The 70,301-nt window shown below is 51.3% G+C and overlaps 5 protein-coding genes across 5 annotated transcripts; 1 reads left to right on the top strand and 4 right to left on the bottom strand.

The window, feature by feature from the left end:
* The first annotated feature begins 3,972 nt into the window (after window positions 1-3,972).
* Window positions 3,973-6,029, top strand: Spt-I (serine palmitoyltransferase subunit I). The gene has a single exon (XM_003741452.2). The coding sequence runs from the start codon at window positions 4,205-4,207 to the stop codon at window positions 5,597-5,599; it is 1,395 nt and encodes a 464-aa protein (XP_003741500.1). The 5' UTR covers window positions 3,973-4,204; the 3' UTR covers window positions 5,600-6,029.
* An 11,954-nt stretch (window positions 6,030-17,983) lies between these two features.
* Window positions 17,984-25,161, bottom strand: Baldspot (elongation of very long chain fatty acids protein baldspot). The gene is made up of 3 exons (XM_003741453.1): window positions 24,893-25,161; window positions 22,995-23,180; window positions 17,984-19,732 (listed from the first exon to the last, which is right to left on the bottom strand). The coding sequence occupies exons 1-3, from the start codon at window positions 24,916-24,918 to the stop codon at window positions 19,051-19,053; spliced, it is 894 nt and encodes a 297-aa protein (XP_003741501.1). The 5' UTR covers window positions 24,919-25,161; the 3' UTR covers window positions 17,984-19,050.
* A 4,401-nt stretch (window positions 25,162-29,562) lies between these two features.
* On the bottom strand, window positions 29,563-35,713 carry LOC100902543 (acyl-CoA synthetase family member 2, mitochondrial). The gene is made up of 6 exons (XM_003741458.2): window positions 35,385-35,713; window positions 31,926-32,262; window positions 31,467-31,793; window positions 31,169-31,348; window positions 30,698-30,930; window positions 29,563-30,490 (listed from the first exon to the last, which is right to left on the bottom strand). The coding sequence occupies exons 1-6, from the start codon at window positions 35,489-35,491 to the stop codon at window positions 29,863-29,865; spliced, it is 1,812 nt and encodes a 603-aa protein (XP_003741506.1). The 5' UTR covers window positions 35,492-35,713; the 3' UTR covers window positions 29,563-29,862.
* Window positions 35,714-37,653: 1,940 nt separating this feature from the next.
* Window positions 37,654-41,783, bottom strand: LOC100902687 (SUN domain-containing ossification factor). The gene is made up of 5 exons (XM_018638794.1): window positions 41,588-41,783; window positions 39,888-41,420; window positions 39,373-39,727; window positions 39,103-39,206; window positions 37,654-37,806 (listed from the first exon to the last, which is right to left on the bottom strand). The coding sequence occupies exons 1-5, from the start codon at window positions 41,666-41,668 to the stop codon at window positions 37,654-37,656; spliced, it is 2,226 nt and encodes a 741-aa protein (XP_018494310.1). The 5' UTR covers window positions 41,669-41,783.
* Window positions 41,763-53,040, bottom strand: LOC108863985 (uncharacterized). Its single transcript, XM_018638795.1, has 4 exons — window positions 52,673-53,040; window positions 42,096-42,195; window positions 41,811-41,998; window positions 41,763-41,769 (listed from the first exon to the last, which is right to left on the bottom strand). The coding sequence occupies exons 1-4, from the start codon at window positions 52,729-52,731 to the stop codon at window positions 41,763-41,765; spliced, it is 354 nt and encodes a 117-aa protein (XP_018494311.1). The 5' UTR covers window positions 52,732-53,040.
* Between the last annotated feature and the right edge of the window lie 17,261 nt (window positions 53,041-70,301).

A 70,301-nucleotide genomic window follows, 5' to 3' on the forward strand; every position in this document is an offset into this window, starting at 1 on the left:
ACAAATATTTGGATCTCAACATTGTCCCATCATAGCGGCAGCGGCCTCCTTTTCGTTCGCATTCGAACATTTCTCGAGACAAAGATGTCAAGCAGACATCGGGATCTTGTCGTGCGCTTTTGAGACAGTCTAACGAACTCTCCAGCATCATACAATTTACAAGGCATTCTACGACCGGCGAGAAACCACAAGACTACTTATTTTCTGATCGGAGTCGCGGGAACAGGAAGGTTCGGAGGTTTCCCTCGGAAAACATCCGTTTATCAGCGTGCTCTTCAGTTCTTCGTTGTGGTATTCTATGAAAGCTCAAAATCGGTGTGCAATCGCGAGAGGCAGTACTCTGGTGTCGCTCGAGAAAATCACTGCAGAACTGCGCATAATACTCATTATTGTCACTATGCGTATAAATTCCGAAGAAATTTCTTCGGTGATTTTGCGTTTCGAAAAATCCTGAACAGGAAACGGAGGAAGGGTGATCACCTCTCGGGAGAAGCCCTTGTTATCGAACAGGCGATCGACTCCGTTCAGCAACTAGCTCAGCGGTGAAAATTACAGTCTAACTAGCACTTCTCTTAGCGGAGTATGATTATTACTTCGTTAGCGCGGGAAGACGCCTTTGATCACGTCGGCGCCACGTGACTTACGAATAGGCGATCGCTCGATCGATCGTCACGCCCAGGAACGTCAACGAAATTATTCCCGAACGCTTAGCGGTCCGGAAATTCCCTGGGGGAAGCGTCTCCCGGTGTTTTCCCAACTCATAGTCGAGCATGATATCACGAGATGGCTCTGATTTCTCTCAGAGAAAGAGTCCGGGCTTTTTGCGGGAGTGAGGTCGCTGAAGTCAGAATGCCATTTCTAATAGTGCAACGTGAGTCATCGCCGAAGAATGTTGCCAGAGAATTGTGCATGAGGGCTTCTCTCGAGCTAGGTAAGGGCGTGCAAATCACTTCTGTTCACAGCGCTCGTCCCCGACGTAAAATGTCAACGATTCCGCAATATTCGTATTTCAGCCAGTGCGGTCGCTTCCACTTATCTGCGGCTGAGTTTCGGCCGTCGTCTCGAGTGCCCGCTCCGATCGGGATCGTGCCGGAATAGCCGTCCGGCGAACAATTGTCGGTCGAGTTCAGCTGGGGCGCGACGCGTATCCAATCGATTCGGGAAGAGGTGGTTTCGGCCACATTCCTCGTGGCCGTTCTGACTGGGAGTCCTCCCTGATTTCGGTCAAGAGCGGGGTGAGATCAAGATGCATCGTTCTTTCTCCCTCCATGGAAAGATATCCCCCGGGAATACTCAATGTCGTTGAGTAGAGGCAATAGTCTGAGTCTTCCCACAGCGTAGAAGAGGTGAATGAGGGCGGGTCGAAGTGGAGCGCCAGAAGAATCTCTCCATTCGTTCCGGATAATTATCTCACCGGATTCGGTTCCAATTCGGATTCGAACCCGCGAGCACGGTAGGTGAATTTTGGCGGGGAGTATAATTTTTGGGACAATTGAGGATGGGAAAAGCGGGATCTTCCGGTAAGAAAATCAGACGGGATTCCGAGATCCGCCGCAGCATGTAGTCAACGTCAACACCGTCTCATTGGATCCAACGACGTCGAATCGCTTATCACGAGCGATGTGATGCTCACAATGAAGTTCCAGCGTCGCCGCAGTCATTGCGGATGTGATCGTTACGCCCCAGGTAAGCTTTAGCTCTTCACGGTCGCGCCAAGCGCTGCACTGTGGCCACAGTGTCAGTGAAGAAGATAGCTGAATATCAGCAGGCTTCAATTGTCAAGGCTGCCGCCGCCGCCGCCGCCGCCGCCGCCGCTTTCGCTGCTACCATGATCTGAGCCGGGGCTCTAAACGAACTCTAGGTCGAGCAGCAGGCCGCTCCCTCTGAGCGCCAAAACCTAAACCGGTCTAATCCGTCGCCCGCTCCGGAGCGACGAACTACTCAATGGACTCTGTCACTCCGCCAGCCCACGACAAAGACTCGTCCCTCCGCCGGGGTGTCTATCGACGCGACAGTAGGGAATGAGGAGCCCGCTCCGTACGGATCTCGAACCGAAAATGTCACGTCTACCCTGAGAGTTCGGACTCTTGAACTACACGAGCACTCACCTCAATTGCGGATGGTCCATTCACTCCGACCCCGTGGTCTCCGTTCTGGACCACAATGGGGTCTCCAGCGGTCATCGTTGTGACGATGCAATCACACGGCACTGTATAACGTGTCCATAAACGCTTCCTTTGAGCTCAACGCTGAAGCGTTTCCGATAAAATGGCGGTGAAACTATAACTTTAAAACTTGCACCGAAACGCCGACAGAGGCAATGTTACAGAGCTAGCTCTGATCTGTCGGCTCCGAAGCAAAAGCTGGCCGTGTTGGCGAGAGGAGGCGCCCGTCTGCCGATCCGCCCGAGTGTTCCTTTACTACTACTCTGAGCTCAGTCAGTCAGTCAGTCACACTGGGGACTCGGAGAGTGCCCCAGAACGAGCGCCATACGGATCGAGGCTGCGATCCATTCGTCGACTACAATGCCCTTGTGACGAAAGAATACCCGGCTCCCATAGAATTTCAGGGGTTCGTAGTATACCCCAGTGACAGTTCGGTTTCGTATCCTCGCCACAGAGGGCAGCACCTGCCATGGGCGTGTACTCCTCGCGGCTTCTGCTGCGCCTGCCGCAGCGGCGAAATTTTCTCCGTGTTGCTCACATGTAGTTACCGGACTTGTGGTTGTTGCTCTTGTGGCAGCAGCAACAGCGGGTCTGAGAACTCTCTCCTCTCGCTCGATTTTGCCAGACCGGGCCCAGAAAATATCGGATGCTCCACCATCATTACCACCGACACCAGTGGAACCTCATCCACGGCTGATGGAGGCTCGTATCAGACTCCGACTGGGGAGACCAGCTGTCGCTCGGCTGACTAACAGTAAACTCGGTCGCACGCAACTGAATCCCACATTTCAAATCACCATTTAGTCGCAGAGTCATCCCTATGAATATGCATAGAATGTTCGAAACGAGAAAACGGCTGTCGACGCAGTCGACAGTTCGACAGCAAGCTTCCTGGAAGGTTGACAATGGCGCATTCGCCTCCATCCGTCCTTAACTAATCCTTATCTCGGTTTTCGGCTCATTGATTTTCCTCGATAGATCAAGCTCCATGACATGGATTCGTGGTCAGGATTGGGAGGACAGACCTCACGAATCACGAAGTCCCGAATAGTGAAACCCTGTCAGAGAGCTCGGCGTCCGCGCAGACGCACCTTTCTCCAACATCGCAAAGCTCCGCGGTTCGCTTATCACTGATCAGAGACGGACCATTATCTTCCTTACGCTGTCCTGACAAGACAAGACCTTGACGGCGGGTCGAAAAATGCTCTCGCGATAACCCGGGACCGAAGTCCCAAGGGGCGACAGCTCAGCAACGAAATTCTATGAACATCTTCGAGGAGCATCAAATGGAAATATTTTCGGGGGAGCGGCCGAGAATACACGGCTAGGGATAGTTTTCGGAGCGAAGTATTGCGAATTGGAAACTCGGGGACTAGAAACGGTTGCCTCGATCAATCCGCATCTCGTTAGTGATACTCCACTCGAGTACCCCGAAAAGACGTTCCGCTTGAAAGGAGGATTGCCGTGGTTCAAGGAGGCATTCTCGAGTAACACGTCAGAGAGGCGAAGGTACGAGTCCGGCGCGATTTCTTTGCGGAGAGCATCGGTACAGAGCTTTCGTGGGCAGAGGGCAAGGGAATCTCAGATGATCTCTCTAGAAATTGACCAGATTCGAGAGGTCAGGCATTTATTGAATTCTCCAAGGGAGCACGTCGGTTATCTGGAGTTCCCCCAGGACCCGGGAAAAGTAATGGTAGCGGGGAATCCACGGAGCCGTGTGGCGCCGAGCGGCTGCGCCCTCGACCTATTGGTAAACAAGCTTCGTCGTCTGCTAGCAGTTGTCCTGGTGCTTCGGGAGAACGAAAGACGACAAACACCGTTCGGTCGGTCGACAGCGGGACCGGTTGGAGCTTTGGAGCGGTGTTTCAGTTGCCGCTCGCTTGACAACAAGAGGGCATGGTCGTCTGACTGAGCGGTTATCAAACAAACGCTCTATAGGCATCAAGTGTTACGTCAATTCCCGGCATGCGCTGAGCACCTCCCTCTCATCCAACACTATTCCACTCGCCAGCTCGTTCGATAGCTCGCCGTTTAGAAGGATGGAATCCCTAATGGAATATGGCGAGTATATCTACTCTGTGCCCTCAAAATTCGCTTTCGAGCTGTCACTTGTCGCATTCGCGGTGTGGATGTGGAAGAAAAATCTCGCGGAGTCGAACTCGACGCGCAAGATGACGGACCAAGAAAAAGCTCAAATACTCGCGAATTTCACGCCGGAACCCTTATGCGACGATATACCTGAAGACCACTATGCCCTCAACCCGAGGATCGTTTCGGGTCGCATCGGTAAAAGAATCACCGTCAACGGTAAGGACTGCCTGAACATGGCCACAAATAATTTCCTCGGCCTCTCCGATCGACCGGATTCGAACGAGAAAGCCACCAAAGCGCTGAGAAACTACGGCGTGGGTTCTTGCGGACCGAGAGGCTTCTACGGGACCGCTGACGTTCATCTCGAGCTGGAATCGCGTCTCGCCAAGTTCATGGGCGTCGAGGAAGCGTGTCTCTACTCGTACGGATTCTCCGCGATCTCGAGTGCCATACCGTCTTATTCGAAGAACCACGATGTGATCTTCGCCGACGAACAAGTTAATTTCGCCATACAGCAGGGTATAACTGGCTCGAGAAGCACGGTCTACTACTTCAAACACAACGATCCGAACGACCTGGAGCGTCTACTGAGAGCTCAGGACGAACGCGATCGGAAGGATCCGAAGAAAGCGAAGAATGTTCGACGGTTCCTCATCATCGAGGGTATCTACATGAACACGGGGACCCTGGTCAACCTTCGGGAAATCGTGAAACTCAGAGCAAAGTATAAATGCCGCCTGTTCTTAGACGAGACCATTTCTTTTGGTGTTTTGGGCGCAACAGGAAAAGGTGTCCGGGAGCACTTCGGAGTGCCAAACTCGGAAATCGATCTTATCGCCTCGACGCTCGAGCATTCAATCTCGAGTTATGGCGGCTTTCTGTGTGGATCTTCGTTCCTGATGGAGCATCAGCGCTTGTGCGGTTTAGCCTATTGTTTCTCAGCCTCACTGCCGCCGCTGCAAGCCGTTGTGACCTTGACGCACCTAGATGTGGTGAGCGAGGACCCGGAGATCATGGAGAAACTTCGGGAAAACTGCAAGAAAATGCAGAACATGCTCATGGAGGGCCTGACCCATCTCAGAACGGATAGCCACCCATTGTCGCCGGTGAAAGTCCTCGTTTTGTCTGAGGCTGAAGACCGCGTTGTAGCTGAAGAGAAGTTGAATGCAATTGTGACCTTCGCGGAGAACCACGGGGTCGCCCTGACGGTTTTCCGGCGGCTTCCGAAAGAAGAGCTCCTCGAGCATCCTCCTTCGATCAAACTGACTGTCAGCAGCTTGCTCACTGAATCTGATATGAAGTCTGTCGTTGAAGTGCTGAACGAAGCTTGTTCGCAACTGTGAAACTATGTTGGACTAGGGACGAAAAAGTTGATAGGAGGCAGCGGCAATATTAACTTATGAATCGAATAATGTCCTTCTCGTAGCTTTCATCAGTTTTGTTCACGAAAGAAAAGGACACAGCTGCCGTCGCCCGTGCCTGTAGAGATGAGTGGTGTTCTCTGGTAGGTACACAGATGACGTCAAAAATGCAAAACACGATTTCCGAGGCTCGCGACGTTCCTTCGGTGCTCGAACTCAACTTGTGGATCATCTTCCCGTGATTGTCTACTCATTCAGCATCGAACTCAGTTCTTTGTCGGCGGTAGTTGAGAATTCAGAGCGAATGGAGAATTGTGGGGAGCGACAGGTTATTGCAAGCTATTTCTTGATTTCCATGCAGCTTGCCAGGTTGCCAGACGATTAATCAAAATAAAGAAGTTTCAATTATTTTGAGTGAAACGAATTCGGTTACCATCAATGATTGGTGCAGGTGTTGATAGACCGAGACCGGACAAGTCGTTGCTGGACGATTCGATGCCGAGACTATCAACACTGGATGACTTCTCCAGGAGCCTCAGGTCTGGGTATACAAGCCCGAGGAACTCGATTGGTAAATTGTGAATCTGGCGATCCGGATGCCGGCCACCGGAAACTCGGGTCGTCACCCAGCAGGGAGAGCTTGCATAGATTCGCAGGCTTCAGCTTGACAATGTTCATGTCAGTGACGTCAATCGATCCTCTTGGTGTTACACTTCCTCAGGGAGCTCGCGCGCGCTGGGAAGACCAGCATATCTCAATATTGAGAGAGGCAGCGACGGCTGACCGAGATCAATCTGTTGACTGCATTACTACAGCTGATTGAGAGATGTGAGCTGACTGAATTCATTCCTGGCGAAGTTTTCAGCCATGATAGTACCATTTTCCGTCGGTTCTCTTCACAGTCGAAGAGGAGCACTGGGTTTTGAGCGTCTCTCTACACAGAAAAACCAATGCAAGGATGACTTGGCTGAAATTGAAAGTTGCGTGGGAGGCGAGACTCCTCTGGCTTGTTGTGACACATCGATACTTCCCAGATCTTGAGTCCTCATCGGCTGCTGAAAGGCGCTTTCTTTGTTTTTCCGGGGCAGGGTGCTATCCAGCTCATTTTAGAAGTTGTGTTGAACATCGCGTACCGAATCATAAAAAACAAGAAAAATATCCTCCAAATTGCCCTTCTTCTCGATTGAAAGCTTTTCGAGCCCCCCTGTGGCAATCCCTGGATTACGTCCTTCCCTCTGTCACAAGCGATGCGTCAGGAAGACTCTTATTTCTCCGTCGCCCTGACGACAATTGGTTGTGGGTTGTGGCGAATGCTTGACACCCGATGAAAAAAGCATGACTGAAGCGCGATTCCGAACTGATGAGTGTTGCGAAAAACATTTGAAGACTGTAATGCGTCTTTTCTTCAATGTCAAGGATGTGGAAGACTTTAAAGCAAATGTTGTTCCTACAGCGGACACGACAGAAGACAATATAGCGATCGATCTTTACACGGGCTTCGGTGTGGAGCATGGTTTAAGGGAAGCAACTGGAAAAGTCTATCGTAGGTCGATTAAGGATACAGAAGGTTTGACTTACAAGATCAAATTGACCCCGGAATTCCCGAATATTTCGACCACGAACGTAGATGTTGGAGACGGTCTCGCCTATGGCGCGATAGGAACTCTTCGAAACATCGAATGCCTTGCAGGCGCTCATGATGGAACACAACTGAAACTTGTGCGAGTTGAATATGTGAGCGAGGAAATTGGCCGTCATTCACGACTGAAGTACCGAGCACACGTCCGAAGCAAAGCTAACCTACTCAGCGAACGATGGGTGCCGACTGAATTACGCATGGCACGCAACAAGGGAAACTGTTCACAATTGTCCTCAGAGACGCATCTACGGAAATCAATGTCATCGTGTCCGAGGATCTTGCAGACGAACTCTTCGAGTGGATGGAAGCTTCGGATGATCATCCAAAAGTGAAACAGTGTAAACGCGCACCGCGGTGGCACTGTCCCGCAACTTCGAGGAGCCGCGCCGCCCCCCTCTATATTCTTATGAGAGTCGCTTTTCGTCCTCGAATCTTGTGGGGACCGAGGAATGTCAGGCATTCCGCTGAGCGAGCCTCCATCCATTTGTAGTGGTATGGAAATGGATCGATAGTGATGTGGATTCGGAGCTCTAGGCCTGCGCAGACACTATCCGCCAGCCTATCCATCAATTCATCAAGACTTCATGCATTGGCGAATAATGATTTAGTAATTATTTATGCGCGAAGTATAAAACGGATATAATGGAGCGTCCATCGAAGGATATAATGGAACGCCCGTTGGGGCTCTATCCATGAAAATCTGTGTGTATATACGTGAAACAGGGGCGATATCGTCGATCGAATGGGAACTTTGGTATGGAGGAACTTCCTATAAAATTTTGCCTCGGATCCATCGATTTCTCCGTGCATTCGAAGGAGAGCTCGGGTTCTCCCAATCTCCCAAATTCCTAGATTATTGAAGTTCCTCTTTCTCGTCCATTCTCGAGCTCCGGAATCCTGTACCGAGCTATTCCGAATCGGGAATAGCGCTGGACGATGGATGCAGATGGCTTGCGTCGGGAGATGATCCTCCAACGAACGCGGAAGGTCAGCTCCTCGATATCGACGGCGCGGCGACTCCGGCATTCCCCTCGCAATGCTTGGGCGGCTTCGGGGTAAGCTGACAGAATGTATGGCGAGATATAGAGATATCAAGGAAGTGGATACTATCACCATCAAAGATCGTTTGGGTGAGAGTATAACTCACGGTTCTCCTCCCCATGCTCGGCTGATACTGATCGGGCTTCCCCATGCTCGGCTGATACTGATCGGGCTTCCCCATGCTCGGCTGATACTGATCGGGCTTGCCCATGAACTTCGAGTTCTGGAATCCAGGAAACGGCCTGTCGTCATGGGACGTAACCGATGCGGCAGCCGACAGCCGAGAACTATTGCCCCCCTGAGAATAATGAAAACAAGATCCGAACATCAAGACTTCACATACCTCGCAGAAAACGAGCCTTGATCATGAGGCAATTTCTTACGATCCCTCAAGGTACGGAAGCGGATGCATCAGTGCAGGGCAGAGTCCGATATTCAAGCTCTGCACATCCCCTTCTATTGGGTCAAAAGCCACCTACCAAGCTCTTGCTTGCGTCGAGGCACGGGACCTTGCGATGGCGAAATCCATCAAGTTTCCCGGATCTAATTTCCAGATTTCCGATTCCCGTGTAAGCTCGACGACTTCGCGGCCTGACGAGAACCGAGATGAGGAAAGGCAAACCTGAGGAGGCGAGAAGAGGAGATACGTTTGCGGATCCTATGTTGAGTCGAAAATGAAGAGGGGAAGCTTCCCCAGTGTTTTCCTAAAGCACTGCGAGAACGCTACTCGTCTATGTGTCGCACATGGAGACTGTATTATACCGTCGGCGCAGCGTCGAAGCTATTGCGATAAGGCTGATGGGGGAGCGATTATTCGGCGTCCATTATGCGTATAATGTTCTTCTAGTCCTCCGTTCCTCAGGCAGGATCGGATAAAAAATCAAACTAGGGGAGAGCGATAAGATCCCACAAAACTTGCTCCGGACTCCGGACTTCGGCGCTTTTTGTGTACATCCGCGGCAGATCAGGGAGCTGAGCTCTCACTTATGCCGAAAAGAACTGCACTTGGGAATGCAGCTTGAGCTCTACCCTAAACTCAAAAACCTAATGCGTAGATTTACTGCTCTGCCGGGTCTCCCTCACCGATTCCGACTCGATGAAGCTCTCGGGAATCTCAAAAATCCCTCGGAGACGGTTGAGCTGATTAGACTCATTCTGCCCAACTTGCTCCTTTGGAGGAAGTGATAGCGACTCGGCTTCTCGTCTGCCCTCGGAGTCTATCCCGGTGAGCGCGTTCGTTTTCTGAGCTTACTCACGGAGTATCCCATACATATATCTCCCACTGAAGTGATGAAGGCTTGTCGCGGAATCGCTGTGATTGTTCAATCACTTTATGATCCTGGGAGCTATTTTCCGCGCTGAGTGTGCCGAGGCCGGCAATGACTCAAAACTCTCTCATCCACTGTACGACATCTTGCGGTTTGGAGGGTGTGTAATTCATTTTTACTGCGTTTGGTCGAGCTAAATATTTGATGGAAGATTAGAAGCGCCGCGCCCAGTGAACTTCTTTTCTCTGTTCTCAACCTATAGGAGATTCAGGTCAATCTCGATTTTAGCGTTCGTCGGTTTGTGCCGCAGTTATTCGAATTCGTGGAGTTCGAGCGACATTCGAAACGCATCCGAAGGAAGCCGGTGCACAACTAACGTGATGATCGCAGGATTCGTTCGACTTGACCGTCCAATCGCTCATGATATTCTGCTCTGTCTCAAGTAAGCCTTGATTGGAGGATAATTTGGGGTCTGAATCGGATCGATTCTCTCGAGAGGGACCTCATTCTACTCAGGGATCTCCTGAAGACTGCCGTCACCGCGGGTGTAAGAGTGTAGTCAGCTCGATGGGATGCTGCCAGAGCTACGACCTCCAGAGGCCAAGCAAAACCGGCCGCGAAGATGTCGGACCCCAATTTTTCGAAGTCGATCTCGGAGTCGACGGACTTTTCGAGCGAACCATAAGTGAGGAATGTTCCCGTACCAGAGGAAGCGTTACGCTGACTTCCCTGCGGCAGCTTGACCCGAAAGCCCTGACAGGATCCCAAGCGAATCATCCAGATGAGCCATTAACCGGGTGAGTCGATCCCCAGGTGATCGAAAGTTCGAAGAGCATGTTTGTTTCCTTCTTTTCGAACCCGAACGTATCTGTCACCTCTGAATCGGAGTTCTTTCGCAGAAAATCCCAAAATGACAATTCCACGGCAGCCTGAGCACTTCTCGAGGATTCGGATCTTGATTTAAACTGATCAGTGACTTCGGAACTTCCTTCAAACCCCTATCTGATACGACCAAGGAAGCCCCTGGATTGGAGGCTGATGAATATTAATAAAACTCTCTTTATTCTTCTAATGTTCAGGGAAATTACTGGCCCGCGAGCACCCATTGAAGCAACGATGGTACCTCAGACTTCAATGACTTGAATTCGGACATGGCAGATGCCTTACCTTCTGAGAACCCCGTTCAAATATAGCATATAGCCAAGCTATCGATCTGCCGCAAGAATCGTGTCGAGAAACCTTCCGAGGTTCTTTTATAAACAAGACTGTTCTAAATGAATTCCAGCTTAGGTATTCGCGCTGCGGTATCTTTCCCGGAGATGGCTCGAGAGGGAACCATGGAAGATCAATCAGGAATACGCCGACGACAGCAGACGAGAAGCGTGTACATACACACGGGAGAAAAGTCTGAAACGAATGCCTTCGCTGCTCGGGATCGAAAGTCGCCAAGCGGGGAACTTCGTTGGATAGGAGCCTGTTTCCCCTCGTTCTGAAATTGCGTCCTAGGCAGATGATTCTTTAAGACAGGGATTGGAAGTCGGGACCTACCAGCGTACGCAGAGTCTGAGCGTATCTCCGACGGGCTTCCTGAAGAGATCTATGAATAAGTGATCGAGTAGGATAATCGATCGCTAGTACAGAATATATAATATGGTATAGAGCATTGCGCGAAGACTGTCTAGTCCCTCGATGTGTCCCAGGGAATTCTGAAGTCAGATGCCCTGCAATACTGTGCGAAGTCGGTTGACGATCTCGCATGAAGGACGTTATTTCGAAGTTAAAAATGGAACCTCTCCTGTTGCGGATCGATTATCAAGTGGATTCTGGCTTCTAGAGTAGCTTGAGTTTAGAGGCCTACTTCAGAGGGTACTTTAAGCGCTGAGCTATCATCCTGGAGACTCTCCATCCGAACCCTACACGCATTTTCCGTGCTATATTATGAGGTACAGCAATTTACATTTACGTCACCCGAATCCCGGTCGGGACCATCATGAGGACTTGTACGATTTGGGAGCAAACTCGGTGTGTCACGAACGGAGCTTCCAGCCCTTCGGCTGCGAAACTCTTCGGGAAATAAAAAACTGCAGTGAATAATGGCGATGCTCATCTCTATTGTGATCGAGATCACAAAATTTTACAAATAACCGGGTGGCCTGTCCGGAACGACTTGGCGAGCTTCAGAAAACGATCAAGACGAAAGGGACTTCCATTCGTCATCCGAACGACGCATACCGATCCGGTCCCCGATTTGAGACGTTGTTTACTACGTCGCGACGTAACTGCTCGCGGTAAGCCGTTCGAGCATGCTAGACTAGTAGGGTAGTCTCCGAGCCCGTGATTATTCATCCTGACTGCTGTCGTGCTTTCAAATGGTTGCGGCCATTCCGAGCTCCATCCCGAAAAGTTTACTTATCCTGGGAACGCCACCGAAGAACCATCGCGGAGCGAATTCGCTATGTCCGAACCTGTGTATAGAAGCCGCCACTGAGAGAATGGCAGTTGGACCCGATTTCCGCGATTCTTAGTCGCATCCGGCGACCCGCCACTCAGTCTCACTTCTGAGTCATCCAAGTTTTGGGATCTGGTTTCTAGCTCCGTGATACAAGCTCATCATTGGTCAAGTATCGAATATCGGATTCACAAAGCCGATGCTTCTCTAGAGAACGCTTCCCGTTCTCTCTTCACCGATATGAAGATCACATGGCGAGTCCGTTGACTCCCATGCAAATACGCTCTGACCTCTCGAGAAGATTTCAAGGGAGTTCCCTCGACATTTCATTGAAAGAGCTCCCTCTCGCACCGAGGCTCGGACTCGAGCGCAACTTATTCCCTGACTCTCAACCACGAGCGTCATGTTGAGTGATTAAGTCGTAAATTAATTCCGTGGAGATCCATAGGAATCTGCGAGAGCGTGACTCAAGGGCTCATCGCAGGGAGCGGTGTTAAGATATCCGTCCAGACTTTTCCGTCATCCACTGCTCACTAGTTTGTCGGATCGCTAAAACTTAGAAGTCGAAATATCATGCCCGAGTCAATTTTGCAAAGAATGAGCTCGGTGAACCGATCCCTGATTTGGTCGACGTGTAATAGTACGACGTTCGATGGAATCATTCTCAGATAGTCAAGGGTCTCGATTGGGGCTAGAATTGCGATTTATCTCAATGATTGCGTCGCAATGCTCAAACTACTGATATCTGTTTTATCGTTCGCGATACGTCGTTGAGTCCACTGATCGGTATCCCGACAGCAAGAGACGCTTATCCATACGCGAGATTATACTCTAATCCATCATTTTTGGAATATGCTCGTTAAAGACAGCATGAGCACCGTAATCACATCAGCGACTATTTTTCATTGAGTCTAGAATGAAGGTGAATGGAAACTGAGTCCGGGTGCGCCCATTCGCCGCACCGACAACTCGGTGAACATGTGCGCCAGTCTCTAGGGAACACTCACGACGATTTAGTGAGAAAGTGAGATTTCCGGCGTGACTTGATGCAGTCGCAAGTCTCTCTCATTCTTTGAATGCGGACCGATGGCTCGACCTGTCGGCAGTGCAGTTTAGAGAGAGCCGTTTTGCCTGACCTTTTGCAGGCACTACCAAGGTGTGGACACGCCGGAGCAAATTTGACACACGATGAATCATCGATTACAAGAATCCAGGATCGGCGAGACAGAGACAGAGGGAGATAACCTGCCGGCTTAGAGCCGTATTTAGAGCGACGTTAGAGCGAACTCGAGCATAGTTCGTGTTCGTTTGACGGATAGATCGCCAGTGCCGGAATGGGAAGCGACGAGAGCCATCACTATCGTCCCCACAACGGTCACCATGGTCATCATGGTCATCATGGGCATCATGACCACCATGGGCATCATAACCACCATGGGCATCATGACCACCATGGGCATCACGGGCATCATGACCCTCATGGGCACCACGGATCCTATGACCATCATGGGCATCATGGTCACAATGGGACCACTACGACTGTAATTGTGCCTCCGGTTCAGCCACCGTACAATCCTGGCCAGCACTACGGGCACCCAGGTCCGCAGCACATTCCTCCAGGTTATTCCACGACGACCCCCCACGATCACCATCATCACGGACACCACAATCCTCAGATCCGTGAGTTGTCGTGCACTTGAGCCGTTCATCCTATCTCATCGGAAGTCGAACAAAGTCGTGAGATGGGTGAGCTCTCCAGATCGAGATCAAGCGCTCAATCACTACGCTTTCCCATCTCATCGCTTGGTTCGTACTCAGACTAAGGAAATGAGGAATTCCGGCGATAGGAGTGAACCGTTCCCCCTCCATCGAGCCGCCTCCCGATTTCCAAGGTGGTCTCCGAGGAATGGGTTATCCGAATCCGAACGATTGGAGCGATGTCCGCTATTTTAGCCTCGGAAACCTCTTGGTATCATCAATAGATGATCTTGCCTCCCATGGTTATCATGAGAGAGTGTAATTTCCAATGCGGAACGCGATGAATCGTCAGCATCGTCTTTGAGCCTTCTCCGCATACGTTTCTCAGCCGCTTCATCTGATTCTTTCATGGCTCGACGCAGGCTAATTCCGTTTTCTGTGGATCATGACGAGCCGATGTCATCTTCTGTGGCTGACCTCGGACTTTGCGGAGCTTATTACAATCGACGTGACATGAAGTCAATAGTGTTTTAACGGTTTTCTCTTACAGCTGGAATTGATCCTCCGAATGAATTTGAAAAAAATCCCCCTCTTATTTTTCTCCAGATGATCCCCATTATCGTCCCCCGAGATGTTGATCAAGTCTCGCAACCTGGATGGAGACGAAATGAAGCGCTGGGGAAGAGGAAAACTGAGATCGATAGGTAGCCGAAATAGGTACCCCGCAAAACTGTAAAATAAAGGTGTTGCTCTGAACTCGATTTGATAGTTTAATAGATGAAGCTCTTTTCATTTTCCGCACCTGTTCGTCTCGATCCGAATCTGCCGACATTATCGCGAAGATGAATTTTTCCTCCCAGAGGCTCTACGCGCAGATCGCAGATCCGAGCCTCCGAGAGAGCTGTGAGGCGTGATTCACATTTACCAAATGCTCATTTTCCCTCAAAAAATATTTAATTTTAGTGGGTCACTCGGCGCATCAGGAGCACCCGTGAAGGGAAGAGCAAATCTCCAGACGATTGGGGTTTGGTGCATGCGAGTCTGCGCTACTTTCCAAAGCTCCGCGGATTACTTCATGTATGACATCAGGGTCTCTGCTGGGTGACGAGGATTTTTTGACGGAAATTCTCGTTGAATCCCTCGTCCGTGAGATCGCGCAGTTTTCGGTGAACTCTGCCAGATGAAATACACCGCCAGTGAGAACCTCCGTCGAGTGTCTGTTCTTTCTTTCACGCTGCACCAAAAAAAAGTATCATGAGAAATTCCCTCACGATGGACGTAGAGCAAGTGGAAAATCGTATTTCACTCCATGGACCCTCGACCCGGATAAGTCAACAGCCGCTCTCATAGCGTATGTCGAGCCATTGCTCCAAGAGACCCCGAGCAAGCTTCGAAAAAACTTGGTCTATCATACACTAGAGAGGATCCAGCGTCGGGTCGTGGGGTGGCTCTCGATGGTGGCTCCCGATTTCTGATAGATCCGCCGATTCTGCTATGCCTCGCAGATGAAATGGTACACGAGGCATGAATTGGGCTGCATGTCAGTTAGCAATATGTTTCGGCCTCGACTCAAGCTCTTCCATGGAACTCACACGGCGAAATCCGGGGGCACTTCTCTAGCGACTGGTCACAGGCTCTTCTACGACAGCTATTCATCGGAAGACGTCGACCGAAGACTGCCGATTTTGGTGGAAGTTTCGCCCCCGTGGATTCAGCTGGAAGGCATGGAATAAACCCAGGGTCGTCATTGAGAATCCTACGGATGTTGACGCGGAAACAAGCTTCCACGGACCCTCGTTTGATTGATGGACGGCTGAAGTGGTTGATAGATGTAAGGGTCAAGCAATGAAATGTGAAATCTTCCAGCCAGGCGACGCCGATGGTCATGTTCAACGAGGGTTCGGGAAACCACGCTCTTTGCCCCTAGCGACCACAGAGCGGGACGCTTCCCAAGCATATCCAGCGAACGGGACCGGCAGCGTCATTATGACGGACTCACGAGCCGTGCCTTCAGAAAATTTCCCCGATAAGTCCCACGACAAAACATTGCGTCATTCTGTTGCCTTCAGGGGAAGCACATCCTTTTGGTCAGCACATCCTCTTCCGTTTTCTTCGGTGCCAGAAAAGCGGCGCGTTCTAGATGAGGAATTCGATCGCTGAAAAAGCCTCCAGAGCTTCATTCTAGAGGCGTTGAGATGCTCTCTGTGAAGCGTACAAGGTGATCTTGCTCCTGCCTACTCGCTCTCCTCTATTCTGGTAGCGTGGGCGATACAGCCGAATCGGAATCAATCTACGAAGAGCCGCATCGCGATCACAGGCGTCTGGTCTCACTGTCCCCTCAATGTCCACGCTCGAATAATGTCCTCGACTTTTTCCGCAGCTCGCAACGGAGGGCATCAGGTAAGCAGAACCAGGAGCGGTTTCAGTTTTCGCTCCCCGGGGGGGGGTGGAAGGCCCGGACATTCGGATGGACTGCGAACAGCATTGAACCAGTCGACGTAGAATATCGCAGATGGGTGTCGGAGGGCAACCGGGTGGCCGAGGTCAGGAACAGAACCATCAAAGTCAGAGCCTCTACGTGTTAAGTCACCCGACGTTCTGATTCGATCTGCACCCACTCAAAAAGTCTCGATCTTCTTCATCTTGCTCACGACATCATCAATCTGTCCACGACGCGGTGGCGTAAACAGATTGACAGATCGGGCTGCGAGGCAGGATGCATCCCGAACCAAGAGAATCTGAAGCGCACCTCCGGGGATTCGAAGTCAGTGTTGCCAAGCGGAGGGAATACCATAAATATTCCGATACGAGTCCAACCTTTTCGAATTTCGAATCCCGCCGAGGGGCTTCTATCACAGCGGGGCTCTTTACGATCCGGAGTCGCGGAGTCGCCCGATGACGTTGATGAGAAAGACGGGAGTTGAAAGAGTTGGATTTCTCATGAAACTTAGGAGCCCCCCCCCCCTCATAAGGCCTCCATCGTAAAAAGGCTCGTACTGGAATATTGACGGTTAGTCCGTCTGTGGGTTACGATTCCCATTGAACCGATATATCGCTGCCTGTATTCGAGACGCTTCTCCATGAAAACGAATACTTGGCGTGATGCCACCCACAAGCTCGACCCACTCTGGAGCGAAATAGTATTACTTTCAGTTTTATCGAAGAATTTCCCAATCCCTGTCTCGATCTTTCAGTGACCGGGCCAAGGCGTAGATAGCGATTGGAAAGCCCTTTTCGAGTAAGATACAAGTAGAGAGAATTCAAGATACGATATTCCGATCAGCTACCTCAGGCAGATCTCGCAGCAAGTCTTTCCGCTCCATGATATCTTCCAGCACAAATGATCCGAGGTATTTGGAAGCAGCCTTTATGACAAACATTTCCACCTCAGTCCGCAGAATGGGAGGCCTTCCCCGAGTCTCGCCGGCCGAGAAGCCGTGTACCATGTGTTCAGGCGGATGGAAAATTCTCATTCCTCGTCCTGAGTGTCTGTGCGAATGGCAGTCACGGGACTCCCCTAGTCCGAGTCCGCTTGTCGTCTGAGTATCCTGTTGGCAAACGGAACGCTTGCTTTATCCGTAAGCAATTTCGCCAGCCGGCGATGACGCTTTCAGCTGTATTAGACCTTGCAGGACTGGCCCGCACCTGAGTCGATCGAGAGACAGGACCCAGGAAGGCCCTTCCAAGTTTTACAACGCCTTTCCCACCACTCTGATTCCACATGGCGCATGCACAGATACCCGTCGTCTCGAATCTTGTCACTGAAGGTCTAATCACTCAAGCATCCTCAAAACTACAGCTGCTGCGTATTTTCGCTCATCAGATCGGTATTTCTTCCGATACGCTATCAGCGGATTGAACTCCGATTCGGTCTGTGAGTGCCGGAGTAGGACTGGATCCAGAAGCGATAAATAGGAAATTTGGCCCTCTCCCACGAGATGTTGATCCTTGTGCTGATTTGGAGATTTTTGGACACGATCCCACTTGAACGACAGACGCTTGGGTCAAAACGACGTCGAACTGCTAAGCAAGCGACGGAAACATTGAGGAATCTGGCATTGGATTTCGGTCACGGCCGTTAATCGCGGTCAGGTCCCCATCCCTCGAAGACCGCGAGGGACCATAGGCGCCAGGTTGTAAGAAAGTCCTCATTCTTCTACGTGTTTCTTACTAATGATTGTTTTCCTCTGTTTCCTCCGATGTGGGAGGATCGCATAACTTCTTAATTTCCGGCGCAGGAGAGACGAATGAAAACAAGCTTTCAGCATATGTGGCGAGTGTAATGGAATCGGTTTATTCGTAACCCGTTCTCAACAACTTGCCTGAAACAAACTGTACGGCGTTTTCTCTCTATTCTCGGGGAGCTGATCCTCAACTCAGAGGAAAGCGTGGAAGTTCTCCCACCACAGGCACACGATTCCTCTGAGGTATCTTTTCACGCGTCTTCCACCTCCCGAATCTGACAAGTTTCCCCTGAATGACTTTTCTTCGTTGTCAATGTTTTCATTTTCGCCTCTGCTGATAACATTAGCGACGCCCACGCTAGTCGTCCTAGAAGTACGGAAAGTAAAAACTCTAGAAGTTCCTTGAGAAACCTCTCGATGCTCTGGAACTGGCCGACCTTCGAGCCAACCTTGCTTTGGTATAGCATTTCTCCGAGGCGTCTTGAAATACCTATCTATTTGTTGTTGTTGTTATTATAAATATTTGACGTGATTCTCTGCATCCGTACGATGATCACCCCTTTGAAATAGGCGTTCGGAATCGAGCGTCATTTCATTCTCACTCATAAATGTCGTCGGATCGACTCTCTTTCTGGGGATTCGGATTTCTTACTTTTCCATGAGGGGGAAAGTTTGCTCTTTGTTTCATTGTCGCACGCCAGAGCAACTCTTCCTTAGCCTTAGCTACACTAGTCCACACCGTGACGAGGACAAAACATATATTAATGGAAAGCACTGCTTAGTCAAGGCGTATAAAAGAGTGAGTTATGCAACTCCTCCACATCCCAAGATTAGTAAATGGTCTGTCTGAGGGAGATGCATTGATTGTCGACGGGTCTGGGTATGATCCACGGAGTTAGAGAATTGAATGCTAGACACGCGAAACCTCCGAGCCGCGGATTCGCCGCCGACAGTATTCTATTATGTTCACCGTGTGAATGGCTCATCAGGGTGCCGTCCCATGTCCCCGTTCGTCCGGAGTTGTGAAGCCGCTCATCGTGAGAGAGTTCTACCCGAAGGAAGAAACATTCCCAAATTTTCTGACGCGATTGGATTACCTATACGAATATGTTTTCCACCGCTACACTTCTTCTAATAAATGCTGATCGGTTCCCTCATTGGATTTTCGAAGAGGGCTTCTTCCCTTCTACCCGTGCTGACCTCTTGGCCTTGGCTCCGCCGAGGTATGCTCTGTAGAAGAACAAGGCGAACAAAGCGAAGTACGACAAGTACATGTATATGGACCACAGCGCAGTCTGGGGAACGATCGCGCACGTTGGACCCGTGAGGTAGGCGTGTAGAGTTACGTAAAAACCTACGGCCATTTGAGTGATTTGGAGGAGGGTGATCGACCAATTCGACCACGCCGGAAGTTTCACGTGAAGAGCCCTAGCCGCATAGTAGCTGTACATGACACTGTGGATGGTGTAGTTCATCACGACGTACCAACGTGCTGGAGCTATATGCTGTTGGTAGAAGTACCAACTGAAGCACAGCACGGTGATGTGGTGATACCAATGAAGGAAGATGAGTGGACGTTTGCGGAGCACGAGGAAAATCGTGTCGACGAGCTCAGGGAGCTTACTCAGGACGAACATCCACGTCCAGAAGCCGGCGACACGGTCATACTCGATGTACGACGGATTGCAGACTGAGTGCTGGAATCCGAATTTCCTCATCACATGGGCCAATTCGGGGACTGTGCGACATGCTCCAAGGATAGAGAAGCACGCTAGGAGGAGATTCCATATGACCAATGGTTTCTTCAGCTCGAATGCAGAGCGCTTCAGCATGTACCTGCGAAAGGAAATGACGATGAAAAGATTAATCCGTGTTCTGCCGAATTGTTCACTATGATCTCATGACCGCTCGGTGAGCGAAATCGTTGCGGCTCATGATTTTCCGCGCGCACCGAGCTCAACAGAAAGGCTACGCAAGCGTTTTGGAAGACTGCGTTTGGAAAAAAGTGAGAGGACTTTGCGAGTGAAGTCTGGTCAAGATAACGTGTTTCCCCAAGAATTCAGAACCAAGAAAAAGCTTTTGACGGGAAATTTCTGTTTCGCTGCGTTGCTCGGAAAATTAGACGTTGAGGTTCAATCCTATCGACACGATGACTGAGCACGGTCATTTCGAGCCTTGTCCGCAGAATTCTACAATGTTGAGTCGACCAGTTGGATGCAGCTACCTTGGAACTTCTCGGCCCAATAACTTGACAAGTCTCAGAACTTTCACCTCCCTATCAAGGCAGCTCTTCGAGTGGATTCAAGTCGTATTTTTCGCAGTGGGATCCCGCGGTTGAAGGTCGTTCGAATGCAATGAGGCTTCATCGAGCCATTTGTAGGATTCCCGGAGAATCAGAAGATCCAGGGGCGCGCGAAGCGAATCAAATGCTTGTATAAGCAATGGAACTGCGTAATTTTCGGGCACACGGTCTATCTGCCTCACATATGCTCAAACAATCTCCTCGTCCTCAAGAGTCTCTGACACCCGAAAGCTCCCTCGAATATGTAGCTCGCCGTTCCCGGCGGCCCAATGGCCACTTGAAGGACCCAGCGAGATCAATTATTATGCGTGACGAGGAGGGATCTGCGAACTGCTCTTCGAATGCGCTATTCTCGAATGTTTTCGCACCTAGCTCGCCGTATGAGATTCACGCATATCGGGATTGTCACCGCGCAGCGCTGTCATCATTACGTCGAGATGGATGGGTCTCCGCCTCGGAGAAACCAAAAACAATAGACCAGAAACTTCCCTGATGGCCTATTCGCCTTTAATGATTCTTGAAATGAAAGCGACGCTCTCTCACGAGGAGTCCTCAGGTCGATCCTTTGTGGCGCCTAGGAAGAAAAAGATGATCGGAAAAGTTGAGCATGAGCAACTTTTGGAAGACCCGGGACATCGTCCCCTACCCTGGGTGCTTCTGTCCGGACCACAGTGTTTCCGTTGCCCTCGACACACCTCCAAGCTTCATTCGCGTCAAGATTTGCCAACGGTTCGTTTCATTTGTTGAAAAACAGACTTATCGGGCCTCACCTCTCCCGATTTCGCATTCGCCCTACTTTGAGCTCTTCCCTGTTATGCGACATGTCGTCATTGAATGCTTTTTCGCCCCGGTGTGTCGTTCTAATCCACTTTTCTTCGCGGACCATTGCGTTATCGCCCACGAGAAGCCCACGATCACTTTCCCTCGGGTGGTCGAACCGCTTTCGGTGCTCGTAACAGTGGAACAAGCGTGACGCAATCTATACGGCGATGTGTTTGCGATTCTGACACCTCGATACGGAACGGCTATGTTACTCGATGCTCATGGAATCGAGGAATCAATCGGATTGATGCCTAGATTCCGCTCAAGTCACGAGAATTCAATGCTTAGCCCGGGAATGCGGTGTATAAAGTTTCTGCTTCTCGGGTGTCATCGCCGGCAAGGCCGGATTGAAGGGTAATACATTTCTGCTCTAGATCGCTTTCAAATTCAGCTAAGGCTCCACCGACAGGATGCTCTGCGCCTTGACGCAATGGAAGGAAGCGGAATGCGCGACAGGCGGAGCGGATACTCTTCGCCAGAAGGGCTCACTGAGCTCGAATCGAGCGGGAAAAGCGGCATCCCGCCCTTGATCGATCCGACGTCACCATTTGCGTTCCCAGAATGGCAAACCATGATTTTGTTACCATCTTCCGATCAAACGTCTCATCCAAGGACACTTCTACCGGACGACTTCACACTTCCGCAACGTTTTAGTCTGCCGAATAGAGAGAGCAGAGACGTCGTTGACGATTCTCGAGCGTCGAGATGGATTTGTGGATACGTTAAGACAGGAAACTTACTCAAAGCACCCTGAGCTGCTTGAGCGTCCCGAACGTTGGCGACACGAGCGCGGAGCGCATAGGAACCACCCGCGTGAGAGTCCCGCGATAAAGCTCTCCGATTGACAGATTCGGATATTTCGATATCTCGAAGAGTTCAACGCTGCCAAATCTCGATCGGACCACTTCACCCGCAACACCCGTCCCGTGTAATCGTTTCCTCGCGCTCGTTCCAGCGCAGTGGAAGCTGCTGATGACCCTTATCTTATCGAGTAGTTCGTATGCGGCGAGATCCAGTTGAATCTGCGGGTTATGTTCTAAGCGGGTTATGTTCGAAAAATACGTCACGCGCCTCTCCGCTGTAGATGGTCTCGTCCGAGACCGTTCGTATCCTCGACACTTCGAGCCGATTGGGGCGACTCGTGACTTCCGCCACGAATTATCTTGGCTCTTGGACGAAGTTCTTAAGAGGGTTCCCGTGCCCTCTGATGCTCGCCGGACTGTACGGCCGCTTCCATTCCTTCTCGTCGAAGGAGTCCTACTCTACAAAGCTGACCAACCGAGTCCGAGAGTTCGGAGGAACGATGCCCCATCACGTTTATCACCAGCGCCTTAAGAAGCCCTGCTGGGTCTGTTCCCCCGCGATCAATAGCGAGTCGCACCGGAATTGGCAATAAATCGCGATATTTTCCCTGTCAAGCGGACAACTTCCGATCGCGGTTTTCCTCCCATCGCTCAGGCAACACTAAACTGTGTTCGGAATCCGATCGAGGTCTTCGTGCCTTTGAAACAGACGTCACAGTCGAATTCATTCAAAGTCTTCGAAGATCAAGGAAAGATCCCAGAAATTTCCACTTTTGCGGAGTCGGTCGCTATGACAATGGGGCGGAACAAATCGATCCCGTATAGCGGGAATTCGGTAGGTAGATGAGCCGATTTTCAGAACTGTCTCCATAGGAATAATTGCCGTGAGCAACGATCAACCCGACGGTAGAATAGCATAGAGAGGGCCGAGAAATAAAGAGAGTCTCATCATCCTTCGGTCGGTAAGAGACCGAGCTCCAAGAGTCAAAGAGGCATCTCGTCAGCGTCTCAAGAATTACGACCCATTGGGCCCGGACCCGGACACACTTTTTCTGTAACCAGGCGACGGCCTTCCGTCGGCAAACAGAAATAAATGCGTTGTTTTCTCTCGCTTCTGATGTGGTCGCATCCTTGAGGTGGTATGACCTTAAACCCCTAAACCCTGACTTACCATTTGATTCCGAAAACTAGCGAGAGGTACAATGCGGCCCAGTAGAATGACGTGTGCCAGTTCTGATGCATCCAAAGGCGGTTGGCATCTTTGTCGAATTTCTCCTCGAATTCGAACAGAAACGAGTATTGCGGCTTGACTGTCTCGATATCCACACCCGATTGGGCAACGAAGCAAGTGCCATTCCTGAAAACAAACCGAATATCATGAGAGAACGGTCAAGTAAAATTAGAATCACGCGCATGTGATCCACGGTGCTTCATCTTCTGTTATCACTTCGCAGATACAGTGATCGGAAATTATTTCTAAGCGCGGAAGACCTCCGCAGCATGGAGCGGACGAATGAATTCAGTGTCAATGTCAACATCCGATCCGATCAAATCGCGTTATCACTAGAATACGGTTTCGCTTCGACCAAAGTCTCCAAGGAAAGAATCTATTCTCGTTGAATTCTCGTAAATAAAGAAACAACCCGATACCTCTAGGCGCGCATAATGGCGACGACGGACATTCGTCATTCCCCCGCAACGCCTAATTCCTCCTATTACAGCAGAGCCATCATGACGAAAATAAATGTTTCTATGCTAGTATCTTGGCTCGCAAGTGTCAGGATTCCGACACCAGATGTTCATCCAACAACACCTGATACAGTCGTTCGATGAGAAAACCAAACACCATTGAAAGCAGTCGGACCAATAAGAATCTGTTATGCTCCCGCGGAACCGAAATCATTAGCTGTCGTTGAATGCCGCGATGCCGTCGATGACGACAATGAGTGTCCGTTTCCGACGCCTCGGAGTTTCATTGAAAGGATGTTTGAAGCATCATTCCCTGAGACGACGAACGTCATTCCCGAGAACTTTTTCAAAAACTCAGAATCCGGAGTCGATTTCGGTTCCCCGGTGCAACATTCCTTAATGACAATGGCTCGTCGATATCCACGCACTCTGTAATAGCCTTGTTTTCTTCTGTCGAGAACCTAAACCTTCTTCGCCTCTTCCGACTGTAGAGATTCTTCACAGCTGCGCGAAACATTCGAATGACCTTGACGTGGAGATAGTCCAGCGACCGCCGAATGACCGGCAGGCCGGGCGGCCGGCCGACTAACTAGCTGACTGACTGACTGACCGGCCAACCAAAGCAGTAACGACCGTCAACTCTCTAAAGCGCCATCAGAAGGGGCATATGACGCGACGATTAGCAACTTTGTGATTATCTCGACCGTGTCAACACACCGACCACCGACTTCAATCTACAGTGGGGCTAAACTGTGATCGCACAAAACGGTGAATGAAGATCGTAAACGACGACACGGACGGAAATGGAACAATCCCCATCAACGGAATGCCTGACGCTGGTAAGGCGCGATGTCGTCTCGCCCGCTCGGCTCAACGTGCGTCCATTGAAGCATTCGTGAAGACACTGCGGAGACTCAAGAATTTTCGAACTTTGAAGTCGCTCCGGTGCGGATCACCTGAACCGAGGGCTTCCTAGTCCTACCTAGACGAAGGGATCTTCATTCTCAATTTTTCTGTCCGGACGGACAATGCACCATCTGCGATTCCGACATCCTGTAACCTTCGCGGGAGCGTCGTTCGTAGCGTAACATCTAGTCGGCGGATCACGGTAAAGTGACAGAGATGAGAGTCAAGTTCCGCTCAGCCGTTATTTTCAAAATGAAACTTTTGTTGAGGAAGATGGCCCGGCGCGGAGCGGGTTATTGTATTCGTTCGGATTATTGAGGTCGGAGGTGGTCACGTTAAGCTGCATAGGTACCTCGCGATGAGGATCGGATAACGGAAACTGTTGCCGCTCGGAATCTATACGAAAATGATTCAGGGAGAGAATGGAACAAGTACCGGGTGAAAGTGGCGACCCGGACTCGGGCGGATACTCACAGGGGATCGCAGTACTCGGCGAGCATGGTGCTGTGTGTTGACAACGTTGCGCTGGGTTTTTGTCAAAAAGGATTGGCAGCGAACAGTCCGGTGTACAACGCACGAGAAACTTGCGAGATATTGACTGTCTCCTTTGTGGCTGCCGGCCGATGACTTGAAGCTAACGAGGCAGTGGTTTTTAAACACTACCACGACACCGCAATCGCTGCTCCACCATCACCAGCAGCACTAACACACCGTGGTGGCAATCGTACGGAGAGAGGGGAGGGAAGGCGACCGAGCTGGAGCGAGCGATGGGTCCGGAGAGGGTAGGGAGCGAAACCCTTCGCGCTCTTTTTCGAAATCAGCCGAAGAACTCACCGCGCCGTATAGAAGTGAGCATGAGTACCCGTGGGAGATACTCTCCTGCGGGAGAACGCAATTATGTCTCTCCTACTCAATTATTGCTTGCGCCCTACGATTAGATCCCTGGAATTGCCTGCGATCGAGAGAGTTCTCTCTGCGAAATCGTCCGTCGTCTCCGTTGCTGAACGGAGTGACCTGGGCTGGAAGGAAAACTTGTTCCACCTGCTTCCTCCGAATTTTTATAGACATGTTATCACGGATCAGGGCTCCCCGAAAATTTCTCGCCGAGCCCCATTTTGATGTGAAACTACGCCCCACCCACACCAACGCCCCACCTCCCACAAGCTCCTACTGGGGCGCACATGGACTCTCGCCCAACCGGTGCGGCGCGGCGTATGCTCCGCTCTGAGAAATCTCCGTAGAGATCAGGGTCGTAAAACTCGAACACCCTGTTGGCGAATTTCGATTACTGATAGGGTACGCCGGCCAAAGCCAACACCTCGTGTCTATTCGAAGAGGTCAATTATGCCTCATGTGGAACATCGACTTGAAGCCATCAAGTCGGAGGAGTGCCCTCTCCTCTTCATCCCGACGTTGATACGCTCCAGATCCTCTTTGGTCACATGGCCAATCAGGAATTCTAGCGGAAATCGGACTTCGGATAAGGATAAGAGACCTGCGCAGGCCAAAAGAGGAAACTCAGCGGGCTTATTTGGCCCGTGAGCTAGTGATTTGATACCCCTGCTCCATGTACGTTGATAGTCTCACTCACTCAGTGATTATCCGTCACTGCTGGCAGTACTTGAAGGGTTGCCGGTGCGAAGATTCGTGGCTCTTTTCGGGGCGAAGGTCTCAATACGGGGATGTCCTTCTTGAGTACTCGTACTGGGTTTCAACGGGATGTGGGGTCGGGATCGGAATGCCGGGGTTTGGATGAAGCGAGCGCTCCTTAATGATCCGAACTTCTAGTAGAACCCTGTTAACCTTATTGAGAAGGGCTGAAATTCCGCATGATATCTAAAACCCACTGTTCTGATCGGCACCGGTCAAGCGAGTCCCGATCATTGGATTTCCGACATGGCGCTTAGAGCCGGTCATCTTCCAAGCTATCTGGCGATTCATCTGATGGATGGAACTTCATCATGTCGAAGTGCGAGCCTCACTGATCCTGCGCAATGAACGCCAGCACACTAGGAGTGATCAGGTTTTCTACGTAATGCCGTGAAGCCGTCTCTGAGGTCTCCCGTGTTTACTTACTGTAGTGAACCTAGGAGGCCATGATGGTTCTTCCCGATTACTTCAACTTATGCATCGGTGGAGTATGCGAGACGAATCCAGGCGAGCCTCAGGAGCTTGAAACGTCGTCTTCCCCAAATCCTTCGTGACCTGAAGCTTGGAGTCGGGAGATGATCTCGGATAAAGGGCAATGTTCGCGCGTAAGTTTGGGCGGAGAGCAATCGAAAAGAGACTTTTCACCCTATGTTTTCGACCCGTTCCATAGTCTTCATTAAGCTCTCCAACTAGTGTTGCGATGAGCTGCGCATGGCTGAGTTTCGATGTCCATGAACGATCTCTCGACCAGAATTCATGCTTGAGCCGTCGCCCAAAGCCGAAGTATGGCGCGGCAATCAAACTCACAGCCGAATTCAGCACTTGGAAACCTGCATTTTCCACTCGAGATGGGCGTAGTGCTAATTCGAGAATTTCGAGAAATGGAGTTTATCGATGAAACTCGAAAAGCGGACAAAAAAGACTCGTCCTCTTACACCGCAACTCAACACAGAGCATTTGTGCGAAACGAACGCCAACTGTTGGGAGAGGCACGGCCAGCGACGATTCGACGTCTGTTTCATTTTTAGATCTCTTACTTAAAAAGGCTATGAGTGCTCCGGTCAAGGTTCGAGAACGATATATCGCGCTAGGATATCGCAACAATTCTCTCCGAGTATATCACACCATCGTTGGTCTTGAGACTCACTTCCTTTGCTCGAACATCCGACTATGATGCAACCTAGCATCGACCCACAGAGGTTCCTTGCCGTCCGGATCACGATACAGTCGAATCCGTCTCCTCCTAACACCGCTCGATTCATCATTGGCGGCATTGGCTGTCACCTATTGAAGTTCCGCTGCCTCTCCGCGTTATAGAATTCATGATTAGGCGCTGAAGCCAATCTTGCTGACGTCCATCCACAGTTCACCGATTGTATTCCTGCATGGTTTCACGCATACCACAGTTCCCAGGCTGACTGCCGAAAACGCTGAGGTCTGCTGTCCGCCACCGTGTAAAAAAATGCGGCCTGGACGTGAAGAACATCCAATCCGAGTGTGCCTCCCTTCCTTCCGCCGGGTGGCGAACTTCCATCGCTACTTCAAGGGCTCATTCCTCCGTCTGGAGCGCGACGGACCGCCCCGTGTGGAAAAATCGAGAATTTATCTCATCATTTACTGGTTCCAGTGGACCTGGCAATGGGGACTCATGTATTTCGTCAACAAACTGATGGAGGACAGCCTTGAGAAACTCGGCAACAGGGACCGCTTCAATGTCATGGCATTCGGGTTCATGGTCTTCGTGACGAATGCGGAAGCCTTCTTAACGGCCGTAATGATGAAGAGAAATCCTCTGAAGTGGCTCGAAGTACTTGAGCAGTGCGAGAGCATCGAACGAGAAGTCTTCCCAACTCTCGGTATGCTTCGCGATGCCAATTTCGGGGCGAGTCTGAGTCTTCTCATTCAGATCCTAGTGATCCTCTTCAACTCCACCATCAACGCCTATAATGACTTCGGTCTGGGAATCTGGACTCATCTCGATGTGCCTCTTCCACCCCAATCGGAAATCGTGGCCTACATGTTCAGTGTTGTAGGGGCTCTGATGATTCCGAGTCATGCCACGGTGTGTCGTGTGTGGCTCACGTACTTTTCTCACTTGTTCTGCGTCTACATACGACGCATCGAGGAAATTCTCCTACTCGTCCTCAAGAGCAAGCTCCCGGAGAGCGAGAAGATCGCGGCCGTGGATCGCATGAGGGTCCAGTTGAACGCGGTTCGCGAGGTGTCGGCGAAGGTCTCGGAGACTATTGGTCTCGGGATATTCTTCGGCTACAGCTCGACAGTTCCTATCCTCTGCGTTGCTGGTTATTTCATCACGATGCAGGACATGGTCCTAAAAGTTCGGGTCTATTACGTAGCATTCGGTTTCGCCCACGCCCTGAGTTTGCTCGCCCCGATACTCGTGGCGCGGAAATTGTCCAATGTTTTAAAAAGGCTCATCATGAACACTGAATCGTTCCTGCTCAGGAAATCCCCGTCTACTCTGGCGGCTCATCTCGTACTTCTTGGAAGAACGGGTCTACATGACGATTTCCGGATAGACGCCATCCGCTTCTTCCGAGTCGATCTCGACCTGTACACCGCGATCGTCGCCGCTGTTGTCACTTACACTGTGATGCTGGCGCAGTGCAACGTTCTCATCATACAGATGCTCCAGCGAACGGATAACTAATTATTCTAGTCGCGAAAGCTTCCATTTCCTCTGCGACGACTCAGCAGGGAACGATCTGGAATATATATATCTGGAACGATCTCGATCTCTAGCAAGGGGAAATTAAACTTCGAATCCTATTGAGGCTCATTCGGGGTCCCATTCATCGTTACTCGGGTACAGTGTAGACCGTTCTGGATTTCTGTAATGTTCCTGGATAAGGACGGAAACTCGTGGTGATTCTCATCTATGTACAGGTGGTGAGATACTCCATTTATTGAGTGGGAAGAAGGAGGGTTAGAGAGAAACGGGTTTGCGGATCACGTACCTGTTCATTCTTAAGGCCAGCGAGAGTGAAATGTCTCGGTCTCGACCTCGCCCGAGACTGGCGACGAGGTGCCCTGTCCTGAAATCCTCAGACTTCCTGAAGTGTTCTCAAGAAGCCGATATCGATATCTATGTAAGCCTATAACCTGATTGCTGTCGACCCCAGTCTTCGGAGCGAGTGTGATATCGGCGATAGGGACTTTGAAAGACGTAACACTCGTCTTTTTATCATCGGACCGTCTTTTGATCAGAAAAATGACAGTAATAGCGGATGCGTGCGGAACGGAGAATTGCGTGCTTGTTCACGCCTCCCGGGAAACTCCCACGATTTTCCGCGAACATAACATGTCGATGCTTGATCAGTGAGCCAAACAATCGCAGCTTCCGCTCGTGTTTTGAGACGGAGTCGCGGCTTTCCGAGGGAAGGACTGCTTCATGCTTGTCCATGGAGAGTGCTCTGAGCTAGGTATAACCCAGAATATCGAGGAAAAATGATAATTTTATTGTTCCGAGAACTGATTCCCCAAAACAGGGTCGATTGAAAGACGATTGTATCCAAGAACCGGACTCAGAACGCGCTGTTCCGCCAATGAATTCTGAATAACAAGTTTTTTCCGTATAAAATAAACCTGGGACCTCCCGAGAGAAGCCTACGGTGGTCACATGGGGGGAAGAGTTATTTACAATGGATATATTACAGCAACAACAAGGGATCTCAGTCCTCTCGTCTCCCCCATCCCCGGGACAAGAAGCATGCTCTCCAAATAGTCTCGATTTGTACGTGCGGGTACGCTCAGTAGTGATGCCATTTGAAGACTCATAGGCCAAGTTTCTTCGTTGCAGCCTCTCGCATTTTGTTCTTCTGCGCTTTTCCGATGGCCGTCTTGGGTACGTCTAACTCGAACAGAAAATATTTCGGGATTTTGAAATAGGCGACTTTGTCCTTGAGATAAGCTCGGAGCTCCTCAGGTGAGGCTTCGGCACCGTCTCTGAGCACAATCACAGCGCATACTTCTTCACCCAATCGTTTGTCGGGGACTCCGATCACATGTGACTCTTCGACAGCGGGATGGCTGTCGAGTTCAACTTCGACGTCAATGGGATGGATGTTCTCCCCGCCTCGGATAATTAGGTCTTTCAATCGGCCGACGATATTGAAGTAACCTTCATCGTCCATCGTGCCTATGTCGCCGGATCGGTACCATCTCGAAGGCGTTATCACATCTTTGGTCTTTGCTTCTTCACCGAGGTATCCATTGAATATATTGAAGCCCCGGATCCAGACTTCGCCCGTCTCATTGCACGGGACCTCCACGCCGGTTTCCGGATCGGCAATTTTCATCTCGACGTGAGGCAGGGGTCTTCCTACGGACACCATGCGCTTCTCCGGCGGGTCGTCCGGTCGGATAAGCGAGCATACGGTACTCGTCTCAGTGGAACCATATCTGTAATAAATCCTCCCATCAGCACCTCTTTTCTCGAACATGGAAAGTCTTCGTTCGTCTGCTCGTTTTTCCAGGAAAAATCTGCAGGCACCGATTGATATTCGAATTTCCTCCCTCAGAGGAGAGACCGAGAAGGGTCAGGGAGTCAGGGAGCGGTGAGATTGATCAAACTTCACTCCAGCGGGGAAGCGCCGATGTCACACGTACCCTGTGAGAGAGAGGCATCCGAAGGTCTCTTCGACTAGTTTTCTCGTTTCAGTTGTGCATATTGAGCCGCCCATCGTGCAGTAGACGAGACTCGACATATCGTACTTCGATCGCTCCGGATGATTGATTAAATCGATGAACATCGTCGGCGAGCCAGTCATGCGCGTGCACTTGTAGTCCTGGATAGATTTCATTATGGCGATTTGATCGTAGCCGATCGCGGGGAAAATTGTCTGAAACGAAATCAAGACCCCTCAACAAGCTGTCCCTGACGGACCGAACCTCGACCTAGCCATTCACCAGCCGAAATACAGTTTTCTTCCTGTGATTAAATCAACGTTTCCGGTAATGAGTTGCTTTCTTCTGAATGACCTCGAGGGCTTTTCCATTTTAGAGCCCGATTAGACACAGATTGTCTCGATCGATTGAAATAGACGAGTGCGTCTCTGAAACAGCGACTCCAGGCCTCACCCGATAATCGCTCAGGATAGGAATAGTGGCGCTCAATAATCCGAACACGTGGAAAAGCGGCAAGGGGTTCATAATACAAGGCTGATCCTCGGTGCGAACCATGATGTCAGTCACGATTTGACAATTATTGATGAAGCCATGATGGATCAAGCTTGCTGCCTTCGCAGATCCTGTGGTTCCCTGGAAGATCGAGGAGAATGGCATATGAACCGCCGGGGAAATCATCCTGTCGGGACGGCTTCAAACGCGGGGGTTCAGCACGGACTACCTCGGAACAGATGTTATGTTAGGATCTTACCGATGTGAAAATCACTGTCAGTGGGTCGTCGCATCCCACTTTCGCTTCGGCTGCCTCAAGGTCGGCATTACCCCCTTGAGAGATCTCTTTCATGTTCACAGTCCCCGGCAGAGTCTTTTCCGACTCGACGATGACAGTCTTGATCGAGGGGAATTGCGCTGAGCTCAACTGTCCTGGGGACGAAGTCGCCAACTCCGGGATCCATTTGCAGAGATTCCCGTAGAATTTGATCGTTTTGAATTCGTCCGGGATGAAAATGGCTTTTGGTTTGACTTTTTCGATGGCATTGAAAAATTCCGGTTTCGAATAGGCGGGGTGCACACTGGCCTGGAAGATGACGTTTCCATCAGTATGCGGCGAGCTGTGAGAGCTTCAATGAGTCGTGAACATACACGAACTCTCGGGAACTTATGAGATATTCCGAAATTATCGATAACATCGAAATCATCTCCAACTTACACTCACAACTCCGAGTTTGGAGCAGGCTGCGAAAATCAAAAGCCAGTTCGGGATATTCGGCGCGAAGATCAAGAGAGTATCGCCTTTCGAAAGTCCCGCGGCTAAGAGCCCTTTCGCACATCGATCGACATGCTCTCGAAATTCACCGAATGTGAAACTCCGGTTCGACTCTACAAACGTGTAAGCGACTTTGTCTCCGGATGATGCGGCGGCCCGGTTTATGCATTTTCCAAGCGTCCGATTATTCAGCGGGGTTGTACCCACTTCACAATGGTACGAGAGTTTTTTCTCGGTCTCCAACTCCGGTGATTCGGAGGCTGATGGTGATGAGCGAAGCCTAGAAGGAAGGGGGATAGTTGAATCAGAGGATTCCACTGAAATTCAGGTCGGTTCCTCTCACTGGGAAGGATTCAGTTATCTAAATAATTTTGACTGCCACCAATTCCGTATAAACGTGAGTATCGTTGAGCGGCTGAAGTACGACGACCTAGAAAACGTTCGGCTTTGCTCTCGATACTCGATCGAATAACCGGATCAAAATGGGGGAAGAGATACAGGATTATATTTTGAAAGTTTTGACGAGGTACTCCAGACGTTAGCTGGCTCGACCACGCGCAACGAGCGCTGTTCTTTCCGTCATCAAACGACAATGAGCTTCCAAAAAGTATCACCATATCGAGGAACGCATCTCCGAGTCAAATTCTTTACTCACGCTGCGAGGCCCTCCGGTAATTATTGGGAAAAGCTCGAATGAGAATCCCGATCGAATCCCGGAGAGCCTGTGAGGCGGAGGACATTCCGGAGGACATCAGATGCACTGAGACAGGGGTGTCAAACCCGAGGCCCTCGGGCCGCATGTGGCCCGCGAGGCCTCTTTCTGTGGCCCACCACTATTCCCCCACATACTCGAAGCCGACCATTTCGAATGAGTGCTTGGAAATCGAATGAGATCGCTGGAATGAATCCCTCCTCGAGACCGAACGACCGATTTTTTCCCTCGATCCCGATGGCCCGCGGGCACCTGCGGCGCTCGAATGTGGCCCGCCAAAAATTTAAGTCTGACACCCCTGCACAGAGAAAGAGAGCGATTTGTACTCCAGTGTGGTTGAGTTGACCGATTCACTGCCGAGTGATCTCTTAGTCTGCCCGCCATATAGACGACTCTTGAAAAGCCGTCGAATCATTTGGGAACCTTTGAACCCTAGACTCTGTTGCCGAGTTCACAGATAGCCCACGTACCCTGGACCATTCCATTTCGAAGGGATAAAAAAAACAAGGGCGCTTCCTGATTCGAGCGAGTCTAGGCTTCCCGGGGGAATCCAATAAGACAATACGCGGTTGAGGGGGCGTCGACTGCGATTTAGGCATTGGAAATCTTCTCAGGATTTTCGATGGACTCCCCCGAAATCTGCGGGAGAATCTCCAGAAAAGCGTCCGCCCAGCGAAGCGTGGAGCGAGATTCCGAGTATTGATTCAGGAGTTAGCGCGTCAGCATTTGCTCTATTGACCCAGTCACGAGGATCCGAAGGACGAATCAATAGTCCTGTTGACAAAATCCACGGTGCCGACCTCTGACCTCTAGCTCTCGATCCAGAAATGCGAGAGTTGAAATTGACCGAGGCCCACAACAAGCGGATGCTTGTCGTCTCAGGGCGTATTCAATGCTTTTAACAGTAATTTCATGAGCCGTGGCATTCGAGAGTACCCGACATGGAATCGATGTCCCGCAGTATCCTTTGATAGCAGGATGAATGATGAGGTTCAAAAATAGTATCCGCCCGGGATGGTGAGAAGAGAGATTGTTGCTTGCATATCGTTGCTCGCTTCTGATAAGGACCGGTGGCTTGGGATGCTAGAGTCAATGTCAAGCGATGATTCAACACAAATCAACGGCCTGAATGATATATTACGGAGATATCTCCCGGGGGCAATCGCAGCCTTGGAGCCTGTCGATCGCCAACAGAGTCTCGTACGATCGACCTTCGGAGCAGCAGTAAGCCATTCGGGGCAGTCTCCGGACTCGCCACTTGGTTTCGCATGCTGATTTGATATTGATAAACTAGATTCTAGGACGACTCATCGAATGCAGGAATGTCGCAATATTGAGAGGATTGACCCAAAATTCACGTATCGGGAGCTCCTTGATAGGCTGTCGAGCTCCGCTTCTAAAGACTGTCGAATCGCTGAAGTGATTCCGATATATTCGGAGTCCAGAACTGATGATGTTGGGATGGAGCGGAAGTTCCTCCGCAAGTGGGTGCCTCTAAATCTAAACCGAACCGGCGCCCACTAGACTGAACGCGAATCTTGACCTCGTTCATCGATGTGATCTGCTTGGGGACGATCATCGGGACCTCCGAACACGTTCGTAGGATCACGAGGGTCACGGGATTCGGGAATCGACTGTCGAAGCGACGATGCGGAAATCCTCGGGAAATCTCCGAGCAAAATTTCGATGCAATATCTACATAATGTCGATCGAGCGCAGTTAGCTATGGCGGCTCGTTACGCCCGGTCTGACACGCTCGTCTCCCACTCTTCGCCCATCACCCAGTGCAGGGACTGATTTCGATTTGCTTTCTACTGGTACTCGGGAATGCTGAGGAACACCGGCCAACGAAGCTGCTGAGCTCTGTTTCGTGTACGTCTGGAGCTCTTGTTGTCGGAGAGACCGCCCCAATGCGTTTCGTTCCTCTTCCAGCGGAGCAGTTACTGGCCATTTGGTCAAACAATGATGCTGGGAGCCGAGCTTGCGATCGCTCTTCGCTTCGCGTGTTCTCCTTTGTTGCTGTGAGGAATGTGCCGGCAAAAGTCTCTCGCAGAGATCGGCTACAAACAGGTGAATGAACAGCCGACGATACGGTAATCAGGACATAAGAAAGCTCTGATCTTTGGAGGGAATCTGCCTCGGCACAAAGGGGTACCATTTTGAGACATTCACAGAACCACCTGAGCCCGGATTCTGCGACCCGACAGAGCAGATATCCGAGAGTTCTGGTAGAAAATCAGAGCTTCGCTTCGACACTCTTCTGGAAGTCACCGGACGTGAAAGAACAAAGACGTAAGCAACGCGAGCGTCTTTTGGCGCTCATACAAGTCATCCTCGGATCCATCGACATCGTTAGCCGCGAACCAGAGGGATTATTCTCTCGCTGTCACCGCGCGCTGGAATAGTCTATTGGCCTGCATCATCCAGTCGTCGGCTTGGTTCAGTGACCCTCACAGACAGACCACAGAAGGAAGAGCAAATGGCCATTATACACGCGAAGCATGCCGCCTTTCCCTACGCCGTGATATTTAGTTTCCATCGGTGGATCGGCAGTCGAAAAATTCCAGCGCATATCCATTATCCATTGGCTTCTGCATCTGCTATACTTCTACATCCCGTGTCACTAAGCGAGTTCTGCTCGATCACATATTTTCCCTCCTCTGGTCATTCTTCGAGTCCTAGTCACTCACCAACTGCTTGTGTGCATCCATGACGCAATTTGCGATTTTCGCGACAATCGTTGGAAATTGTGACCCCCGACGCGAAGGAGCCTCGAGCTCGCACACTTGACCGTCATCTTAAGGGGTTTCGAACGCACGAAGAAGCGGGAAGTGTCCAGATGTGTACAGCGGGGAATCTTGTCGAGGCGCGTGCGGAAGAGGTGTGTTTACCGAACCGGAAGATATCTTGCGCGTTTGCAGCGACTCGTCAGCAACGGCGTAAACGGCGACACTAACAACTGGAGACTGGTCGACACATAGAGCCTGCCAGCAATGGCCACAAGCGGGAGATGTCAGCTCTCGGTCTGCTCACCCAGCCCGAGCGGCTGTAGAAGCAACACAGGCAGCAGTGAAGGGAGGCCCCGTGACGTCACACGAAAAGGGAAAGACATTCGTCGCTGTTGTCAGGGAAGGAAGAGGGAGAGCAAATCAGACCAAGAAATGAATTCCGGTCGAAATCAGCGTATGTCGAGGCATTCGGCGTCCTGATCTTCGACGAAGGTACGCTCTCCCAGAGGAGCCGAGTCTTCGGAGACCTCAGCCTTCGAATCCGTCGAAACATCCGTATAGCGTTAAACCTGCGTATAGCGTGACGGTGTTCAGGGACCAACCCGAATTGCAGAAGAGACCTTCGGAGCTTATTCAAGTTCCCGATTGGCTTGCGCATCCGTTCATCCGAGAATAATCGAAATCGGATCTCGGAGCGTGTATGCTACCCCAAGATACGGTGCTCATCTCCAGAGGAAGAATCTCATGCAAACTGCCGTATTTCGAACGTCGTCATCTCTCAGAAGCGCGGCTCTTAATTCACGAAGGTTCTGGAGCTGGAATGAGACTCTTCGCTAGTCTACTCCTGGAATTGCGGCTAACAGGAGTGACATGATCTCGAGGAGACTCTACGGGGAAGATAACATAATAATTATCGATTCCGGGAGCACCATTTTATGTTGGAGTTCGCCGACTCGGCAAATTCTCTACAAATCCTCTGCAAATCATAGCCTGATTAGAGGCGCATGCATCCTCTGAAAAATCTGAAAACTGCGTATCCGGAGAACGTAAGAGCTCTGGTTCATTCAAGTCGCCCCTGTATGTATTGCCCATGATCTACATCTTCATTTCTCAGCGGAATCTCATCAAACGGCTGCTCCGGATGACTGCGACTGATCTAACGAGGCCAAAAGAAAAGTTCGGTGTCTTCTTGAGGGGCTTGAATTTTTATTAGGATTTCTCGGTCGAACTCGAGTGGATTCCCTCATGACTTGTTCCCTCATGCCCATTGGCCGACGACCGCAGACGAAGTTCACATTCTTCCAACTCAAATTCGACATCCTGATGGTATCAATCCAGAGCAGATTGATGAGAGACTTCGGCGAAAGTAACAGGAAAATTCCCCTCGGTCGCGATGGACCCGATTCTTCCAAGCACGTCGACGCTAGTCGAAGGATCTTCCATCGGAACCTTGAAATCACCGCCAGGTTCGAGGCTATAAGCCTCTGGATGCGGTCACCATAATTCAGGGGGCTTTCTACCAATTATGTTATAGGAAAGGTCGCCTCCCAGAAAATTGTCTCGCTCCAACAATGTCATCCAAGGCTGTTGATCGTAGCAAAGTTTAGATGGATAAGACTCTAGATATAGAAAAATCGACAGACAAGTACATTGTGCTCTGTGGTCACATTCAGTAGATTTCGTGGAGCTCACGTGTTTAGGGAAGGAGTCCTCGGAGCTCTCGGTGGATCCTTCATAGATCCGAGCGAGAATCCCTCCTCCGAGGTCCGTTTTCCCAAGTGAATTTTCTCAAGAGCTTTCGACTCGCTAAATGCGAATACGGTGAGCTTCCGAGGAGAAATTCGGAAATATTGGTCTCTCTCGAAAAATAATGTATTCATTTTTGTCTCCTCGACTAGAAGCATCGCGGGGTCAATTAACAACGTATCTGCGTGGCGGGCTCAACCCCACTCTCCGGGGCTCCCCCTCTCGCTTCCCGCACATTCAACAACTTCAACAATCCACATCTGCCCCCAGATCCCTCCTATGACATATTATATGGAAGTAAGCGAGATCGATTCGCACCTAGTCTGAGCGTGATGACATTGAACAGCGCACGCATCTCGGAGAGGATTTCGAGGGGCTTAAAAGAACGAACGAAAGGATTCGCTGGTCTCTCTCGTCAACTTGATGTCATTTCTCATTTCCCTAGCTTTGCTCTACTCGGACCTACGGCTTCGCACACCAAGCTCTAGTGCCGGAAGAGAGCATGGCTGCAACAGCTTAAAGCGCATTTTGTACACGTCGGCAAGGACACATCGTTATCCACGGATGTCCTCGAGAGGACGGGGAACTCCTTCTTGAGATCACCTGCGTCCCATGCTTCCTCTTCGTCTTGATGAGCCTGGAATCGGAATCGACTCTGTCTCCATTATTGAATTAAACATCCATCTCCGAGGATACAATTAAGTGCTAGCCAACAGTTAGATTGCCGTGAGCTCCCTGCATACTGAGAGAAGAAGACGAAGAGCACAAGAAGTCGAAGACGGTGCAGAAGATCCTCTCGGGGAAAAGAACGTTCAAGGCATGTGCTCATGCCAGAGAAGTCCTCCATTCGCTGAATAGCCGCTCAGAAGTGATTTCGCAAGACACAATTGGATGGACGAGTCGAATATCATGCTCTAAGGATTAAAACGAGTCGTGCGATCGTGAAAAGAAGAGGCGGCCCGAAGAGACACATTCGATTTATTTCATACTCCAGTAAAGAATGACACAGCGACGACGGCTGTAGTCGACGCATGAACTCAGATAGAATCACTTTCATAACAGACTGAACGAAACTCCGCATAAATAAACATCGAATGGCTGAGGAAACGAACGATGTCGTATGCGACAATAAATAATCCCGGATAACCAACCCGAGCATACCATCCATTGTATGTACATTCGGAGTATCGACGGAAACTTCTCGGAATTGAGACTTCGCTCGGAGCAGACTCAATTTTCGCCTTGGAGGGAAACCGTGCAAGTGTATCAGGGGAAATTAAGGGAAAGCCAGGGTTTTTCGCGGATCCGAAGGGGAGGAGGTACGGGTCGGAAGGAGGAGAAGGAGAATTCTCGAGAAAGCTTTGAAGTTCATTTCAGAGACTCCGCACTATTTTGACTAAAGGTTGACTAACTTCGTTGGCGGCTAAATGCCGGCTGCTGGCTACACACTTGTCGGCTTCGACAATTTTCTCCTCTCTTTGATGTCTCTTGCGGCGGCGCTTGCGCTGAAAGTCCAACAGGACATGATATAGGACAATTGAATATTTAAGGATTGATTGATTGAGGAGTATCGATTTCGCTCAAACTCGGAAAATGATATTCGTCTGAGGTCCGTCAATACTCGGAGCGATTTCCGAAGAGAATTTCTCTATTCGAAAAATGAAGCAGAAAATCAGCAAGTTATCCTCGACGATAGCAAGATCAAGAAATTCCGAGCGCATTCTGGTCGAAGGGAAGTGTGGTAGAGCTTGGGGCATGAATTTCGAGCAAATTTTTAATCGGAGTATGAATCTATGGTGAAGTTTCCATCCTACCCTTGCATGCCAAAAGTGCGGTTTGAGTGAGTCTCACGTTCACAACATTCACTTGCATCCATAACGCACCGAACTCGTGGATATGAATGGTCTCAGAGATCCTGACAAGAACGACTTACCTTCTGCGATACGCCGTTGGAAGGTTCCGCGAAGTTCTGCCGCACCTCCGAGCAATGCTCATCTAGCGGCTCTATCTTTATCTCCATCGGCTTCAGATCATCGACTGCGAATGATAAACTGAAGTGAGGAGAGGCATTCCGGGGTACGAATTTCGGGGACTCAAATTATTATAGACGATAATAATAATAATCAACGAGGGCTGAAGATAGAAATGACCTAGATTCCCGACAGCGCTCTTCTGAATTTGAGGCGCTATCCTGAGAACTTACGCTTTGGTTCTGTCTTGATATTCACTGTTTCTTCTTCCGTCATTTCTAGCTTCTCAGCGATCTGAGGCGTTTCCTCTTTGGGTTTTTCGGAACCGTTCTGCTTCGACGAGTCGGCGTTCTCTTGCAAGTACTTCTCCTTGTACAGACGTTCCAGGATCTCAAGGATCTGGCGCTCTGCCGGCACTGGTTCCGCTGAGTTTCTGATCGTGCGCAGGCAGATCTGACGGGATAGAACAGTGATCATGGCGATGCTGCTAGCGAGAAGGCCAAGGTAGGCGAGCAAGAGACGCCACCACAGGGAATCACTTTCAATTTCGAGTTTTCGCAGAGATTCCGTGACCGCTGAGAGCTTCTCCTGAAAATCACAATTCCTAGGCTTGGAAATCATCGCAGTACTGAAGTTTAGGTACTTCAGAGAATTATGCGTTTTCATGACGGGATATCGTTAGGATGTTCTCGCTTGTTGACCTCATCTTTCACTGATTAGGATTTGAGTCCTCTCGAATCGTACTAACTTGCAAGACTGCCAACGCTTGTTGCTGATTATGATCTCGTTCCAGGCCTTTCTTGGCTTCCATGTTGAGTGCTGCCACCGTTTTGTTGAAAGCCGCCTGCATCTCCTCCATTTGATTTCGGTAGCGTCTGCTCAGCTCCTCGAGATACGTTCCGCTGAGGTTCATGTGGAGTTCGAGTTTCTTGATCCTATTTTCGAATCGGCTGAAGAGATTCTCTTTCGTCGCCTGATTCGGTGCGGGTGTAGGTTGATTCGAGGGGACTGGATTCATGTGCGACAGAGGGGGAAGCTTTACATTAGGTTTCGCCACGGGGACCGGTTCCGCTTCTGGCTGAGAGCTCCGCGTAACCGACGGATGAGCCTGTGAGGGCGTATCGTTTTCGGTGGCGGTGACCAATTTCATTTGGAGAACCTTCGACTGGGTCTTGAGTTCTTCGTTCTTCTCGGCCTCGGCGACCGTGGTCGGCGAGATCATTTCGGCCGTCATGGTAATTGAGGGAACGGCTGCTGTCGACGCCGGCATCGAGACGGGTGGAGACAAATTCGACACCGGCTTCAAAGGTGAAGGTTCAATGTTGATGGAGGGGGCGACGAGCAGGGGTCGGCAGCTCCGCTGCACGTTCGCCACTTGGGCGAAGCGACACTTCATCGACGGCCACAGATGACCTTCGGGCCCGCTGAGATTTGTCAACTCGAAACAGTTGTCGAATTGTTGGCCCAAGGAAAGCACGTGGTCGCTACTCTCGTTCGTCGAGCAGTCGCTACAGTTTCCATCCAAGGTTTTTGTGCCCGAAACCACTTTGCTGACCGAGTTGATGATATTGAACATCGCTTTCTTCGCCCTCGAAACCATATTCTCATCCACGACGATCGTAACGGAGGCGGGCGTAGGTTCAACGATCTGCTCCTTCTCGATCGGCTCGGGGGTTCCCTGGCTGTCCTCGGAGACCTTTTCCTCGTAGTCATCGACCATCGAACTCCCGAAAACCCGGACCAGACTCAAGGGGCAATAGTATTGGTTGTTTTCATAAATGCTTAGAAATTCAACTTTGATCACTTTCCCGAAACCCGGTGCGTCCAGGGGGAAGCTCTGCACGGTTTTCAGATGCGCCATTTCGAATCGTCCCACTTCCGTCCACTCGCGCGACTGATAATGGTCGCTCATGTAAACGACGAATTCCTTCCCTGTCGAGGAGTAAAGCTCGAAGTTCGCCAGCTCGATGTGAGTGGGATGGATGCTCTCGCAGAGTTCAACAATGAACCACATGCCGCTCTTCATCAGCGAGTTGCAAGGATTCAACATGTACTCGTCTGTGGCTTCGAGTAGGACTTTCGATGCGCCGGCAGCGTTCGCGTTGGCCGCGACGATTTTCGCCCCGCATTCTATCGAAGCATAGTTGCGTCGGCCCCGCTTCCGTTCGTTAGCTTTGATACCGCCGTCTCGATGCTCCGGCTCCTTCGGACTCGGATACGACGGGTCCTGTTTCTCTTTCTCGAGCCGGATCTTCTTCCACTCATCGAAGCTGGGCATAGCCTGGAAAAAAATTATGCGGTTTCAGAGATTGAGGTTTAGCAGACCGATCCATCTGGTGGTTGGTGGGTCAAAAAAAACCCGGCGGGAAAAATGATATCATATCGGTCGGAGTCAGACTGCGCTCAGCCTCGGACCAAGGCTTATTCGCCGTCCAGCATCGAACTCACCTCTTTGTCTTGTATGATGGAATCGTTCAGAATCGAGGCCGTGGTATTGTCCGTCTCGTTCTGTTTGTGGCTCCTCTCCATGAGAGTCCGGTTGTCTTCGGCACGACCAGCATGTTCGTCCTCCTGGAGGCGTTCGAGCGAATCTTCTGTTTGCGAGACGTTTCCGCTGTTGTTCTCAAGTACTACTTCGGGATGTGGCTCGTGATCCTTCGTTACTATCAACGTCGATTCGACTTGGGTCACAACCGCGTCGTCAGACTGGCTGACAGGGACGTCATTCTTTGTTTCTAAACTTCTCACTACACTGACGTTCATCTCACTATTTCGCTGGAGGGCCGCATCAATCTGCTCCGACTCCTTCTCTATTTCTCGTTTATCTACAAAGTCGTATATACAACAGACGTTCGTCACCTGCAATTAGAACTCGGTTACTTCACCGCGATGCTGCTCCTGATCCTTATCGCTTATTATTCTAGCTCCCGATTGGAGGTGATTTATCAGGACTCACCGGTGGATTCCAGAGTTGATGAAACTCCTCACGCAGACAGAAGTGGTCTGTCTGCCGAGAGGGGTCGCCTCGCCTCGGATTCAGACTCCAGCTCGAATTGCTAGAAAGGAAGACGCAGTCGTTCAGAAAACTCCCCTCCCGGCGAACTTGGTCATGAGCATGATATTATACATAATAGCATATAATATTATATATAGATAATAATGTATCATAATAATATTATTGGTGACTCTCCCTCCGCGAGAGGACCCGCGGAAATTCCGCCCGATATCTATGGACATATTCCTTGGGTGCGGCTTGCGGCTCCGAAGAGCAAACGTAACCGTTTATAGTATTTGCTCTTTCCTTCTCGGGACCCCGAAAATTCAGTTTTCTACAGGTGAATATATTTTTCCCCGCTCGAGCGATCGTTCAGGTACCTATGCCCATTCTCGACGCCCGACGAATTTTCGCGCAGAAGTTCCAGCTGGAACCCAACATGGCGATCATCAGACAGACTTTTCGCTGACTGAGCTCGAGAAACGCACGGATGTCCGCCGAACTGATTGCGAGCGCGAGGAAGGGAGCATTGGAAGTTCGTCGGGCGGAATCGTCATGCGACCGCTGAATCCCTCTCCATTAATGTTCCTGATGAGTTCAACAGCTGTCTGCTCAGAGGCCGAGTAGCAGCAAACAGCCATAGAAGCGTCATCGTCATAGCGACAATACGACGACGTACTCTTGACAAGCAAAGCGTCTGCCTGACAGGCAGACGGGCGAACACACTTGCTTGCAAGTTATCCGTCCGAAGGTCCGCCCTCACAGCGTACCCTCCCCTCTAGTGTAGGTGGCGGTGGTGGGCCTTGGGGGGCATTTGACGGTCAAGGTCGACGAACACTCCCTCGCGCTCTACCCTCCCTTCCCGAAACTAGAACGTACTTCGCTAAGACGCTCGCTCGAGAGCGGTTGCCGCTCCGGACTTCTGGCGAGCTTCCCTCAGTGTCATCGCAACGCACCTCGACAACCCAACGGGAGGACTCGAGGACATGGACAGTAACGGTGAGCCAAGCTTGACGAATTTCTCCCCTCTGACTGTCGCTAGTTCGATATCGTCGTCAGTGAGCAACTACTCTGAGCATCGTAGCGCTTCTCAGGCCGGCGAGCTCATGGAAGTTGTTGCCATGCGGTCGTTGTCAACATCCGGAACGGGTTTATCGAGTGAGAGCGCTGGATTCAGGTCGTTCAAGCCTCCCTGATCGATAAGACAGTCGGATGCGCTAGTGTACGTTCTCTATTCCGACTGACCCAGCCCACCACGGCATACTGCGTCTTCACTGCGTGATGACGTAAGCGCGTACAGGTAGTCGGAACAACGGCGAGTCTCCGATTCTCCGCCGTAGGGTTCAGACTCTCAATTTACGACGCTCATTCATGCGTTATCGAAACGATCTCGATCCGGGTAATGTCACCTCCTTCTCCCGGACGGATTCGGGTCGACCAAAGAGAAGCCGTGTACGAGTGCGACCTAGAAGAAATTCGTGGAGCCCTGATCAGTGCACTCCGGATCTGTCCCCAATGACAGTTCTCAAAGCGACATCATGAGGCTGTGGTCTCTATGGTTGGAGAAAATCCGCTACGATTCGATGAACAACGAGCGTGATACGAGCTAATACGACGCAGTGCACAGCGCAGTGCGTGTTCCGAGCTGTTGGAAATCGGACGCCGGGCGGCGCCCCCTCCGCCTCCATTTCGCTTCGCAAGCTCAACGGGAAAGCATCCAGGCTTGCCTCAGCCCTCCTCCAGGAAAGTCCTAGGAAAAGGGGCAGGTGGAGGGGGACCGGCTGTTCCCCGAAGGGCTGGGAGAAGCCCACCGAGCGTTTGGCCAGAAGGCCGTGACAATGACCTTTCGCTAGACAGCGGCGGCGGCGGCGGCCACGGTATCGGCAGAGGGATCCCTTTCCTTCCAGTTGGACTCTCTTTCCCTGCCGTCACTCCGGGGAAGAGACGCTTGCGAGCAAGAAATAGTGCCTAGTTACAAGAGCTCGTGTACTCGCTCGCCAACGAGACATCGAGTGTATGAGTGAGTGTGCGCGCGTGGAAAGGGACTTGACAGCGATGTCGTCGTTGGTGCGATGAACCTACAAACAACCTGCACTAACCACAGCCTTGAACGGTGCGTTGCCCCTGCGTAGCAAATCTCTAGCGGATTGACAATATGTAGATCCGCGCCGTCAACGAGGCCGCACCGATCAGCGTCATAATCGCAGTCGGTTTTTCGACTCGCCGGCTCGAAAGCTTCAAGGTCTTTGAGTGTCAGTGGTTGAAAAAACTAATTGAAGTCGATGCGTTCCTTGCAACGCACCCCGAAATTGTCAGTGCCCGGCGACGATACCGACAGGGTTCGAGAACGTTGTTCCACGATCAGATTAGAGAAAAAAGAGATCGAGCGGACTCTGTCGCACTTCTAGAAGCTTCATTCGACCATTCGACCGAGTACAGGTGATGGCGGCGCATAGAGACAGTCTAGACACGGAGCTGTCCGACCCTCTCGGAGCTTAAAAAAACGCGGATGTCAAGTGCCACGTCAGCCGCCGTATGCCAGTGCACTCCGCAATCGTACGGACGTCTCGGTCTCCCACGGAAGAATCTGGGTCTGGCGGTCTGACTTAAACGAAAACCGAGCTCGGAGCGCAGTAGTGCCGGCCTCGTGGCCAATGGCCCAAGTGAGCTGCGAGTGGACCCCAGAAACTTCTCGATCCGGAGTCGAGAGGACCGAGGTACGTGACAAGTTGTTCAATCGAGTGACCATGTCACATTGAAGGAACGACATTCATACGAATATAGTAGTTCCGGGCGTCGAGGGAAAAATATAGTGGTGGAGATTTGTCGAGATGAAGTAGTCGACTTCGGAGTAAACAACACGCCACACGGTACGGGTGCGCTCAGTCGGCTAGCTCACTGACTGAGTGACGTTCTGCCACGCAACAACCCTTACCGACCAGCGCTGCTAGACGGCTCGACTTTCAGCTGTTCAGAGAGAATGAATAGCGCTAGCAAGCGAGCAAACCTAGACGATGGCCGGAATCAACGGCAGCGGGATCGTGGTGCTCTCTCATTTTGCGTAAGTTCCAGAGGTGCTCGGCACGACGCCCCGTCTACCTGACTGACTAACTTACTAAGCCGAGAACAAAGCGACCGACCGTTCCGCCGAAACTTTCGCACGCAGCTCCCGGAATCGAGACGTTAGCTGAGATCGGTGAACATGTTTATCAATGCAAAGGCAGCGAAAGTCTCGATCGAGCCGACTGTCGACGTCAACAGCGGGAACACCAGGCACAGGTAGTCTCCATGATACGCAATAGAGGCTTTCAGTAGGCCCTTCCCGGTAAGTTCGATTCTCACTGTGGGCTCCAACATTTTCCGAATCATCATCGATAATAATTATCGTTCACGAGTTCCTGAATTTCCGCTGGATCCGGCTCGTGATTCGTTCATGCCGCTCCTGATCTATGTAGGTACAGAGATTTTCGCGACTCGGGGAATGCTGGGACCGACGGCTAGCCGTCTGCCCGATCGGTCGGACGGTCGCTCGGCCGACCGGCCGGTTCGTTGTGAGTGACTACAGGTGACCTTGAAGGAGTGTGCCTAGCAACTGGACGTGTCTGAAATTTCCCCGTCATGAGCTCTTTAGTCGAGAGACAGCCAGCGGTAGGCCGATCTGTCGGGCAGACGGACCGGTCACAATCGGTCAGGATTTCAGGAGTTCCTCAGATTGGCAGTGTGGTTAGCTGGTTGTGAGTCGATACGAGAACAACAATCAGTAACTTCACTGCCTCTTGGAAGAACTCAGAGCATCCGGATCCTGATCCAGCGCAGTCATCCGAGTCCGATGGACTCTCTTCGAACTCTCGAGAAAATTGCACTCGGACTTCAGGTGGGTTGCCGGGACCAATGCCATTTCTCAGAAATTTTCATTTTGCAGCCATAAGTCATCCTGGGATGATAACCATCGGGGTCGAATTTATCGGAGGATCTGGTGTTTTCCAGTTTTGCCGCCGGTCTCTTAATTCACGGAGTATCAATATATCGAGAGCTCTTGTTCCTTGAGAACTCTACGTGGGCGGATCTTGTTCGAGCAAGCAGGAATCGGAACTCTCGTTCATTGATCCCAGCTGGCTCCGAGTGGAATCCAACAGAGACGGAACGAGAGTTCACTCGTTCACGTCAAGTATTCACAAGTCGGTAGATGACTCATCGATTCGCGCTCCATCGAGGGAGCACGCCTCGAGCAGTGACGGAATTCGACGATTCGTCCAGAGTTCCAGAAAATTTCGACCTGATTGCCCGACCTTTTCTTCATAATTCCGTCAACTCGATCTGCTCGGGGACATTCATGGATTTGGTTGTCAACAGCAGAGCAGCTTGCGATAGAGACAAGGTCCGACTCGGCAGGACTTGGCGGGACCTGTCTAAACCTCGATACAACCCTCTCGGCGAGCGTTGTAAACATGTATTTTGATTGTTCGCTGCCCATGATCACTTCGAAAGCGTGCTGTGGCTCCTATCACAAACGATTTTTCTCTGCGATAATTTTTGTGTTTTTTCCTCTGGCAGCGACATCACGGAAAGGGGAATTCTACCGCGGGCAAACGGAAACTCGGCAATGCCGCGACTTTCTCCGGAAGGATCCGTCATATCAATTTGAAAATACTGCAGCGTCCCTGCTCTATCCCTAGCATGTTTTCGTGACTTTGAGCGGAATCGAATCTCGTGCGGAAGTATCGCTGCCGACTCCAATCGGAACCGATCGGAATATTGCATCGTTCAACAGTCGCAGAGGATGTAGAAAACATTCTCTATCTGCTCCAGTGAATAAGTTCACTCGGGTAAATCAATTATTGGTGAGATTGTCATGCCTCGCTGCCTCAGGCTACCATCAATGGAACCATAGATGAGCGACGAGTGTTCTGAAAGATTCCGAGAGATCGGCCGACCTTGTATTCCGTACTTTTTCGACTATCGGGAGAACAGTCACGGCAACTGCAGGAGGAGCATCGACCACTCAATCAATCCTATTGTGACTTCTGAGGTTCCCATAATGTCGCCAAAGCATACAGGGCACAAAGGTAATTTTCGACCTTGCTCACGGAACGAGCACTGCAGCTCACAAAATCGATGCATCATGGAATTCTCTTGGGGAAGGTTCGCAGGAATACTCGGCGAATGGCAAACTCTGCTCGATTGAGCCCACGGATGATTTTGCTCCAACAGATCTCCGCCAAGCTCTGCCGTGGAGCTGCATAGTCAAGTTTTCTTTTCGAAAATATGAGGAAGGTGCCGAAAATGGCTTCCATCCATTCATGCCCGGGCGAACCCCGGGAAACCAGAGGATGTGAGCCCAGCTCATGGTCTAGCCCCGTTTTTCTATTCGAATGGAAAATAACGACATGATGCTAAGCTCCAGCTGGTACCGAAGCGGACACCATCCTCGGATCCCTAGCGTCATGAGTCACGAGACTATACAAATCCCGAATGTTAATACATAATTTCCAATGAATAACCTCCCGAGCCGAATAAGAATAACGTCGATTGCGTTTCGAAAATGTCCTCGAACTCCAACCATGGAGGTTTCGAGCCGCGCACAATGTAAAAAAAGATTTGGAAAACAAGCACAGTTCAAAACCACTGAAGTGACAATAAGCATCACTCGGAACGAGTTGTCTATGTCTCGCCGTGCTCACTCGTCTGGAAGCGAGGCGATTCTGTTCTCCGTCGGCTGCGCGAGACCCGCGTCGTCATCTTCGTGACTCGGGTGCAGCCAGCATCAGAGCCTTGGACTCGAGATGGACCCGAGCTCGTGGATTCGAGGAAGATGGCGAAGCCTCAACTTCCCGGTCGTCTCCTCTTCCTCGAGGAGGGAGGGGACGCTGTCGAAATAACGGAGAAGCCGAAGAGGGAAATCGAGGAGAGGAATCGTCTGCTCTTGTAATCAGAGCAATGAATGAGCCTCTGGGAGCTTCGAACTCGTACATTCACGAGCCGCAGATAGGTGCAGCTCTCGAACCGTCATTAAGGCTCTCTCTTCTCGAGGAGAAGCATCATTTGTTGCAATGTACGAACGATGACCATGACAATAGGTCGGTTCGACCGGGTTCTGACCGCCGTCTCGGTCCCGCTCGCGCTCGACCGCGTTTCAAAGCGAGGTTCTGGTGGCGAGTCTCAACGTCGCGGGAAAATGTACTCGCTGATGGAGTGTCATTGATCGTCAGCAAATCCATGGACTAAGGCTTCGGCGGCACCGCCGACGTCATTCCGGAATAGCGTTGACGCAGTTCTGCTATCAGTGAGGCCTTAAGGACCTCCGCGCTTGGCTGAGGCATCGAAAACATTCAGTGCGACGAATTAGCTTTCGCTCCGACACTGGTTTCTTGGATCGTAGACAGTCGCATCGCATTCGATCAGCGGAGGGGTGTCCCCGCGGGTCGAACGGCGTGCCTTCCAATAGAATGTCTCGGACTCTCCGAGCTCTAGAAGTTGTGATTCGAATGTTTTCTTCGGGTTGAAGATGGCCACGTAGGTTGGCTCTGGCGAGAGACTCCACTTCAGCAAAATTCGAGCGAAAGACACCGGACGCGAGGAAATTATCTGTCTTCGGGATCCTCGACTTTTCAAGTCGGGAGCTTTCAGGGAAGCAGTCATTGTCTGCCAAGCGCTGGAGCGAGTGCAAACAAGTCGATCAGGGAAAGAAATAATATCTGAATTTTCATCAGAGACTCAGAACGTGAGTAGGGAATCTCCAGGCAGAACTGCATAGTTTGCTTCCAGAATGGTGCATTGTATTTCGGGGACAGGCGGGGAATCAGGAGGGGATTCCGGAAGAACTGCCGCGTAGGTCATTATCTCAGTCGTTTCCCGGCTGGACAGCCTTTTAAAAACCGATAACATACAGCACGTGGCGGACACATGAACTCCGAAACGAAGAACGCATCACAAGCCGAGTTCTCTAACATCTCTAGATCGCTCCCGTCCCAATTAAAATTACTCAGCTGTTCGGAATCAGTTCCGCTCAGCTCGGACGCTATTGTTTCCGGCGCAGAATGTTCCAGATGTCCCGGTCCTCCGGCGATCCATGTGTACTTCCCACTCGGAAAATTCGTTCGAGAGTTGAACTTGCGCGGATTTGTTGAAATACGCCGCGTGATGCTCAGAGAAGGGAACTCGTCCGTGTCTTCCAATGGGAAATGATTCACCTCTTCGAGGATCTATCCGGGCGTCCGTGTGATATATACATGACTTAGCTCATACCGAGCGAGAAAGTCACAGGAATTGCCTACAAATGCTTCTGACTGAGATCATCAGAGAGAATGCATTTGAACCCACTCAAATGCCCACATCACGTTGAGAACTCATAGATGAGTTCGCGGGAGATAACTTCAATAACGATTTCATTCATCCCAGACGGTTCCCGCTCCTCAGTGACGGCCAATCTACCGGTGAGCGTCGAGATCGCGATCCCTCTTCCATAACTACTCGCTGGCATCTCGCAGCTTTCGAGGAAATTGAGATTGTGGCGTGTCCATAACTGCACGATATCACTCGACCGCCTGGCTTGAATCGTGAGACTGGGAGGAACCCGAAAACGTCAGGCGAGTGTCACGATGAGAAAAAAAATGGAAGCCTCCCCTGCCGAGCACCCTAATGTCCGACTGGGTCAATGTCAAGACGAATCTCGTCTTGAGGTCATCTGACCGCAGGCCTCTCGCTCGTCGAGAATCTCACGGGGAGACGGCGTCTGAGTTTCGGGGTTCGAAGTCGCTGTCTATTCAAAAAGGTCTCTGCTCAGAATTCCAAAACTCCGTTAGATATGATTCAACGAAAATCAGATGGCACAGACGGTAACGGTGGAAATGCGCGAAAACATGTTTTTCATCCAGTAATTAGCGACGGCGCGACGCTGCAGGCGTCGGAAAGCTGCCTGCTCCGCTGACGTCGCGACGCCGACGGCCGCGAAAAAGTTCTGGACAGAAATTCAAATATAACGGAGCCGAGTGTGTGGAATGATATACTGTAACGGAGCCGAAAAGGTGAAATCAGGATAACAGTATAGGTCTTCGCGAATACACAGTCCGAACCGCATTTTGTGGAAGCAAGATCCACGTCAATGGACCCGAATGGCCCTAACCTTGACAGCGAATATCTCCGTGTGTGCGCAGTTGTCAGTCGCAGACACTCATCGACCCATGAACGCCATTGATTTTAAGACACGTCAACTTAGTCCAGCAGCGAAGTACACGCAGAAAAACGTGACAGATGTATCGCTGTTAATCTTGCCGAGAATAATTCGGACCGAAAATCTTGACTCAAGTCGAGTCTCCGGTCTGGAGTTCGGTGTTAAGGAATCTATGAGGCAAGAAGACGCTTCGGAACGGAGTTAGACTAAAGGCGGAAGCGCCCCAGGAGCACTTTCCGGAGAAACTTCGAGGATTCGAAAGATTTCTCCCGTCGAAATCGCTCCGATCTTCGCCTCGAATTCCATCGTCTATTCCTCTCTGCAGAGATTCTCGATTGGGAAGATGATTGAGTAAGTCCAGAACGGCAAGGGATTCTCGCATTATTTTCCAGAAAGCTTCCAGCTTCTCGCGTGAACTCCCGTGTATGTTCTCCTTGGAGACTTTCAATAAAAAGCGAAGTTGGATACATTCGAATTCTTGTAAAATACCAGACTCACCGAATAATTCCCCCGCTCCTCCATCGATCGGACTCACTCTTCGAATCATGAGCTTCAAACCTCCCGTAATACAATCATTCTGCCTCGATCTAGACGGACCTTCTGAATAAACTCTGTATTTGTGTTCAAGTCGAATCTTATGAATAAGATGGGGTGGCAGGTCGTCCCGCTCTTATCGGGAAACATCATTCGAGATACGGGCGGGCGTCTTCTCCGGAACGGAGCAAGAGCGAATATTCTGAAGAAAATGGATAAGATGCCACACGAAGCACGACAGCTCCCTCCACCACGAAATCCCCGGAATTCAATGTAGATACCGCAACTTATCTCCATACCGAATAATGCATCTGCTCGGGAAACTCCAGAATTCATTTTCGGGGAGCGACAGAGGAATTCTGCGATCGCTCCGCTCCGCAAATGTTTTTTCGTATTATTTGGGAAAACGCTGAACGAGAACATTCGAGGAAGGAGGAAAACCCCGATAATCTCCTCAGCAGAAACAGATTTTCCTTTGGTCCAGAGGCACTCATCGACGGCTCCAAGAGAATCCGACGAGACAAATTTTGGAAAGCACTCGACTCGCCGGAAAAGGACTCCACCATGGAAGGACAGTGATTAGGTTCTGGAGGCACGACCAGAAGAAGTCCCGTCAGAGCACTCTAGTCTCACATGAAGTCACGGGGCCACGACGTGATTTCCTGCACTGATTATTATCCAATATCGATTCGTCGGTGATCTCGATGCGGCTCGTAAACAGCCACCTGGATCGGGGCGGATCGTGCGATCTAAGAAATCTCGTGCTCGCGAGAATTCCTGGGCGTAATATTCATAAGCTCCAACTCTACAAAAATGAAAAGAGTCGGAGGCGGTGAACGCGCGGGCGAGCGGACGATGGATCCCATATGCAAGACCAGAGAGCTCGTGTCAGGGAAATTCGGCACCCCGGTATCGCATCCTAGTCAGATAGGCCGCTCGGGACGCTTTACATTCCTGGAGGATCCCCTTCCGTTTATCCGCCCGTTTCGGTTGCGATGAGCAGTCCCGAATTGAGTCCCGAAGACCCTGGAGCTGTGAGCGCCGTCATCTCGGGATTCCCGAAATCTTTCGCTCCAAATCGAATCGCGGTTTCGCCCACGATCGAAGAGTGAATCGATATCACTGCTACGGAATGGAACACAATTGCGGTTCAGATAGATAAAGCGGGCACTGATTGTGGCGACGAACGAACCCACGACTTTCCACACTCGGTTCCGGAGCTGCAGTTAGTCTAACGTGTCCCTGACAGACAGCGTCTGCGTGAACAGTCAGCACGACCTTTTACTGTCGTAACTTGTTTGTGTGAGAACTTACGTAAGCGAGCCACGTTGCTATCCACCGGATGAATGTCCGAGCTTTCAATTGACTTCTGAACTTAAAGTTCATGGGAGCCAACTGTCCGATCCCGGATCGAAAGCGATCATGATCGGACCATTCACGTTTGTATCCACGTACGGGACACTCGGGACAGGTGTTCCCAGCGTGTTCGGAAAACACGTGCGCACCAACTTTGTCAAGTCATGAGCGGACTTTTGAACTCGAGCGGAGTTACTGGAGGGAGCATCGATATCCGCCAACACCACAGCGAACTCCGGTGACACCCGGGGAGGATGCAACTTGACCCACATTTCCAGATCCAACATCACGTTCCAAAACTCTGAGTAAGCCGCATGGGTTACCCGCCTCGTCTCAAGGACCCATCAAAACAATGTCCAAGTTGACATCGAAAGAAGAGCCATCGAGCTCTTTTCGAACAACAGTCTGTAAACTCTCATTCGAAGGAAGAGGCTAGCGGGTGATCGATGATTCGAACTTGAACTGAGGGTGAACTTACCAACAGAGGATTAACAGAAGCGTACAGAGCCCACGCTTCTTTTGGAAACCGAGTTTCATAGTATCTTCTCTAAGTGAGCTCGTTTCTCCATCGAACGGCACTCGAATTTGAGAACATTCTGTCCGTCGTGCTTACAACGACGACAACGGAGTCGGCGGCGAAAATACCATTGGGAATACGAGTGATAGTAAGTTAGTGATGAAGTTCATCGACGATGACATCAGTGGACTTTCACTCGAGACACTCTGGAGTCCAATCACTGATTCCGAAGAACAAGTAACAGCTCAAGTTGCCGATCGCACCACAGCACACATCGTGGACTCTCCTCCACACAACGGCTCTATCTCGTTGCTGCAGCTGCTGCTGGTGTCTCGTCTCCGTTCGTCGTTCGACGAGCGAGACGTAGCAAAGCTAAGCGTAGCGCTCGACGACGCGATGAGCGGCAAACCCACAATGAAGAGAGGAGGCGAAGCAGTAGCGACTAGATGCCCGCGGCGTCGCCGGCTCGTCAGATACGCGCGCGAATCGACGCCGAAAGGGTGCACCATGCTTCCGGCGTGGGGAATTTCAATTGATAGCGCTTTCGAATAACTAAATAAGTGTGCGATTGAGAAGAACGCACCGGAGCGATTGAGCTGAGATCAACAACTGGGGATGAAACATATAGGGAGCTCGACAATCTGGGGTAGAGATGCGCTGTGCGGACGCCAAGACATAGTTGACCTCGGATTTTCATAGCTAGTTCTAAGATATACCTCGATCAGTGACTGTGGAAGAATCTTGAATCAGATCGAAGAAATTCGCGAGTTGGTCACTCATTCCTGCGCTTCATCTGCGCTGATCAAAGGGATCATCATATTCTCCGTGAACGCTTCCCAGAAAGTGTACAAGATTCGCTTTCTCAGGGCGCCGCTAGTTCCGAGGTAGCGGTCCGTTCTGGGCTGTGTCGCCGCATGGACCCGTCAGACAGGTTTCACTACATTCGATGCCGGCAAATCGATTTCCACCCATCGGTCGGGATCCCCCTCATCCGGAGCCTTGTGGGGTGTTCTCAGAACGCGCCTTCAATCGGCACGTCGATTTTCAGATCAACGATACTTCACTCCGTTCGAGGCAGCTCCTTTCTACTCCCTTCCACAGGTGGGACGAAGAGAAAAGACGCATTCGACATAGGATACCAACTTTTTGGCGTCTCAGAACGGTCCTCTCACTCAGTTTTCCAAGCTCCGAGCGGACTGCCGCATGTTCCTGACGGACCGCGATGGAAGAATTCTCCCGTCGTGTCACGGGAATGTTGATCAACCGGAGATATGAAATGATTCCTAGCGAGCCTCCGAGATCATACGACGTGATCGGGCCGCTTTCGGTGAAATTCTGTCTCGGGGAACTTCCCTGGTGTAACCCACGGAGCGCCTTCGGCCGACTTTGGCTCGAATTCAAATTGAATCACATAAAACTTTCCGCACAGTGAACATTTGCTAGAGTCGGGATGTAAGTCTCCAATCTTCGATTCGAGATGAGAATGGACAGGCGCGTCTGTTCTTCCGATAAGTATGTGGAAGGATTCGAGCTTATTACCGTGATCCCGCGCTTTTTCGAGATCGAGTATCGTGTGGATGCATAATGCAGCTCATGCTTCCCGAGTGTCTCTCCGACGTATCCCGCGACGCCGACGCGACGATCTTGTTCCCTGCCATGGCTCCGCTGGCGCAGACCACCGGGAGTGCAAATCGAGTCTGAGTGAGGTCGCTCCGCCATCTCAGAGGGACAGTAGGACATCGACACAATGGATTTCACCGAATCGCTATTCCACCATCCACCGTCCTGACCACTTTTGGGAAGCTCCTACATACACGTTCCGGAATCCGGGGATCGGTGGCATTAAGAGAGGCCGGGCACTTCTCGGTGTCCGGTTCCATAATGCTCCACGTCGGCGTCGTTCGGTGCGCTCAGACTGAGCCGTTCTCGGAATAATAATATGTATCAGCCGTAGCTTTGATATTCCGCTCGAGCCGCTTGTCACATCGAGCGGGCACGTGCACGTTCCGATCTAACCTTTATCGTGAGGGTGATCCTCAGATGCTCTGTAGAATTTTTCCGCTGGCTTGACGAACCTTAATGGACCGCTAGGGAAACGAGCGGTACTCTGTGTTTACTGGAATCGAGCCGATGGGAGACGTCACATTAGTCTCTGGAAGCAGAAAAGAATGATGTCCGGAGATGGGCATTTCCCGAAGAGCTTGAGAGCATAGTTTGATGCTTCGAGATCCGAGGAGCAGAGCCATGTGCTCCGGCGCGGACTCCTGGATATCAGGCACTTCATGAGAATTGATGCATATTGTACCTAAGCAAAGAAAAATTTGGAGATCCCTTCGGCGTGACGAAAACCGAATCGGAAACTCTTTGAAATATGAAAAATGATGATACGATACAGCCCTACTTTTAGCGAGAACGAGAAAAGAAAGAAGTACGAGATGCCTATAGGAGGCGGTGAATGCAGTTGTCCCATCATTTGTCTTGCTCTGGAGCCCACCTGGGTCCATGGTCGAACTAAACGGATGTCGAAATGTCGAGCACGGTGGACTTGCCTCCTCCGAGCAAAGAAGTCTGTCATTAGGTCTGGGGTTTTGTGGATGCTTCCGCGAATTCTATCGACTGTGGACTGTGGCTGTCCTGGTGCCGTTCACATTCAGCATCGGAAGGTAACTCAGAGTCTTACGAGGAATCATTGCAAGCTCCCGATCTTAGGAGACGTCTCTGGAATCCCCAGACATCTCACAGAAGACATCACGTCGGTGTCGCGTCGCTGAATTGAATCGAGTAAACTTATTCGACAGCGCTCGTGGGAGAGGAGGTTCTCGAAGCAACCGACTCTTTTCTCCGCAAAGTGTCTACAGGGTCGGCGACGCATAATCGAGCGCGCGCTATTCTGGTTGTAATTCGGGAAAATTTCAAAACTTCCCCCCCTCGCGAACACGGACGAGGACCAAGGCAACGTCGCGAAAGTGGGGACTGGAAGTGTTGCTCAAAGTTCCGCTGGCAAAGGGCCACAACTTCGCGCCGCCTCTAGACTTCCGTGAGGGTTCTCGAACATATATCGAGTGCGCGTCAATAAGTGGGACTTCAGCGTGCGTCGAATTCCAGGAGCGAACGCTCCGTCGAGAGGCGCGTGATTCGACCAGGTTTATTTCTTCTCGACGAAAGCAGACCTGAGGAAGCCTAACTCGGCTCTTGATCCGAGCAGCCGATTGGGAACTACCCGTGAGTTCATTTGCCATCATAGTTTTTTTTGTATTCTCCTGTAGAATCCTAGAAAAGAGGATACCGCTATCCGCCGCCCTCTTCGAGCGGCCGAAAGTGCTCTCGTGGCGCGCTAGAATCGCTGACTATTTCCGAGTTTTCCACTACTCCACAATTGCTGGTGCGGCCGAGTGATTTCCATAAAGACCTCTTGAATTATTCGAATCCCTTCCCCGTTGACCGTCGACCTGAGAGTTCTCGGAGAACATCGAGACCACGAAGAATATTGACCCATACCAAATGTTTTTCGCCGCCATGAGACGTATAGAATTTTTGAGCCTACGAGTGTATCCGAATCCTCGAGCGGGAACATGCACACCGCTAGCAGCGTTATTCCAAAAATTAGTCCACCGGGGAGTATGATGTCCCTCTTCTGAAGAATTTCTCCTTCTAGAATATCAAGAGTCGTTCGTCGAGATTGTCTCGGAGGACTTGTTTGTCCAAGTGAACGGCCTCGTTCTCCAGTCGCGTTTTCCTTACGATAAACTACACAGGTGCAGCAGATATCGAATGGCGCCATGGGGCTGGGATCAATGTTGTTGAAATCCAATAAACAGCACGTGTAGAGCACATCCAGCGCCTTCTCCGGGCGGTCCCTATTCGAACGAGAGGAAAACGGTTACCGCAACCGCATCCGACCACCGAACTTCGTTGGCCACGAGTCGCGTCAGCGGCAGCAGTTCTCAATTCCTTTCGGCGACTGCTCATTCGGAAGTCAGTCTCGATTCCTGACTGATCGAGCTCAGAATCCTGGTTTGTGCGGTGGTCGCTGATGGCGCCGAACGAGGACAATGCATCTTGAATAGATCGTTCCATGCGTGGTATCGAGCTCGCGAGCGCGAGTGACGGTTTTCGATACGCCCGCCGTCTTCCGGACAAAATTTATGAAATTGTTCGAATCCACAGATCTCGCTCCGGTAAGCTCGCAATTACAATGGCGACAATGACGGCTATGCTTCCCAATGAAATCAGCTCATACGTTCGCGCGTGTGACGACGGTGAGTTGGGGGTTCAGACGGTAGGGGCACGGGATGGAAAATGTTACTTGTTTGGAATTATCCCTCGTGGAAATTCCAATGTTCGATTGAAAGTTATGTCTTGATGTAATTATTGATTTCGATATACTCTCAACTTCATTTCCGTCAATTCATCGTGAGCTAAATGAGTTCTGTTTTCCACAGGCGTCGAAGTCGACCTTGATCCGGTTGCCGATGGAGATGTATACGCTGAGGACTCTCAGCTGGATGCTTCTGATCCTCGGTGTCGAGGCGACGAATATGGTCTCGATTATGGGGATACGACTACGCGCGGATACGAGGGAGGCTATCAAGAAGGGTCGCCGCTAGAGGCGAATTCAATCTCAGCACCGGAGCAGACGCTACCTGATGAAAATATCCCTCCCACGGTGAACACGTTCGTGCCGGAGAACGGAACGGATGCTTATCCGAGTCAAACCACGCCTAGTCTCACCGATGCAGACATTCAGTACTGCCCGGACACAAACCAACCTATATATTTCGACCGCGCAGCCAATCAATGGTTCTACGTAGATCCAGCTTTCCAAGTCGATGGAACCTCTTATGGTCAAGCTGAGGATCCGTCTGCCGCCGAGGCTCATGATCAGTACAACACTCAAGTCGAGCGCACCGAAGCGATCCCGGATGATGGATCTGAAGTTCTTTGCGCCCCTGATGGCCACACTCCGGAAACCGGAACAGACGATGTTCCCGTGGAGACAGGAGCAGAACAGCAATACTACGACGGGCCAGGCGATTCGATCTCTAACGTCAACCAGACAGAAGATCAGGTCTGCCAGTATCCCGCTGAGCAAGCTCATGTGACTGAAGAGCAGATCTATGTCACCGACCAGGAATCTCACGAGGTCTCTTCAAGACTAATTTCTCCTGGAACAGATACTTTATCAAATGCTGGCAGCGCGTGTCTGCAGGTTGTTGGATGTGCGAACGGAGAGCCCGCCTCGGTGGAGGCGTACGAAGGGCAGGAAATTCCGTATGCTGCGTCAGACGCAGAATATTCTGCTGAACAAGAATTTGCCCAAAGTTCTGAGCCGATCGACGAGTCGGTCGCTCCGGTTGACGGATACAGCGAAGTAGAACATCAGTCGGATCTTGACCAAGTGTTTTTCGGCACTCGGGCTCCGGAGTCATTGGCTCATCGGAGTTGCTCTCAAATTCATCCCGAAGCGACTTCCGGCTGTACAGATCAGACGAGTACGAGTTTTGCGACTGGCGAGACAAACCATCTCGGAGAGGCGCATCCGGAAGAAGCTGCGCCCGACTACGAGGTCCAGGATGTCGTTTCGGATCCGGCCACGTACCCGGACATGACGCAACAGTATCAGGAAGAATACGCTATCGAGCAGGAGCAGTACCACAATGGCGGCTACCCGGTCGTTGCCGCAGCGTCTGAAGAGTACGCTCAAGAGTACTACGACTCGGAGGGTCATGTAGCGCAGAGTGTCGTCGCCGAAGAAGGTGGACAAGCGCTCGATCCGACCGCCTATGAGGCTGAACTTCAAGAGGGCCTCGCTCCAGAACAATTCCCCATCGAAGGCCATCAACTGGACCCTGGAGCCGAATTAGCGGCACAGGGATACGTTGACGGTACGTACACCAATCTCGAGCAAGCGTACGCTGAGCAGTACGACGGGGGACAGAATACCGTAGCCGGACAGCAGACTTACGACACGGGGGCGGAGTACTACTCTTATGAGCAGGGAGTCGGGGAAAACGTCGTTGCCGGGGAGGCGTCCGCTGCTGCCACAGATGAGGCTTATTATTCGAACGGAACATTCGAGGAACAAGACGCTTCAGGAGTCCACTACGAGGAGGTTCCGACCGTACCGTCTACAGACGCTGTATATTACGCTGAATCAGCTCAGGGAACCTACGATGCGGACGGCGTTCAAGCATCTGATTCAACCCACAATAAGGCTGGTGATGCTCTGGCGATCCCTGATGGGGACGCGGAGCCTCCTGCGGAAGCCGCACTGTATGAGTCTGACAACGCATATGTCGATGGGACAGAAGCTCCATTTTCTGATCAAGGCTACGTCAGTGAGCAGACGATCGGAAGCACGGAATGTGATTACGGATCGCAAGCTCTCGATGTCGTCCAGGACTCTCAGCACCAAGCGGAGTTCATTGCTGAGTACTCACAGACGGATGAACGGCCGCTCGATGGATTAACGGATGGTGAGCAGTATTCGGAGGTCGTGACTGAGCCCAATGCGGAGACGTTGGGTCAATACCCCCAAGAGTACGTGCACGAAGCCCCCCAGGAGTACGTGTACGAGTCCCTCCGAGAATATGTGCCTGGATCCCCCCAAGAGTACGCGCAAGAGGCCCCCCAAGAGTACATGCAAGAAGCCCCCCAAGAGTACGTGCAAGAAGCCTCCCAAGAGTACGCGTACGAAGCCGCCGCAGAGTACGCGAGCGAAGCCTCCCAAGAGTACGCGTACGAAGCCCCCCAAGAGTACGCGTACGAAGCCCCCCAAGAGTACGCGTACGGAGCCGCCGCAGAGTACGTGCAGGAGGCCCCCCGAAAGTACGCGTACGAAGTTCCCGCAGAGAAGGCGTATGAAGCCCCGCAAGAGTACGTGCACGAAACCCCCCAAGAGTACGTTCACGAAGCCACTCAGGAGTACGTTCACGAAGCCACCCAAGAGTACGTTCATGGAGCCACCCAAGAGTACGTTCATGGAGCCCCTCAAGAGTACGTTCACGAAGCCCTCCAAGGAGACGTCGGACATCATCCTGGAGAGTACGCGCAAGAACAAGTTCAGGAGTATGCAGGAAGAGACTCTCAGCATATCCCTGAAGGGTCCACGCAGGAAAACGTAGCACACCATGCTGAAGACCAGACAGCTAGTGCTCTAAACGGTAGCGCGTATGCACTAGAATATGATGAGCTCGAGAATAAGCCCATCCTCGACTCTGTCGAAGAAAATCTTACGACGTCAATCAAAAGAGCCGCCAATATCGTCAAGGGAAAGCCATTCACGCTCGAAATGGATAGCACCGAAAAGTTCAAGAGCTTCCGTCTAGAATACGAAAGGACCCCGGCTTTCGAATCATTCGGCTACTGTCTCAAATTTCTCGGTATCAGGAGAGGATTCGTTTGTTCGATTCGACCCGACGGCGTTGTAAGCGTGCAGCTGAAAGGGAAGCAGCACGATGAGTGGTTCAATACCGAATTCGAATATGACTCGTCGAAGCCGGCTGGAAAGGTTTGAAACTTCTATCATTAGTGTATGATATCTTGTAGAGGGCCCTTCTTGGCTCCAATTTTTCATGCGTTCTTCGTTCCGAGCGGGATCTCACTCGTGGAAGCACCGGTCGCGCTCATCCCACGACGTCGTCATCGCCCTTGCAGATTGAAATCGGTCATATGTACATCATCGAGCACTTGTACAACGGATGCATCTATCTGGAACGTTGTCGGGTGAAGCATGTTCGCGGAACAGAGGCTCTAATTTATCTTCTGGACAACGGATGTGAACGGCTCATCTCCATAAACAAACTGTACGATATCCTTAACCTGCAGGATGTCGAGCGTCTGCCACCGCAGGTCAGCAGGATTTCTTCTTCGAAGCTCGCCATTCAGTAGCAATCATTGAGCTGGTCACTCGTGACTATTTATCCCCTTCGGGAATTACTAGAGGTATGGATGTTCCACTCATTTCAGGTTGTTGAGATCCACGTGGTCGGACTCACTAACGAGGGATACTCTGAAGAAGACCTCGAGCGACTCGAAAGGGATTGGAATGCCTACGAGGAAGTCTACATTATCCCCGTCGATGCTCCGAAAGACGGACTCATGCGTACCATTGTCTGCCGAAAGACCGGAGAGACACTCGGAATACGAGCCGCCCCCCAAGGAGCGCGGAAAGAAATCTGAAGGCAGATCTATCGTCGACATCAGTGCGTTTGGTTACGCTGTAAGCAGAGGTGCCCCAAGATCTTGCGGGGCACTATTTTGATAATGTAAAGAAACTCGTCGAGGAAGCGATTTTCCGAAAGCTGATCGGAACCGAGGGTTGTTCGCGGTTCCTCAAATGGAATGTAAATTTTTGTTCTTCCTAATTAGTTGGATAGTCCGAGCTTGGAACGTCACCTTCAGATAGCCCGCCCTAGTGGAGAAACCTCGGTAGATCCGGGAGATCCCATTGCTACCCGACGCAAGCAGCGATAGGCAATAAACCTTTGTTTCACTACGGTTCCGATGATGAAATTCGTCGAAATAAAAGGGCGGTCCGAGTCGTACGGTGCATTTCTTCTACCTAAGTCGATTCCAACTCATCCGATAGCGAATAGGGGGAATACTCAGAAATCATATCGTTGCATGAGGTTCTCCGAGGGAACTCAGATTCGAGTACATAACTCATCAGGTCATCATTCTGACGGACTCCCATGCAGGACCGTTGCTTGGCTGACGGGATCTCGTGTGTATGGATGCGAACCATGTGCGAGATTCCTCGAAAAAATTCGTACAACTGTATTCAACCTCATTCATTTCTCGTCCCACGCAGGCTACCGGGGCGTGTATTGCATCGCTCCTATAGTTCAAGTCGATTAGCGAGTTCAAGGGCCAGTCCTGAACTGCTTACAGTTATTGCTTTCGCACCGGGGTTTCAGTTCGAGGAGCGGAAGATTATTCGTCGACTCTCTCAAGTTCGACTCCGGTCGCCGTCTCCCATCGAGGCGCATATGAGCGTTGATTTCCCCCGTACCCTTCGCCAGCTCCCCCACCACCACCTCGGCTTTGCTTGCTAGTTGCCTAGCGATGCAATGCTTTCCCGAGGTATAAATTCGGCCCTAAATCTCTCCCCTGCGTTCCGAATTAGTTGCCTCGTTCGAGGGATGCGGAATTTCAGCGAGGCTTCTGCTGAATAGGATTCTCCCTGTGATCGCAGCGTGCGGATTCCGGACTCAATTCCACCGTTGTTTCCGAATCAAGGGGATCATCCAGCGAATAATGCTAGGCATCCTACTCCGACAGAATTCTTCAGAATTTTCTTCCGCGCGTCGCCTAAATGAAAGCCGTGGCAGTTTCCAAGCGCGCGCGTAACGGGGGGAAACACTCGCTGTTCTCTCTCCAAACAAAGCCGGATCCGAGTGTTTTGGTGCGCGGTCGAAATTGAAAACATTCCGGTCGACATCGGGGCCGACATCCCCGGGTCATGTCGATGAGAACATTCTAAGAGTGAGAATCCGTCGCGGGATCGCTCGCTTCGCATCAGGAATAGATTCTACAAGTGTTCGCTGCAGGTGTTCTCCCGGCCAAACGAACGCACCGGACAATCCCCCTGGAAATGTTCTACAACGGTGGAACACTTGTGGATGAGACCAGCGAGACAGCCTCGTCGATGAATAGATCGTCCAACGGACGTACGTAAAAAGGTTTTTCATTTTGTTGTCCTCATTATACAATCGGAAAGTTCCCCGGCCGATCGACGAATTCCCCCTTCGAAGTGACCGGTGAGTCAGCCATCATCGCGAGACGTTCCGGAGGAGGAGCACTTTTGTCTAAAGGAAGCTCGGTTTCTATGTAGACTCAGCCCCCATACCCGGAGACAGCGACAACGCAAACTCCTCGAAGACGGACGACGTTTCGGACGAACTCCTCGAGAGGAGCTATGAGAGACGGAAGCGGAGCGGAAGTACTCCGAAACAGAAGCTCCTCCGAGGCTGGTGCAAAGACATAACGACCAGCAGGGGAAACGAGTGTCAGGACTTCGACGACGATCTTGAGAGCTCGTATGACGATCTCAACGGGTCTGTAACTCCCTCCGAGAATCTCGACATCATCTATAGCCAGCACGGCTTTAAACGCATAAAATTGGTGAACTACGAAGCCGACGGTCACCTGATCGTCCAGGTTCTGGAGTATTCCTTCAAACTCTTCGAAATGGCTCGTTTCCAGTACGACGAGGCCAGACCTGCGCAAGGCGTGAGTTCTAGAATAATTCGAGTTCGGACCTCAATGCGATCCTGAACTCGCCGGTTCAACGACTCTATTCACGTGCCGCTTCCACTTCCAGCTCCGGCCCCACCGCTATTACTTTGCGAAGGTCCCGCTAAGCGACGGGGGACATTACGGGAACAGAGCTTTGTATCAAGCCGAATCGGAATTCGAGAGCCACGTCACGATGTGGTTCCCAGATACGTGGATGAAGGTGCCGGTTCCGAGAGCCAATATTTACGAAATCGAGAACTACGACGACGCTGCCAAGCTTCCCCATCAGGTCTCTGATAACCTCTTACCCCCGAATGTCGATTCTCCCGAGGCTTCGATCGAGGCCGGTATCGTCGGCCCCTATTCTCTCTCCGCTGGGAAATATTGGCAATACGTTCCATCTTGCAGGCTGTGAAGGTGTCCGTGGCCGGCGTCACGAATATGGGCTATTCGGAAGAACAACTTCAAGAATCCCTCGGAGGTTGGGTCACATCGGACGACAGCTTCTTCATGATTCGAGCTAAGCCCTCGAGAAAGGATAAACACGTAGAACGTTCCACCGGAGTTCCGAGAGTTCTGATTATGGATGGCCAAGGGCGTGTCCTGGGTGTTTGGAAGAGGTCGCACTCAGAGAAAAGGGAGGCAGGCTCCCCTGCTTCACCGACACGACCCGCTGCAACGCGGGAAGTTCGAGTCGCTTCGGAGGGGTAATTGACACTCCGCATTGCTACGTGAATCGAGGTGACGAATGTGCGTGGTCATTAGTCGTTGAAATGCGTTGATTTCAGAGAGCACACATGAAGCTGGTGTGCGGTTGTTGTGAAGAGCTATGTAATACGCACCTTGGGGAATAAATGAACGCGCTCTTCCGGGGAAGAGTTTCACCGATTGTGAACCGAAGAGTCAAATTCAATTCCGATTGGTCCACTAACTCCGGGTTCCGATGTCGGGATATCTACTGAATCCACTTTCTGTCCGATGTCTGGGGGATGGAAGTTGGGACAGAAATATTCTCAACATGCACTGAGGAAGATCGGTGACCCTCATGCCCCATCATCGATCGACATGTTTTTGTGCATTGAATGCGATATTCCATTCAGGATGTCGATGGGATGTAAGATGCAATCCGCGTCGCCGCAGCGGATTGTCCCTGCAGCGCAACGCGTCACACCACAGCAGCGTCGGGAATTCGCGACTCTTACCGGGTTCTTGGAGGACATCCGCTTGGCACGGTGGTGTCACCGGGAGTCGGTTCAAGGGTTCGCCTTCTTTGCAAAGATGTTTGCGGCATATCTTATTCTCGGGTAACTCTTTCTCCAAACACAGGGTGTAAGGAGCGTCGGCCTTATATTTTGCCTGTGACCCAGAGAGAAGCCTGGCTCGGCATTCAGTTGCAAATTGCGACCCCTCTCCGACATCTGATGCTGATTGTTATTCTCAGAGAGCCGGATATCCAAGGATTGGAGGGCTCGTCCTCGTCTCGAATCAGTGCGGATCGGACGATCCACCAACAATAATTTCGATCACTCATCCTCCGGGATATTCGAACTGATTACCGCATGGAGGACTCCGGCGTAGCTACGGAATGCAATCCAGAGCGTTCTTCCTTCAGTCCATACCTTCGAAAATTTCGCTCAATCGTCCACAGCGAGAAAAGGCCGAAACGTGAGGACAACTCACCCAAAACGACATGAGCACCTGATGTATCACAGTAGAGACCGCAGAAATCAGAGATCGTATATGCTCGTCGCATTCCGATCATTAGAGCTGTCCCCCGATTTCCGCCCTTCGCCGAGCGAGTTTCGTGTTACTGTCTTGATCGCGATCGTATCCGAGTCCCGAAGATCCTCCACGCCTTCGAACCAAACAGAACGATGGAAATCTCTCCAAAGAAAACCTATGCGAGCTGCTGAAGCTCCCTTATTCCGTCGGTGGTAGGATCTCCGTATCTGTCAGCTTCGGGTGACACAGGTATAGAACAAATCCTTTTCTTTCAATTTCCGGGCATTAACAGATATGCATGAATATGACGTGGAGCTCGGAAGGATGACCAACCGAGACCAGGTACTCTCAGTCAGGGGGATCCGTCGAGACGAATGCAGTAAATGTCGATCGCCGTCGTCGACCTGAAAACCTAGCAGAAGTGGCTCGAACGGTTTTTTCGACGCCGTGCACCGCATGAGATGAGCTAAGCGTCTCAAGTCAAGACTCACAGACTTTTTCCAAAAGAGAGGGCGAGAAGATACTTCATCCCAGTTGGGCTTGGACACCGGGGATGTAGCTCTACTCCTCGCTTTGTCGGCTCGAGGTAGCCCTCGAGGCTACGATTCGCGGCTTGGAGCAGCATTGCCCCCTTATACCTCGAACGGATTCCGATAAAGCAGGAATCACCCCGCACTCTCATTCTTAGCAACTCTCTCCATTCTCTTGACGATTCGACGTAGGAAAGTCTATCCGTGGACTTCCCCAGTGCCCCCGAGGCCTCGACAGCGACGCGACGGGCTGCACAATATAAGGCCTCTCTGGTTCTTCGGTCTTGATCTGCTTAATCTTCTTCGCGAGCAGAGGCACCGGAGACCTGCACCGACGCTGAGCATGTATGAGCGTGCGAAGTGTTTCTCGACGACGAAATTCCGCAAGATGGCTAACAATGGGTGTCTCTTCGGAAACATCGGACCGAGAGACACCCACATGGCGCTGCTGGTGCCCACACTAGATTTGAGTGAGTCCCCCATGGGATGTCGCCCGTGGGTATCGCCCCGATCGCTCGATTCCCCATCGCCCGAATAAGGGGTTAGGTTTGGTGGAAATTATCGGAACGGGACCTTGCGAGGCGAGCTGAGTCTTGCTCATGGGGAACCTTGAACTAACTTGAAGGGTGGTACCGGATCGAGCATCCTTCACATCGAGGATAGGATATATGAACATTGTTGAGAAATTCTTCCGTGGCTCCTTCATTCCTTCTTTTTCTTGTGAAGTGATTCTGTTACAGGATCGGGGACCTGAAAAGTCTTCGTCTTGGAGCTACAAATTTGCAAAGCCACGGAGTATGACTTTGCGACTACACCAACGGTTTCAGAAAGTCGTTCTTTGGAATAGCATCTCCGCGTAATCCACGGCAACCAATCGAGTTGGAGGTATTGACTATATTTTTTCGGTACTGAGCTCGATCAATGCATCCTTCAATTGTACAATGATTATAAGCTTGGAGTACAGTAGCAATGAGCTTTGTAAGCTTTCTGGAACGTGAAATCAGGTCGGTCGGGAATTCTCGGAACCCTGAGCGTCTCCCCCAGATTTCTCCCGCGTCTCCCCCAGGAGACGCGTCCCCCTAGTTTTAGAAACGCTGCATTAGAAGTGTATCTCAAATCCTCTCAACTCGTACGTGGTGATTCGTTATCTGACGGGGTTGAAAACTGTTTGGAATTTTATTTTTCATTGGAATCGCACTCTCAACATATGGCTTTCGATGCTTGTTTAGCTAGAAAGGGATCGAGTACGCTGCTTTGCCCTCGCACAAGACTTTGGACTGACGGGTGACTTCCATTTCCTGATACGAACAGATGCTCCCGGCACTGGCGACGCAGTGTGTTCTGGGATTTTCGCCCGCACCTTCCGGAGCTCTCATCACAAGAAAACTCGTCGTGTATTTAAATCAGAGATCATCATCCCGCAGCCCATCGTTGTCAGAAATCGTGAGAATACTTTTTGGTGAAGTGAGCGTACTCCAGAAACTCTACAAGTCCAAAGCTCCGAGCCAACATGATGCCCAGACCGATGATTCTGTCGATCATGCAGCGGGCGGCCGCACCGCCCCCAGCGCCGCGACCCATGATCCTCTCAATCATGCAGCGTCAAGCACCCCCTCCCCCGCCTCCGCGACCCATGATCCTCTCAATCATGCAGCGTCAAGCACCCCCTCCCCCGCCTCCGCGACCCATGATCCTTTCGATATTTTCGAGGGCGCAACCGCCGCCACCACCTCCTCGCCCGATGATCCTGTCGATCATGTCCAGACCCAGTGCCCCGCCTCCGCCACCGAGACCTTTAATGATTATGGCGGCTCCTCCCGCGCCGCAGCAACAGATGCAACAGCAGCCAATGTTCCTCTCCATAATGCAGAACCCTCAGGGAACGTACGGGGCCCAACCGATGATGCCTTTCGGGGCATACGCGCCCATGATGCCGGGCCGATTCGGCATGCGGGGCCCCTTGCCGCTCCCGCAACAACAAGGACCGGGAGGACCTCCGCAGGGCGAGGATGAAACGAAAACGGGCCAGTCGACAATGAGCTCAGAGGATCAGCCTCCACCCCGGGACCCATTCCTGCAGATGATGATGCCCCAACAGCCTCAGAGCCAACAGTTACCGATGTTTCTATCATTCATGCCTCAATACCAGGCACCGCCGGCTCCCCAGGCGCCTATGATCCTATCGATTATGCCAAGAGCTCCGCCGCCGCCACCACCTCAACAACAGCTATTCATTATGTCGCCCCCTCAAGCTCCACCGCCACCTCCGCAGAGGCCGATGATCTTATCCATCATGCCTAGACCACAAGCTCCGCAACCACCACCACAGCAACAATTATTCATCATGTCTACGACAGGATATGGACAGCAACCAATGGCTTTCTCCGTTCTGCGAAGGCCCCAGGGCGGTCAAGGACAAGCGGGACAAGATCAGCGTTCCGAGGGGAAATCCTTGGGGCCCTCTTCCACCCCGATGAAGTTCTCGCAGAGACCAATGGCGCGGATGCAAACACGGGGATCAGCGCCGGAAAGCCCCTGAATTCCCCGACACCTCCTCATTCAGTCTCGGGGGCTAAGCAGCGGGTAGAGCCGTGACCTCACTAGACGGGAAGGATGTTTGTATTTGGAAAATCGACGATGAAAATTGTTTGGAGTAATGTAAAATTGCAGCAATCTCTTGGGAACAACGAGCTGTGGACCTTCATCTCGAATAATTGGGCTCGGGGAAAATTAATCGGGATCGGTTCCTTTCATAAGGCGAATGGGTTTTCCGTTTCACCAGACTTGAACTGCGTTGGGTCGAGAGAAAATGGCTCAAGTCTGTGGACGACCCATCCGAGTATCTCAGCCTCTGCCCAGAGTTTCACGATCACGATTAGGTCAAGTTTCTCCGATTTAGGGAAACATCCATCACATTGAGCTCGAATGCCAGCCACAGAAATCGGAAGGGCGCCAGGGACGCCCATGGAAACTGGAAGGAGAAGTTTCCCGGAGAACTTGGTAGGAGCTTGAGGTTGGTAGAAGAGCAGTGACGTGAAAACCCCCCGGTGGAAGGGCCTGCTAATCTGTATTTCAACGCACTCGAGGGTAATCCGCTCTGCAGCCCGACGATTCGGCGCTTTTCGGGATCTCAATCAGCTTCCTCACCGCTGAGTGAGCGAGAGCTAGGAGTTGCCCGTCTGTAAGAAATACCCGGGTTATCGATATCAAGATGCATCGGGATGCATCGGGTTCTCGCAATTTGGTACCAGGAGCAGACTTTTGTCATCGTGCCGGCAGCGGCATGAGCGAACGCCTTCGTCGAGTCGAGACGCCCTTGGCAGGCCTCCGGCGGAATATCGTCGAGAGATGAGCGGCACTGCCTCTGAATGAACGAGAGCATCCGGCGGACAGAAGCTCCCGTACCTTGCTCACGGGGCGTACTCAAATTTTTTGATGGACTCCTTATTTCCCCGACGCTCTTTCTGGCCTCGCTTCTAGCTCGGAGTATGATCAACCACGAGCACGGAGCATGAAACATTTTTTACTGATAGTATGGTGTCTCCTAGTATCGATTTCGGATATAGAAGTCTCTCAGAGGGGGGATCGGCTCCTGCCTCCCTGGGCTCCAGCAACTCTGAAGGAAGAGGGAGGGGTTGGAACCATTATGAGGGAGGGAGGGAACGATGTCCTCAAGCACCTGGAACTTCCATCACACCGTGCTGCTCCGGTCCACCGCATCGACGATTGTCCCAGAATTTCATAATGTGATTCCTGAGAAATCTCAAGCCAAATCATCGGATTTCTACCGAATCATCGCCGGGGGATTAGTGCAACATCCTTTGTCCACGTCATAGTGTCCGCGAGTGCGAACCCCTCACGAGCATCGCTCATCACCCAGACAGTAAGCGTACCTCTGAAATTACAGCACTCTCAGACGGACGTTGGCTCCATCCCTATTTTGGAATTTCGCGCTGAAAACCCGGGTTTCATATAGGTCTAATGAGATGCCACGGAACGATATGACCTCATTATGAGGTTTCGCTCCGCTGTTTCTCCCAGAAGGACCGAAACCATTCCCGAGAGCCAGCAAGCGTACTCCGGTGCGGATTTTCGATCGACGCGTAGGATGGGAATCGGACTGCTTCCGATAATTGTCATGGAGAGTCAGGGGTCATCTAAGGAGCTCCAACAAAATCTGTATATTTCTAATGCGATAACCATTAAGAATCCAATTTCCATCTTTCGCGCCGACCGTCAATCCCCATACGCCATAATCAATACCTGGACAGAAAGGACCGCGTACCGTGACGCACGAATCAAGAGCTTCGGGAGGACCCTGGACCCGACGAGTAAACCGGAGCACGCGGTCCCGCACCATCGACGCAAGGTCGCACGCGCTGTAGCGGCCACCGTCGTGGTGGAAAGTCATCCGAGAACTTGTCGAAATCACGGGGGTAAACGCATGATTCCCGACAGGGCCGAAGCAGTAGACCGAGCATAAGAGAAGATCGAATGTCATACATGGTATAGGCTAGAGAAAAACATTCTTGTCTTCACCACCTGTACTCTCCTGAGCTTGCTGAGGGCTGCGAGCGTGTTCCACACGGATGCGACTTTCAAAGTCATTCCCGAAAGGCTGTGAGATCGAGCAAGCTCTTCACCATGCACGGGAATTCCTACGGGGATGTCGGGATGATCGCCTGCACGCTGCTGGATACGGCGAAGGTGGAAGCTGGGCAGCTAGATTGCTCGAAACCTGTTTGCCAAACCTTAGCGATCCCGCATGTACGGGATATCGGGACCAGGCTATGATGGGGACGGGTGAAGGAAGAGTTTCCACATGCTCAGTCGTATGGCTGCTTGTTCCATTGCTGCCCAGCCTTGATGGAGGAAGCCCTGAGGTAAATCGGTGGGTATGGCAGCAGAACTTCAGAAATCCGGCGAAATTCGGTCCATTTTTCTCGCCTTCGCTTCACTGCCATCCCTACCCTCGGAAAGCATAGCGGCAGCGTTCAGAAAACCCTCACTCATTGTCAGAAAGAGCACGGGGAATACACAGAGGCTCCCCCGCATGCGTGGCTAGTCATCGCGAAGTTCCGGATCGAGAGTATAGGCCT

This window comes from Galendromus occidentalis, unplaced genomic scaffold (assembly GCF_000255335.2).
Source record: "Galendromus occidentalis unplaced genomic scaffold, Mocc_1.1 scf7180000077182, whole genome shotgun sequence".
Lineage (NCBI taxonomy): Eukaryota > Metazoa > Arthropoda > Arachnida > Mesostigmata > Phytoseiidae > Galendromus > Galendromus occidentalis.

Coding starts and splice junctions, on each gene's coding strand:
- Spt-I (XM_003741452.2), top strand. CDS start 4,205: ATGGAATCCCTAATGGAATATGGCGAGTATATCTACTCTGTGCCCTCA.
- Baldspot (XM_003741453.1), bottom strand. CDS start 24,918: ATGCTCGCCGAGTACTGCGATCCCCT. Junction 23,181..24,892: donor GCCGAGTACTGCGATCCCCT/GTGAGTATCCGC, acceptor GTTTGTTTTCAG/GAATGGCACTTGCTTCGTTG. Junction 19,733..22,994: donor CTAGTTTTCGGAATCAAATG/GTAAGTCAGGGT, acceptor TTCCTTTCGCAG/GTACATGCTGAAGCGCTCTG.
- LOC100902543 (XM_003741458.2), bottom strand. CDS start 35,491: ATGACGGTCAAGTGTGCGAGCTCGAGGCTCCTTCGCGTCGGGGGTCAC. Junction 31,794..31,925: donor CCAAACTCGGAGTTGTGAGT/GTAAGTTGGAGA, acceptor GTCATCTTCCAG/GCCAGTGTGCACCCCGCCTA. Junction 30,931..31,168: donor CTATCCTGAGCGATTATCGG/GTGAGGCCTGGA, acceptor ATTTCGTTTCAG/ACAATTTTCCCCGCGATCGG.
- LOC100902687 (XM_018638794.1), bottom strand. CDS start 41,668: ATGGAGAGGAGCCACAAACAGAACGAGACGGACAATACCACGGCCTCG. Junction 41,421..41,587: donor CCATCATACAAGACAAAGAG/GTGAGTTCGATG, acceptor ATTTTTTTCCAG/GCTATGCCCAGCTTCGATGA. Junction 37,807..39,102: donor CCAACGGCGTATCGCAGAAG/GTAAGTCGTTCT, acceptor TTCCGATTCCAG/GCTCATCAAGACGAAGAGGA.
- LOC108863985 (XM_018638795.1), bottom strand. CDS start 52,731: ATGAAACTCGGTTTCCAAAAGAAGCGTGGGCTCTGTACGCTTCTGTTA. Junction 42,196..52,672: donor CTTCTGTTAATCCTCTGTTG/GTAAGTTCACCC, acceptor CTTCCTTTCTAG/CAATTCGAGCTGGAGTCTGA. Junction 41,999..42,095: donor ATCAACTCTGGAATCCACCG/GTGAGTCCTGAT, acceptor TTCTAATTGCAG/GTGACGAACGTCTGTTGTAT.